This window comes from Gorilla gorilla, chromosome 4, assembly GCF_029281585.2.
Source record: "Gorilla gorilla gorilla isolate KB3781 chromosome 4, NHGRI_mGorGor1-v2.1_pri, whole genome shotgun sequence".
Lineage (NCBI taxonomy): Eukaryota > Metazoa > Chordata > Mammalia > Primates > Hominidae > Gorilla > Gorilla gorilla.
The window spans coordinates 12,201,878-12,272,229 of record NC_073228.2 but is presented as its reverse complement, the minus strand read 5'-3'; the positions used below and the strand labels follow the sequence as shown (position 1 = coordinate 12,272,229).

At 54.5% G+C, this 70,352-nt stretch overlaps 1 protein-coding gene, 1 long non-coding RNA gene and 1 pseudogene across 2 annotated transcripts; 2 read left to right on the top strand and 1 right to left on the bottom strand.

Annotated features, from left to right (window-relative positions):
• Positions 1-15,819: 15,819 nt before the first annotated feature.
• On the top strand, positions 15,820-15,915 carry LOC115934887 (uncharacterized; annotated as a pseudogene).
• Positions 15,916-32,997: 17,082 nt separating this feature from the next.
• ENPP7 (ectonucleotide pyrophosphatase/phosphodiesterase 7) lies at positions 32,998-44,398 on the top strand. Its single transcript, XM_004040862.3, has 6 exons — positions 32,998-33,448; positions 35,545-35,690; positions 37,301-37,927; positions 39,265-39,484; positions 40,140-40,286; positions 43,932-44,398. The coding sequence occupies exons 1-5, from the start codon at positions 33,103-33,105 to the stop codon at positions 40,268-40,270; spliced, it is 1,470 nt and encodes a 489-aa protein (XP_004040910.3). The 5' UTR covers positions 32,998-33,102; the 3' UTR covers positions 40,271-40,286; positions 43,932-44,398.
• A 15,241-nt stretch (positions 44,399-59,639) lies between these two features.
• On the bottom strand, positions 59,640-68,789 carry LOC129533520 (uncharacterized). Its single transcript, XR_008679802.2, has 3 exons — positions 68,512-68,789; positions 60,962-61,147; positions 59,640-59,829 (listed from the first exon to the last, which is right to left on the bottom strand). It is a non-coding gene; the product is annotated as an uncharacterized lncRNA (long non-coding RNA).
• Between the last annotated feature and the right edge of the window lie 1,563 nt (positions 68,790-70,352).

Sequence of the window (70,352 nt, the reverse complement as noted above, 5' to 3'; positions counted from 1 at the left end):
ACGTGTCCTGCTCCCTCCCCGCCCCCACGCAGAAGGTGGGCCGTCTGCATCAAGACCCTCTTCCTCCAGCTCCAGCGGTGGCAGTTGTGGTGGAGTGACCGGGGACACAGCAAGCAGGCGGCAGCCCCATGCACGCGGGGAGCTGTCTGGCCTTCGCAGGGTTTTTATTGTATTATTTAACACCCAAGCCTTTCAGCGTATGCCTGCCGCACAGTGTATGCTCCCAGCAGAGGGACAATAACTGAAGGAATATTTGCAAAAAGCTGAGTTAAGTAAATATTGTATGCCCATTAATGTAATGGCTCAGGAATGATGTGTTGGGGCAGGCGGGCAGGGGAGCCCGTGCTGCAAATGTGCAGAGGGTGACAGGGGTTCCTGTGGGCCTCAGCCAAGCTCCGCTGACTCTCAGCCCACCTTTGAGGCCACCTAGTCAGAGAGGGTGGAGGGGGTGTGTGGCAGGCCTCCTCCAGGAGAGAGCCACACACCCCCTCCACCCTCTCTGACTTGGCTTGGTTCCAGCAGAGTTGAACTAAGCACACCTGAAGCCCTGATGTCTCTACTTAAAAAGAGAAAACTTCCCATGAGCAGGCGCCCTTGGCTCAGTTAATGTGCTTCTCAAAGTAGGGTGCCCGGGGCATCAGCTGGTTAGAACCTCGAATTCTCAAGCCATGCCCAGACCCACGGGATGAGACGCTGTGGGGGTGAGACTCACCAGCTGTGTTACACGAGCGTTCAGGGGATTCCGTATGGTCGAGCGCAGACTCACTGTCCTGGGCCACCAGCTGTCCAGCTCCCATGTCCCTGTCCAGGAAGGCCCTTCCACCTTTCCCGGTGAAGTCACCCTGCTGACCACATCCACGGGCTGCGTCCATCTCTTAGGTTCTAAGTATTTGACAAATTACATGATGATCCAGCTGGGGGGGTCAACTGTTCCCCACGCAGCATCTACAACCAGAGGATGGAGGCTGGAGGCTGGGATTTATGTTCCAACCCTGGACCCACCCCACTGGCACCCCAAACCTGCCCACTCTCACCTCAGACCCGCCCAATATCACCCTGGACCTGCCCACTCTTACCTCAGACCCACCCACTCTCACCCTGGACCCGCCCACTCTTACCTCAGACCTGCCCACTCTCACCTCAGACCTGCCCATTCTCAATCTGGACCTGCCCACTCTCAATCTGGACCTGCCCACTCTCAACCTGGACCCGCCCACTGTCACCCTGGACCTGCCCACTCTCAACCTGGACCCACCCACTGTCACCCTGGACCCACCCACTCTTACCTCAGACCTGCCCACTCTCACCTCAGACCTGCCTGCTCTCAACCTGGACCCGCCCGCTCTCAACCTGGACCTGCCCACTCTCAACCTGGACCCACCCACTGTCACCCTGGACCTGCCCACTCTCATCCTGGACCCACCCACTCTTACCTCAGACCTGCCCACTCTCACCTCAGACCTGCCTGCTCTCAACCTGGACCCGCCCACTGTCACCCTGGACCCGCCCACTCTTACCTCAGACCCGCCCACTCTCACCTCAGACCCGCCCACTCTCACCTCAGACCCACCCACTGTCACCCTGGACCCGCCCACTCTTACTTCAGACCCGCCCACTCCCACCTCAGACCCGCCTGCTCTCAGTCTGGACCCGCCCACTCCCACCTCAGACCCACACCCTCACCCCAACCCTTGGTTCAGTTAATGTGCAAGGTGAGAGTGCGACTGTCATGGTCACCACGGACCCGCCCACATTCATGCTGGATCCACCCATTCCAACCCTGAACATGCCCATTCTCACCCCAGACCTGTCCACTGTCACCATCACCCTGGACCCACCCACATTCATGCTGGACCTGCCCACTCTCACCCCAGACCCACCCACACTCTCACCCCAACTGGCCCACTGTCATGGTCACCCTGGACCTGCCCACTTTCATGCTGGACCCACCTACTCCCACCCTGGACACGCCCACTCTCACCCTGGACCAGTCCACATTCACATGGGGCGTCCTGCCTGCCTGGAGGGGACTGAGTCACTTAGGATGCACGGAAGCTGGGGTGCTGGTAGCTGTCTTGGTCTATTTCACAGGCTTGGGGGACCCAACTGCACCCCAGCAGAGGGCCTGGAACAGGTTCCCTCAGCCTCACAGACAGGCGGCATCCAGTCCAGGGACTGTAGCCCTGACAAGGAGCCCCACCTGCCCAGGGCCCCCCAGCAGGCAGCGTCTCCTGGACTTCCTCCCCCACCACAGGCCCTGGGATGGGGCGTCTGAGGGAGGGATCTTTCTCTAAAGTCAGGCAGTTCCTGAAAACGATAAGGCAGCGTCTCCCCTCCCACAGTCAGGCTCAGAGTGGAAGGTCTGCATTCGGGGTCTGCCGCCCGGGGACAACAGGGAGCCCTGGAAATGACACGCCCCGCCCCCACCCTTCCTTGATGCCTTGCTCTGGAAGGTTCTTCCTCCCAGCCAGTCTCCTCTCCTCCTGAAAAAGGAGTGCGGGCACTCTGCCTTGCTTCAGGAGGCCTAGAAAGAGGGGACGGGGCCTGGGGAGGGGGGGACAGGATGAAGGGGAGGGCAGGGTGGGGGAGCTGGAGGGGGTGTTGGGAAGGGCTCAGGGAGGGACAGGAGGTGGAGGCAGGGGTGGAGGACTGGGTGCTCCGGTCTGAATGTGTGTGTCCCCTCCAAAGTTCACCTGCAAACAGTCTCCAGCAGGATTGTGTTAAGAGCTGGGGCGTTTAGGAGGTGATGAGGGCCTGAGGGCTCCTCCCTCCTGCCTGTGCCAGGATTAAGGCCACACAAAAGAGGCTTCACACAGCACTGGACACCTTGTGTCCTTCACTTCCCGCCAGGGGAGCACAGAGCAAGGGGCACCATCCGGGAGCAGAGAGCAGCCCTCGCCAGACACCCAGCCTGCCGGCGCCTTGATCTTGGACTTCCAGCCTCCAGAACTACAAGAAAATAAATGCCTTTTCTCATAAATTATCCAGTCTCAGGTATCTTGTTCTATAGCCCAGACATGAAGGGCACAGACGAAGGAGGGGAGGGGCACAGGTAGGAGGGTGGGGGAGAGGAGGGATGCAGCGGGGAGGATTGCAGAGGGGAGGGGTGCAAGTGGGAGGGTTGGGGAGGGGTGCAGGTGAGAGGGTGGGGAAGGGGAGGGGCACAGGTAGGAGGGTGGGGGAGGAGAGGAGCACAGGTGGGAGGGTGGAGGAGGGGAGGGTCACAGGTGGGAGGGTGGGGGAGGAGAGGAGCACAGGTGGGAGGGTGGAGGAGGGGAAGGGCACAGGTGGGAGGGTGGAGGAGGGGAGGGGCACAGGTAGGAGGGTGGGGGAGGAGAGGAGCACAGGTGGGAGGGTGGAGGGGAGGGTCACAGGTGGGAGGGTGGGGGAGGAGAGGAGCACAGGTGGGAGGGTGGAGGAGGGGAGGGGCAGGTGGGAGGGTGGGGGAGGAGAGGAGCACAGGTGGGAGGGTGGAGGAGGGGAAGGGCAGGTGGGAGGGTGGGGGAGGAGAGGAGCACAGGTGGGAGGGTGGGGGAGGAGAGGAGCACAGGTGGGAGGGTGGAGGAGGGGGAGGGCACAGGTGGGAGGGTGGAGGAGGGGAAGGGCACAGGTGGGAGGGTGGGGGAGGAGAGGAGCACAGGTGGGAAGGTGGAGAAGGGGGAGGGCACGGGTGGGAGGGTGGAGGGGGGGCATAGGTGGGAGGGTGGGGGAGGAGAGGAGCACAGGTGGGAGGGTGGAGGAGGGGAAGGGCAGGTGGGAGGGTGGGGGAGGAGAGGAGCACAGGTGGGAGGGTGGGGGAGGAGAGGAGCACAGGTGGGAGGGTGGAGGAGGGGGAGGGCACAGGTGGGAGGGTGGAGGAGGGGAAGGGCACAGGTGGGAGGGTGGGGGAGGAGAGGAGCACAGGTGGGAAGGTGGAGAAGGGGGAGGGCACGGGTGGGAGGGTGGAGGGGGGGCATAGGTGGGAGGGTGGGGGAGGAGAGGAGCACAGGTGGGAGGGTGGAGGAGGGGAAGGGCAGGTGGGAGGGTGGGGGAGGAGAGGAGCACAGGTGGGAGGGTGGGGGAGGAGAGGAGCACAGGTGGGAGGGTGGAGGAGGGGGAGGGCACAGGTGGGAGGGTGGAGGAGGGGAAGGGCACAGGTGGGAGGGTGGGGGAGGAGAGGAGCACAGGTGGGAAGGTGGAGAAGGGGGAGGGCACAGGTGGGAGGGTGGAGGGGGGCATAGGTGGGAGGGTGGGGGAGGAGAGGAGCACAGGTGGGAGGGTGGAGGAGGGGGAGGGCACAGGTGGGAGGGTGGAGGGGGGGCATAGGTGGGAGGGTGGAGGAGGGGAAGGGCATAGGTGAGAGGGAGGGCGAGGGGCACAGGTAGGAGGGGCATCTGTAGGATGCAGGAGCAGGGGCATCTGTAACCCCAGGCCTGGCGCAGTGAAACACTGGAGGCCACCAGGTGCAGGGAGATGGTGCTGGGTCAAATGAGCCTCTGCGGAGGATCAATGGTGGCCAGAGCCATTAGCCAGGAAAATGAGACAGAAGCGAAGGCCTGACAGGTGATCGATACCGGGTCACCCAGGGCAGACAGGAAAGGGTCCAGTGGAGGACACCAGGGGCCAGCGATTGACATCTCAGCCTGAGGAGGCGGCTGAGCTGTCTGTCACACACACCCCCAGCCACAAGCCTCCCATCTCAGGGACCTGCCGTCACTGACAGCATGGACTGAGTGTGGCCCCAGTGTGGCCCGAGAGGACTGCAGGGACCACCAAATACCCGAGTCTCCTGGACACTGGGGCCCCCTGGGGGTGGGTTTCCAGAACAGCTGGCAAGCAGGGCACCCCAAACAAAGGAGGGCCTGGTGCACGCACAGGGTGCATGGGGACCCTGCAGGCCCCAGGCAGGGACAGGTCTAGGAAGGAAGCGGTGCACACAGGCAGAGGAATCCAGGGCACTCCACAGCCAGGCGCAGGCTGGCCACCACTGGGACAAGCCACCCCGGCCCTACCTCCCACCCAGCTTCTCTCCACCTAAAGGTCAGGGGTCTGGGAGAGGCACGCGGGGGCCTCCAGTCCAGTCCCACCCTTGCTGAGTGATAGGTGTGGCTCTCTGACAGCGGGAGAAGCATCCCTCTCCACCCACCCCAGCACTGGGGTCAGGAGGGAGGAGAGAGGGTGCTCCCACCCCTCCATTCCTGCAGGTTCTTGGCCACATGTGCCGATTTCATTTTGCTCGCTGGATTGCAAAGGCCCTCATGAGCGAGTGAGAGCTGCCACTTCAATTTGCGAATCTCACTGAGAAAAATGTGACATGCACGTTTCCACTGGGCACTGGAGAAAGAGCCAGGGGACTTGGGCAAGACAAAAATAAAACCAGTCAGAGTGGTGAACACGGGCAGGACGTCCACATTGCTCCTCTCTCCTCTGCAGACCCTAGTGGGCCAGTGGGGCCCTGGCCTCCTCCTCCTTCCCTCCCCTTCCCCCTCCTCCTCCTCCTCCCCCTACCTCCTCCTCCCCCTACCTCCTCCTCCTCTTCTTCCTCCCTCTCATCCTCCCCCTCCTCCTCCCCCTCCCCTTCCTCCTCCCTCTCTTCCTCCTCCCTCTGCTCCTCCTCTCCCCCTCTTCCTCCACCTCCCCTTCCTCCCGCTCCTCCTCCACCCCTCCCCCTCTTCTTCCTCCACCTCCTCCTCCTCTACCTCTTCCTCCCTCCTCCTCCCTCTCCTCCTCCTTCCTCCCCTCCTCCTTCCTCCCCTTCCTCACCCTCCCCCTTCTCCTCCCTCTACCTCTTCCTCCTCCCCCCTCCTCCCCCCCACCTCCTCCTCCTCATCTCCTCCTCGTACCCCAGGCAGCCCCTTCAGGTCTCAGTCCCGTCAAGCTCAGACCTGGGACCCACATAGACCCGGGTCAGGTGCCAGCCCCTCTGCAAGACCCTTGTTGGGCCCCTGGGCCTCCCGGGTCCTTGCTGTCAAATGGGAGCACTAGTTGTCATGGTGACAACTCCAGCAGTGCCCTGGGGACTGGAGCGCATACCAGGTGGCCCAGCCTAAATGGATGGCTCTGGAAAGTTCTCTGGGCACAAGGGGTCCCGGGCTCCTCCTGGGAGAACACGAGGCCCTCCCTCCTGGCCTTCCAGACTCAACGGAGCTTCTCCAGGCTGCAGGGACAACAGGCAGAAACTGCTCGGAAGCCAAGAGCCTGGGGCAGAAGTGAGCAGCAGCCAGTGGCACCTGCAGAGCCGGGGCACCCGCAGGGTTCCCAAGAGAGCCTGGAAGATCTCAGCAAAGGCAGGAGCAGGAGAGACGTCCAGGGCGGATGAGGAGTGGACACGGTGGTGGTGAGAGGGGTCAGCAGGAGGAAGGCCAAGGCTGTCCACAGGGATGGGGCCAGCATCTTTCCATGCCCACAGCAGCCATGCCAGATGGGACCCCAGCCACAAGCCTGGGAAGGCCAGACGGGAAGCCCTACAACGGGAGGGCCAGGACGTGCCCGAGGGAGGGGCTCAGAGGCACCCCAGGGAGAAAGCAGAGTGGCTGGGCTCTCTGTGCCTGTTTCTCCACACACAAAAGGGGCGCAGGTTTGCAGCGCTGCAGGAGTGGGGGGTAGGAGGTGGCGTGGAGTCAGCCCAAGAGGCGTGAGCCTCGTAACAAGCAAGCAGTGCAGCTGTGGTGGTTGTTTCTGAGAATGCGTGGATCACAAAACGGAGGCAGGTGGTAAAAGTTAAAATGTAAAACAGGTGTGCAAAGCCAGGCATGGGGGCACAGCTACTTGGGAGGACCACTTGAGCCCAAGAGTTTGAGGCCAGCCTTGGCAACATAGTGAGACCCTGTCTCTAGTAATTAAAATAAAATAAACCGGTGTTCAAATACAAGCTTGTGCTCGCACGTTCACAGCGGCGCAATTCGCGGTGGCCAAAGGGTGGAAACAACTCAAATGTCCATCAAGGAAGAAAGGATCAATAAAATGTGGTCAGCGCGGACAGTGGAATATCACGCAGCTAGACAGAGGAGCGAAGGCTGACTCATGTCACTACACGGAAGACGCCAGAAAACATTTGCCTGATGAAAGAATCCAGATGCAAAAGGTGCATATTGTATGATTCCACTGATACACAATGTCCAGGATAGAGAGACCCACAGAGACAGAGAGCAAATGGGTGGGTGCCGGGGATGCAGACTGACCACTAATGGGTATGGGGTTTCCTTTGGGGTGATGGGAATGTTCTGGAACTACATAAAGGTGGTTGTATAAGGCCGTTCTTGCATTGCTATAAACAACCACCTGAGACTGGGTGATTTATAAAGAAAAGAGGTTTCATTGGCTCACAGTTCTGTAGGCTATGCAGGAAGCATGGCTGGGGAGGCCTCAGGAAACTTACGGTCATGGCAGCAGGTGAAGAGGAACCAGGCACATCCCACGCAGCTGGAGCAGGAGGGCGAGAGGGAGGAGGAGCTATGGGAGCGACACACTTTTAAACAACCAGTTCTCGTGAGAACTCACTCACTATCACGAGAACAGCAAGGAGGAAATCGGCCTCCATGATCCAATCACCTCCTCCAGGCCCCTCTTCCAACCCTAGGGGTTACAGTTCAACGTGAGATTTGAGTGGGGACACAAATCCAAACCGTACCAGTGGTGGCTGCACAATAGTGCATACGTGCTAAAAGCCACTGAATTGTTCACTGTAAAATGGTTAATTTTATATTATGGGAATTTCACCTGGATAAAATAAAATTTTAAAAATAAAGTTAAAACAACAGCAATGGCTGGGCAAGGTGGCTCACACCTGTAATCCCAGCACTTTGGGAGGCTGAGGCAGATGTGTCACTTGAGCTCAGGAGCTTGAGACCAGCCTGGGCAACATGGCAAAATCCTGTCTCTACAAAAACATACAAAAATTAGGCAGGTGTGGTGGCGCACCTGTGGTCCCAGCTACTGGGGAGGCTGAGGTGGGAGGAACACTGAGGCTGGAAGGTTGAGGCTGTGGTGAGCTGGGATCGTGCCGCCGCACTCCAGCCTGGGTGATGAAGCAAGACCCTGTCTCAAAAATAGCAATAATAATAACAATAATAATAATAACAATAATGGCAGCGAGCACTCCGGAGGCGCTCACTCTGAGCTGAAGAGGGTTCTGAGGGCTTTGACCCAGTGAATTGCTGCAGGACCCTATGAGGTGGGAACTTCTGTTGCCTTTTCCCAGCTGAAGGAACCGAAGCTCAGACACAGTGAGTGACTTACCCAAGGTCACCCAGCCACTAAGAGGCCAAGGGGACAAGAGAACTGAGTGTAAGGAGGAAATCAGGAAGAGACTGACAGGAAGTGAGCAGGGGACAGTGCACAACTGTCCTCGTGATGGGCCCAGCCTTGAAGGCAGCGTTCCGGCTCCCGGAGCTGGCAGCAGGAAGACATTGCTGGAGGGAGCAAGAGGTGGGGCGGGCAGGAGGGCCACCTGAGCCCTGAGCCCTGAGCCCTCAGCGGGCTCCTTGGAGAGTGACCTGGACCTTAACATTGACCCTGGCACCCCGCCTGCAGTTCCCCATGACGCCCCACGCCCCCACCCTGCGTCTGCTCCTGTGACTTGAGGAAACGGACCGACCTCCTTTAAAGGAGGGGTTCCTGAGCCTGAGGAGCATGACTTCCGAGCCTGTCCGAAAACACCAAACGCCAAAGACACCGAAGCTGTTCCACAGAAGCCGCAGCCGATCGAAAGCCATTGCTGCATGGGATTTTCTTTGGAATTGGTTTTTGGTTCAGGTATTTTTTGGATTAGCATCATCAACACTAGAACTCAACATGGGAAATCCTCCTGGCACCCTCAGACCCCCCAGGATCCACCTGCAGTGCCTCACCCCTCGGGGGTCTAAGGACGGGGCCACGGGAGGTGCTCCCCACGCCTTAGCTAGACGCAGGGCCCTCCCGCAGGCTCCCGCAAGCCCACCAGGGCTGGGCGTCTCCCACCCCTTCCCACCCCACCCATCCACCTTCCGTCCAAGCAGGAGTGCAGCCTGCTTGGGCTCAGTGTCCCCTCTTCTGAGAAGCAGCCTGGCCCCATCCTGAGCACCCCTGGGCCCGCAATCCCTCCTCACGCGTGTGGGGCTGCCCGTTGATGTCGCCTGGGCTGGGGGTGCACCTGCAGCGCAAACACGTGACTGAGCATCTTCCTGTCCCAGGCCCTCTCGGCGTTGGGCCCCAGGCAGCCCCTCCAGGGGCTACAGTCACCCACCCACCTACAAAGCCCCTCATCTGCAGCGGCGGCTTCGTTCCCGGGACGCGCCCCAGGCTCTGCTCAGGCATGGCCCCCAGACCCTCAGGAGCCCCCGAAACATGATGACCTCCAGCCACGTGCCAGCTGCCAGGAGGAGGCTTCAAGACCCCAGATGAGCACCTGGCTGGCCATGCCCCAGGGACAGAGGACCTGGTGTGACAGAATCCGGCCTGGGCCACAGCCACCCACACAGTCCATCCCAGTTCAGCCCGAGGTGGACAAGAAAAGTCCCACCAGGGACTGGAGCAGATGGGGCGGGCTCCGGACCCCTGCCTGGCCCACCATCTGTCCTGCCAGTCGGTCCGTCTACCCAGGAAGCCCCTCCTCCCGGCCCACCATCTGCCCGGCCCGGCTAGGCCCTCCTCCTGGCTCCTCCAGGGCCCTCGGGAGGGGACAGAGCTGGAGCCAGGGCCCAGACCTCCACTGCCTTGGGCCCGCCCCATCTGGCACCTCCAGGAGAAGGGGGCGGCAAGAGCTTGGCCAGGGCAGGGGCACTCCAGGGCAGCCGAAGGCCCTCGCCAGCTGTCTCATGATGAGATGAGCAGAGGGAGGGGGAGGACAGGAAGGGAGAGGCTCTGGGAGGACAAGGGCCCCTCCCCTCCTCCTCCCCTCCTCCTCCCCTCCTCCTCCCCTCCTCCTCCCCTCCTCCTCCCCTCCTCCTCCCCTCCTCCTCCCCTGCCCACGTGGCCTGGGCGGGAGGGACACGCCGATGGGAACATCCCAGCTGGTCTAGGCCTCTGCTCCCCCCAGCTCCTCCTCCCTGGCGGGCAGCTCTTCTGGGCTCCTGAGGTGCTGCGCAGCCCCTTCCCTGGCCCTGGGACCCCCAGTGCCTGAGATGAAAGAGGAGTTGCTTCCATGGACGGTCCCAGTGCAAGCTGGGGGGCGCTGGCCTCAGGACACCAGGCCCCCAAGACGTAGGGACACCAGAAGCCCCGGCTCTGCCTCCAAGGTCCAGCGGCCCCAAAGCCCCTGCTCAGAAGCCAGCGATGGGAGGGCAGGGCCTGCCTGTGGGACCCATCATGGGTGCAGCAATCGCCAGGCCCTGGGCAGACAGCAGCGCGGCCTGTGAGTCCAGGGCTGGGGTAAGTCGGCAAGTGCACCCCCAGAGGTGGAATGACAGGAGCTCCTGTGGAGGATGCAGGTGGCCCCCGCCCCTCACTCCACTGTGAGGCCTGAGGATGTACAGGGGCAGCTCTCCCTGGCTTATGAAACGCCCCCACCCTGCTGCCCCTCTGGGTCCTCCTCACCCTGTGGCCTGCAGGGTCAGGAGTGTGACTTTGGTGTCAGGAGAGGGGCTGGCTCCTGCCTGTGGCGGCTGTTGGGGGAGGAGTCGGGTTCACTATAAATTACGCTCCCCTCGAACCCGGCTGTTAGGCGAGGGCAGGGCTGGGGTTCACCCTGCTCTCTGCAGGGGAGGGTCAGCCCCCAGGTGCTCCTGGGTGGGTCTCCACGGCAGGCCAAAATGGCAGGCCCTGGGCATGTCCACCCCCTGTCTCTGGTCCCACAGCCCCCTACTTGCCACCTGCCCTGAGCAGCCCCCAAGAGAGCACCCGCAGGGAGGATGCTGAGGGGCTGGAGGGCAGGAGTCCCAGCTGAGGCTGTGACCCCAGCTGTGCTCCCCATTCCCTCTTAGGACCAGCCAAGACCCAAGGACAGGGGGCCAATCAGGGCCCGGTGTTCACCCCTCCTCCCCCACCCCCATCACGGCCCTCCCGCGGGACCCCCAGGAAGAGCAGCTTCCATTGACCAAGGTCGGGGGACGCCCTCCCGCTGACACTCCCTCTCCATGGATCCTGGAGCCCATGAGTCCCCTCCCCACCTCCACTGCACTGGGCCCCCCGCAGGCCCTGGTGGGGGTGGCCACGGAGAACCACACAAACATGCATTTTCCTTGTAGGAGCAGGCAGGTGACAACCAGTGTCCTACTTTCCTGCATTAAAACACCCAAATCAACAGGACGGAGAAGGCCCGGAGGAGGGGACCTGAGGGAGCCAGCCGGGCGCTCAGCCTGCTTCGCTGGGATGCTTGTCGAGGTCGGGACGGCACCACCAAACTCACCTCTGTGCGCCCTGCGGGGCCCAGGAGACTCGGTCCTCCCTGGGCTCCCCCAGGCCTGGGGTAGACGTTGGAATAAAGTGGGGACAACACGATGAGACCCCAGCCCTGGAGGTGCCCTCGGCCGAAGCCCGAGATCAAAGCTGGGAGATTCGCGGCTGGACAGCACCACCTGGTGGACACATTGGAGATTACCAAAGCCGAACAGTCAATTCGTTCTTGGTTCTGGGATTTTCTTAATTGGGTCTTAGCTGGGCCTTCCTTTCTCTTTCCCCAGTAGCAGGGGCTTTGTGACTATCAGAAACACCTGCCAGGCCTGGGCAATATGGCGAGACCTCATCTCTACAAAAAAAAAAAAAACACACACACACAAAAATTAGTGAGGCGTAGTGGTCCCAGATACTCAGGACGCTGAGATGGGAGGATCGCTTGAACCCGGGAGGTCGAAGCTGCAGTGAGTCGTGATCATGCCACTGCACTCCAGTCAGGGTGACAGAGAGAGACCCTGTCTCTAAAGAAAGAAAAGATAAGAAAAGGCCGGGAGCAGTAGCTCACGCCTGTAATCCTAACACTTTGGGAGGCCAAGGCGGGAGGATTACCTGAGGTCGGGAGTTCGAGACCAGCCTGACCAACATGGAGAAACCCCATCTCTACTAAAAAATACAAAAATTAGCCAGGCGTGGTGGCGCATGCCTGGAATTCCAGGTACTCGGGAGGCTGAGGCAGGAGAACCACTTGAACCCGGGAGGCAGAAGTTGCAGTGAGCCGAGATCACACCATTGCACTCCAGCCTGGGCAACAAGAGTGAAACTCCGTCTCAAAAAAAAAAAAAAAGAAAGAAAGAAAGAAAGAAAAGAGAAGAAGCTCTTGTCTTCTAACAAGATGTTGTTGGTTTCAGAGAGCCAAATCCAGGCACTTCAAACAAGGCAGGGAAATCAATGGCCCTGAAGAAAGCTCTTCAACAAGCCCCTCCCTCCCTGACACTGGCATTCTGGCATTCACCCACCAGCCCCTCTGTCCCTGACACTGGCACCCTGGCATTCACCCACCAGCCCCTCCGTCCCTGACACTGGCACCCTGGCATTCACCCACCAGCCCCTCCGTCCCTGACGCTGGCACCCTGGCATTCACCCACCAGCCCCTCCCCTCCCTGACACTGGCACCCTGGCATTCACCCACTGTCCGGGGCAACTAACCTTTCCTCCCACCACTGATGGGACGGCACCCTGGCCTCAGTTTTGAGGGGAAAAAAATTAGAAATCCTTGGCCAAAGAGGGGACAAATTGAGCCTAAAATCAAGCCTTGGTATCTCACTTTTTAAATCTTTTACCTTTTGTGTATTGGTTGTGTAATTTTTTGTGTACTCATTGTGTATGACTGCTGAATACACAATGAATACACAAAAGCTATAAATAGATTTAAAGAGAGAAACCAAACCAAAACCCATCGGTAATCCACTGGAAAAACAAGCCTCCAACTCTATTCAGAACATTGTCAATTAAAAGAAAAGAATTAAGAATTTCCCTTTTAAACTATATTTCAGGATAACTCAATAACTCTAGTGGACAACAGCAAGTATTTTTGGTTTTTGTTTGGTTGGTTTCTTTTTTTTGAGACGGAGTCTTGCTCTATTGCCCAGGCTGGAGTGCAATGGCACAACCTCGGCTCACTGCAGCCTCTGTCTCCTGGGTTCAAGTGACTCTCCTGCCTCAGACTCCTGAGTAGCTGAGATTACAGGCGCCCGCAACCAGGCCCTGCTAATTTTTTGTATTTTTAGTAGAGATGGGGTTTCACCATGTTGGCCTGGCTGGTCTCAAATGCCTGACCTCAGGTGATCCACCCACCTCGGCCTCTCAAAGTGCTGGGATTACAGGTGTGAGCCACCACACCCAGCCTGTTTGGTTGTTTTATTTAAGAGACAGGGTCTCGCTCCATCACCCAGGCTGAAGTGCAGTGGTGTAATCATAGCTCACTGCAGCCTTAACCTCTTGGGCTCAAAGGATCCTTCTGCCTCAGACCCTGAGTAGCTGAGACTACGGGCACGCACCACCACACCTGGCTAATGTTTTATTTTTTTGTAGAGATGGGGTCTTGCCATGTTGCCCAGGCTGGATTCAAGCTCCTGGCCTCTCTCACCTTGGCCCACAAAAGCTCTGGGATTACAAGCGTGAGCCACCAGGCCCAGCCTTTTTTGTCGTTGTTGTTTTTAACAGAACAATTTCAGCTACTCATTGTGAAGAGATGAGATCATGAGAGAAACCGTGATTTTGCCACCTCTCATGACATAAGTATTTCTCGCAAGGGTCATGGATGAGATCAGTAATGACAAAACTAGGGCACCACAGGGTGGATCCGGGCTATGACCACCTGGACCCACTGGGCACACTTAGCATCACAGGGTGGGCCCGGGCGATGGCCACCTGGACCCACAGGGCACACTTTGCATCACAGGGTGGGCCCGGGCGATGGCCACCTGGACCCACAGGGCACACTTAGCATTACAGGTGCTTCCATGTGGCTCTCACAGCTCTGCCCACGAAGGCTTCTGGCAAAGAAAGATGAGCCTGAATCTAAGGGCGTTTCTGCGGCACAGCTTCCATTTGCAGGAGACACGGGGCGAGGCGACACCACAGAGAGGCAAACAGCAGCTAGATAGGCGACACATTTGCAGGACAGCTGATCTGGTTTCTGCAACAAATCACAAGTGGTGGGAGGAGCAATGGGGGTCGGGGGCGGCGCCTGATCTAGAGTAAGAGAGGTTCAAGAGGCGCCACCACAAAACTTAAACTGTGGGCCTTGTTAGGAACCTGTGTGTTCCATCTGATGGACGTAAGCAAACAGTCAGGGGAATGTGATTCCGGATGGGGCCTGAGCGGGTGCCAAGGAATGACTGTTAATTTGAACATTGCCCTAAGGGAGCCGCAAGTGTGTTCCAGAGTTTCCCGTACTTGGCGCCTTGCAACCTGAAGTTCATAGGAAGAAAATTTCAGAACGTTTTTGCTACAGGATGGAAAATGCTTCAGCCACAGGGGAAAAGCAAAGAGAAAGACAACAGCAGTGCATGAAACAAGTGTGGCGATTATCGATAAAGCATGTGTGGTGATCACTGATCACACGTGTGAGTTTATTTGAAAACTTACATTAAAAAATTATGAGGCCAGACACGGTGGCTCACGCCTGTAATCCCAGCACTTTGGGAGGCCGAGGCGAGTAGATCACCTGAGGTCAGGAGTTCAAGATCAGCCTGGCCAACATGGTAAAACCACATCTCTACTAAAAATAAAAATAAATGCAAAATAAGCCGGATGTGGTGGCAGGTGCCTATAATCCCGGCTACTCAGGAGGCTGAAGCAGGAGAATTCCTTGAACCCGGAAGGTGGAGGTTGCAGTGAATCAAGACCGCGCCATTGCACTCCAGCCTGGGCAACAAGAGTGAAACTGTGACTCAAAAAAAAAAAAAAATGTTTTTTGAAAAGAGACTAGGCATGGTGGCTCATGCCTGTAATCCCAGCACTTTGGGATATCAAGGCAGGAGGATTGCTTAAGGCCAGGAGTTCGAGACCAGCCTGGGCAACATGGTGAGACCCTCATCTCTAAAAAAAATAAAAATAATTGCCTCCCAAGACACATGCCTGTAGTCCCAGCTACTTGGGAGGCCTAGGAGAGAGGATTGCTTGAGGCTGGGAAGTTGAGGCTGCAGTGAGCTATGATCAAGCCACTGCGCTCCAGCCTGGGTGACAGAGCAAGACTCTGTCTCAAAAAATAAACAAAAATGAAGAAAGACATAACCTTTCTCTTACAGACATGATCAGGCATCATGGAAATCTTATTGCAGAAGTTGCTTGCCCTTCACCCCTGAGCCTCACCTCTCTGTTTCAGGGGATCCGAGTTTGGGGAAGGAAAGTCTACGGGGCCATCACTTCTCCCTTGTGGCTGCTGCGCCCACAGCCTTGGGCCCCTCACGCTGGGGCTGGGTGCCTGAGCAGAGTCCCTGTGCAGCCCCCACCAAGCTCCAGCATCCTGGACACCTCACGCCATCCCTCCTGGACTTTGTGCTGGGGATGAGGTCAATTTGACAGCCCCCCTGAGGTCTGGTCGCTCCCGCACACCCTCCACAGTGGGCAGAATGGTGCCCCCCAAAAGGCCCACATCCTAATCCCGGGACTGTGAATGGGCTACTTTTCATGGCAAAAGGGACATTGCCAGTGTGACCGAGGGTCCTGCGATGGGAGACTCCCCGGGATCATGCAGGTGAACCCAATGGCATTACAAGGGCCCCTGTGAGAGAGAGGCGGGGGTCAGAGCAGACGTGGTGCGAAAGCAGAGGGTGTGGTGACGCCCCAGCCTGGGACAGAGGCCCAGAACGCGGTGGCCTTCAGAAGCCGGGAAAGGCCAGGAGACGGATCTGCCCCCAGCCTCCAGAAGAAGCCAGCCCTGCCGACACCCTGGCTTTAGCCCAGCGCGGCCCCATGGGACTTCTGACCCCCAGAACTCTAAAATAATAAATTGGCATTGTTTTGATCCTTTTGTGGCTGATATGTGTGATGAAGGGGTTTTCACACTCTTGCGTGGGACGTGAAACGTCTTTAGAACAGTGGCACGTTACCTGTCTTACATGGGGAAAAAAGAGGAAAAAATAAATACATTTGCATTGTTTTAAACCACTAAGTTTGTGGTCACGTGTAACAGCAGAAACAGCAAACGGATGTGCCCTCCGAGGCTCCCCTACATGCCTGCGAAGCTCGGGGATGCTGGGGAGGGTCACCTTGGCCATCTGGGAGCAGGTGGTACATCAGGACCCTCCCTCCCTCATCACCGCCCTTCCTCGCCCTTCGCCATCCTCAATGGCACGGGAGCCAACCCACAGTGAAGCGGCCGGACAGGCGGGCTGTGCTAATTCTCTGCAAGGCAGAGCTGTTCCTCCAGCCTCGGAATGCAGCCAGCCCCTGCACGGCAGCCTCAAGGGGACAGGACCCCCGTGCTCTCTCCTCTCCTCTTTCCCCTGGCCCCAGCCCTGCCTCTCTGCTCCCTGCCCCCCAGCCCCACTGCCTTGGGCCTCCCTTGAGCTCCCAGGACAGGTCAGCAAATTGCTATGTGTGCATATTTTCTAGGGAGAGTCCACAACCATGGTCAGAGTCCCCGAGTCCAAAAAGAGACAGAGACATGGCCTCAAGTGGCTCCTTGGGCCCCAGGTTCTGAGCTGGAATTGGATTCCCTGAGCCAGCTCTTAGTCCACGGTGACAGCCATCTGCTGATGTAGCCTCCTCTTATCTTCCCCAGAAACCAGATTAGACGCGGCCAGCGAAAAGAATATTCTCAGCTGGCAAAACGCTTTCACCGGCCACCAAAGGCCCCCTGTCCCTCCAGCCATGGAGGGCACGGTGCTCCCTCATCCAGACGGGTTCCGGGCCCTGTGCCCTACATCCCTGGAGTGAGCCTAGGCCCTGCACTGCGTTCATTGTTTGGGAGCATTGTGGGGTGTGGGTTTCCACCCACATCCAGACCCTTGAGTCCTCAGGAGCAAGGACTGGCCTCTCTGGTTTCCCTTCAGCAGGTGCTGAATCAATGCCCGGGAACCGAGGCGTCCCGTGAGGTGACAGAGGCTGAGCTGGAGAAGGCTCACCTGAGACCTGCACAGATTCAGGCGTTATCGCCGCCAAGGCCCAGCAAAGGAAGCGAGGCTGCCGTGGACACAACTCATGGCTCAAACTGGGGCGGCCCGAATGTTCCTTCGTGGGGCTCTGGGGCTGGTAGAGGGGGGTCTATGCTCTTCCCCCTGATCTTTTGGCAGGTCCTGGCTCACCGGGGCTCAGCCCCACCCTCCAACGCACCAGGTGTCACAGGGCACCTGCTCAGTGGAGTGTGTTGCTGTCCAGAGACTGAAGGTGGTGATGATGAGGCCAACACCGATGGCCATGGGACCAACATCAAGGTGTTTTCCTACCCAAGGACTGCACCAGAGGGACACCCCTCCCCGCCACACACACACACACACACACACACACGAGATCCTGTCCCCTGATGGGGGAGGTAAGGGGGAGCAGGCCCTGCAGTGACCTGTTGGCCATCTCTTATCCACCTGACGTGGCCAAAGGTAGCCACGTTATCTCCCATAGCATGTCCTCTCCTCCGTATCAGGACACAGTAGACATCCAGGTGCCTATAAAAAAGACGTTTCTGGAGATAGCAGCCCCTTGCAGGCTCTCCGGAAAGACTCTGTGATAACAGCCCTGGTGAACAGAGAAGCCCTTAGCCACACGGTGTCCAGGGGCCCCACCACACCTCTGGCCTTTGGACAAAGTCAGCACCAGCCACTCCCACCCCACCCACCTCCTTCGTGCGTTCTGCAGCTGCCACTCCCTGCCCACCAGGGCGACCAGACGCTGGCTGGAGCCAGGGCAGGGGCGGGCACTCTTCACCATTTCCACAGGAAATCCCGGACCCTGTGCCCGCAGCCTGGCCCTCAGACAGCTGCTCCCACTCTCCCCCTGCCCATGGGAGCTCAGCCTCTGGGGCAAGAGGGGACCCTGTTTACACCAACGCACCTAGGAAAAACCTTGGGGAAAATTCCAGGCCTGAGTCCCCAGTGTCCCCAGAGTCCACGGCTGGTGGCAGAGGGCCAAGAAGATAGTGACAACGAGGATTTATACCCCAGCAATGAGGGGACAGCAACAAGGCAGCTTCTCTGCAGGTCCACACAGGAAAGGAAACCCACAGCGTGGCTCCGTGCAGCAGGGGCTCTGAGTGACACTCGCAAGGCCGTGGCACCAGGCAGGGGACCCCCCCCCGGAGGGCATGGCTCAGCAGAAGCCGGGAGAGGGTGGGTCCTGGGATCCCAACCCAAAGCAGGCAGTCAGGAACTGAGTGACCGCGGGTACCCTGGGGGTACAGGGCAGAGGGAGGAGAGTGTCTCCGAGGCCCCCTTGCCATCCCTCAATGCCAAGTCCAGCAAAGGTGGTTTTCTGGCGCCAACTAGCAGGCACTGACCTCCCTCGTACCCCCAATTCGTGACCCAGCCACCTTTCCGGGGGGCTGAGTGGCTCTGAACAGGAGAGGAGCCGTGGGGCAGTCTGGGGCTGACACCCAGGAGGCGGTGGGGGAGGCGCCCACTCAGGCCCTCGCTGCCCGGGGAAAAGGCCGCTGCATGCAAAGCACGCTGACGCCAGAGCCTTCGGCAGAGGAGGGGAAATTGTTTATGTCTCGGCCTCCTTCTTACCATGGGCCTCCTGGGGGCTGCTGGCCCTGGGTGAGCAGGACGGACCAGGACCCGAGATGCCTCCCAGGGACGCTTCTTGGGCAGGAGGACAGCACAGGCCATGGAGTCCCAGGGGGGGGGCTGTCACACTGGGCCCCAGTGGATCCTCTGCAGCAGGACAGTCTAGCCTGCCCCTGGCCATGCTGAGCCATGTGGCTCTCCTCTCCCAGACCCTGTGGTGACAGGCAAGGGCACAGGGGTGGCGGGGCAGAGGCATTGTTGAAAAATCTGCCCAAGGGCCTGCCCTTGGCATCTCCTGGACCCACCCTCATCTTCCCCGAGGCTGTCTGAGTGCTCTCCCGGGTGGTCTGTCCTCAGTGGGAACGCGGCAAGCCTCGCCCTTGTGCCTGGCATAGCCCTACCTGCTGGGGGAGGGGACACTAATGATCACCCCCAGCTCACAGGCACAGCAGGGAGGCCTGGGGCAGGGGTGGCCCAGGGTCGTGGCTGAGCCACTGAGAAAAGCTCAGACCCCCAACCCCCTCAGCTCTTCCTCCCCCAGGTTCCTAACCACGGCCCCACCTCCCTGGTCCAGTGAACGTCCCATTCCGCATTGCGTGCTCCCCTCTGGGTTCCTCCAAGGTTCTCAGAGTCCAAGCCTGGTAATCACCAACAAAAATCTCTGCAAACAGCAGATTCCTACACAGATGGCCCTGCCTTAGGATGGCTCCACCGACGGCCTCTGACTCCACGATGGTAAGAACGCGGCCAGAACTCAGCAGCAACGGCACTTGAGTCCCACACAACCGTGTTCACTTTCAGTACAGTATTCGACAAATTGCACAAGAAAATCAACACTTGATTAGAAAAACAGCTCGTGAGCCGGGGACAGTGGTTCACGCCTGTAATCCCAGAACTTTAGGAGGCCAAAGCAGGAGGATGGCTTGAGCCCAGGAGTTCAAGACCAGCCTTGGCAACATGGCGAGACCCCATTTCTACAAAACAAAACGAAACTTTTTTTAAATTAGCCAGGCGTGGTGGCACATACCTGTAGCCCCAGCTTCTTGGGATGCTGAGGCAGGAGGATCATTTAAGCCCAGGAGTTTGAAGCTGCAGTGAGCTCTAATCACACCACTGCACTCCAGCCTGGGTGGCAGAGTGAAAGTCCGTCTCAAAAAAAAAAAAAGCAGACCTCATGTGAGCTGATTTTGTCCACCTAGAGGCTAATGGGAGTGTCCTGAGCACATCTGAGGTCGGCTGGACTGAGCTGGCCGGGCGGTTAGGCACACTAAATGCACTTTTTTTTTTTTTTTATTGTGATACAGTCTCACTGTGTTGCCCATGCTGGAGGGCAATGGCGCCATCTCGGCTCACTGCAACCTCCGCTTCCTGGGTTCAAGCGATTCTCATGCCTCAGCCTCACGAGTAGCTGGGATTACAGGCATGCACCACCCCACCCAGCTAATTTTTATATTTTTAGCAGAGACAGGGTTTCACCATGTTGGCCAGGCTGGTCTCAAACTCCTGAGCTCAAGCTATCTGCCTGCCTCGGCCTCCCAAGGTGCTGGGATTTCAGGCGTGAGCCACAGTGCCCGGCCGGTAAATGCATTTTTGACAGGATATGTTCCACTTGCGACAGGTTTACAGGGACCCCAGCACGAATGGAGGAGCCTCTGTGTGCCATCCGGAGCCCAGCAGAGCACAGGGCTTGTTAAACTCCTGCTGCTCACAGAGGGCATCACCCAAAATCACAAAGAGGACCGGACAGAGCCACAGAACCCCCCACTACTGCCCAGTGGCCCCCAAGCTGCACCAGGGCCTGAGCCCCCAGAGACTACAACTCAGGCCTTGCTGTGTGGAGACCCCAGAGGCAGGGGCTGCGCTGAGTCTGCGCCTCTCTGTCCGGCCCTGCCTGTGCCCCGCTCTCCAGGGGTGAAGGCGCCTCCCCATTCTGGTGCTCCTCAAAATCAGCCTCAGGACCTTGGAGTTCATTGTCATGTCATAGGCAGCTGGGGCCATTGAAGAGTTGTTTCCACATTTTTTTTTTTAAGTCGGATTCTCCCTCTTGTCGCCCATGCTGGAATGCAGTGACGTGATCTTGGCTCACTGCAACCTCCGCCTCCCGGGTTCAAGCGATTCTCCCTCCTCAGCCTCCCAAGTAGCTGGGACTACATGTGCCTGCCATCATGCCTGGCTAATTTTTGTATTTTTAGTAGAGACAGGGTTTCACCGTATTGGTCAGGCTGGTCTCGAACTCCTGGCCTCAGGTGATCCACCCGCCTCAGCCTCCCAAAATGCTGGGATTACAGGCGTGAGCCACCACGCCCGGCCTGTTGCCACATTTTTGCTTTTGTGAATAAGCTGCTATGAACACCTGTGCGCAAGTATCTCTTTGAGACCCTGCTTCCAATTCTCTTGGGCGTATACCCAGGAGTGGTACGCATGAACAAATAAACAAGGGACACACCAGGCAAGCCTGTAATCCCAACATTTTGAGAGGCTGAGGCAGGAGGATCCCTTGAACCTAGGAGTACAAGACCAGCCTGAGCAACATAGGGAGACCCTGTCTCTACAAATACATTTTAAAAATTAGCTGGGCGTAGTGGTGCACACCTGTGGTCTCAGCTACTCAGGAGGCTGAGATGGGAGGATGGCTTGAGCCCAGGAGGTCGAGGCTACACAGTGAGCCGTGATCTCACCACTGTACTCCAGCCTGGGTGACAGAGCGAGATCCTATCTCAAAAAATAAATGTAAAAAAAACACAGGACAGGCCGGGCGTGGTGGCTCACACCTGTAATCCCAGCACTTTGGGAGGCTGAGACGGTGGATCACGAGGTCAGGAGATCGAGACCATCCTGGCTAACACGGTGAAGCCCCATCTCTACTAAAAATACAAAAAATTAGCCAGGCATGGTGGCAGGCATCCGTAGTGCCAGCTACTCAGGAGGCTGAGGCAGGAGAATGGCAGGAACCTGGGAGGTGGAGCTGGCAGTGAGCCGAGATCACGCCACTGCACTCCAGCCTGGGCAAGACTCCATCTCAAAAAAAAAAAAAAAAAAACAGGACACAGGACGGTCACAGATGGGCATAGACTCACACCTGGAAATTCTAGGTGTGAGCACAGAGGCTTCCAGAGAGGAGGAAGGTGGGTCGTCAAGCATATGGGTATTTTATGGGTTGAAGCGTGGTCCCCCAAAAGGATATGACCCTGTCCTAATTCCCAGAATGTGTGAATACAGCCTTTTTTGGACGGAGGGCCTTTGCAGATGGAATTAAGTGAAGGATGAGGAGATGAGGTCATCCTGGATTATTCAGGCAGGCCCTACATCCAAGGGCTGGTGTCCTTATAGGAGTCATACAGACAGACACAGAGAAGGCCTCGTGAGGATGGTGGCTAAGCAGGAGGGATGCAGCCACAAGCCAAGGACGCCCAGGACACCAGAATGCATGACTGCTGCTTGAAGCCACTCAGCATGTGGTCATTCATTACATCAGCTAAGCCAGGTCTGCACACACCTGCAAAGCAGGAACTCTGGAGGAGAAGCCAGACCCAAAGAGGGACAGTTTCCCCTCTGGCCAGGACCTCACCCCATCATCCCAGCTGCCCACGAGGCTGCCGCTCAAACATCCCAGGCCTACAGCTGCCAGCCTGTCCTGGGCTCAGCCGAGGGAAGAGGGAGCTGTGAACAAGTCAGCCCTGGGCCCCTTCAGGGAGCCAATGACCCCCTCCCTTTCTCCCTCATGCATTCATCCCTTCATTCATTCATTCATTCATTCATCCATCCATTCATCACTCCTTCCGTAAACAGGCCTGGCACCTCCCACGCACCTAGATATGAATGCAGTATCAACGTGTCCCTTTCAGGGGCCCACAGTGGGTGGGTAAGCACACCCACAAATTCATAACTCCAGAGGGGACAGGAGGCCCAACAGAAGAATCACAAGGGAAGCCCACAAGGGCCTCAACTCTGCCTGGGGCAACAGGGAGAAGCCCCCTAGACTGGTGTCTGGAGGCCCACCCTGGACTGACGCAGAGGCTTTCCTGATGGGCAAAGAAGGAGGCCTCCCTCTGGTTTGTGAAGGAGATGGTGGCACGGAGAGCTGGAGGTGGGATCCTGGGTTTTGTCCTCCAGGCGATAGACACAGGAGGGGTGAGAACAGGCTCACCTTTATCAAACTTTGGTGGAAAACTGAAATTGTGTTCCAGGACAAGGACCAAGAAAGTCTGATGCTGGCCATGTTCAGGCTGTGCTGCTCTGAGATACTGGGGCAGGCGGGCTTGGCAAGGTGGCCCCCATCCTCTCTCTCCCCATGTCCCCCTGCTCCTGCTCCTGCTCCATGTCTCCCCACTCCCAGCTCCTCAGTGGCCAAGTTTGGTGTCCTTCAAGAAGTGGCCGAAACCTCTAAAGGAACTTCACCCTGCAGGGCAGGCCCTGCCCAAGGATGTCTCCACCACCCAGAGTCCAGTTCCGGCCCTCGACACCCCACCCCCATCCCACAGTCTGGAATGATGCAGCCCCCAGCTCCTGGGGTCCCCATGTGGAGCCCCTGCTCCCAGCAAACCAGCGAGGGAGGCCTGGGGTGAGGGAGGGGCTAAGAGGGAGGGGAGCGCCTGGCTGTCCCCAGAGAGTACAGCTAACCCACAGCACATAATCCTGTTAAAAAATTAATCCTCATTTAGCCGGGAGGCAAGGCAGCCGCTGAGATAAAGCCCCTGAGAAGTAATAAAAGGCAACAGCAATTGATAAAGTGGTGAGGCCGCTCATAAAACCCTGCTGCAGTGAAGGTCGGGCAGGCCCCAGGAATCGGAGAGTAACCACTGCCAGGTGGGGGCAGGGGGCATTGCTTACAAGCCCCAGCCCCTGCAGAGGACGACCACCTTGGACAACAGAGCTGATTCTGATGGTGGACAGAGGGAGAAAGGAGGGAGGCTGCCTTTCTCAGCTCCTCCCTGCTCGGCCTCACTGGACGACCGTGGCCCTTTGGGAAGGAATCACCATCCTTGGTCCTTGTCTCTCTCCTAACATCATAGCCATAAAAGATCACAGCCCTCCTGGGGCCCAGCCGGTCCCAGAGTAGAGCTGGTGAGCCTGGGCCTGTCTCCTGTGGCTCCTGGTGGCCCCCGCTGTCCCCTACACACTTGTCCCAGGGATAGGAGGATGGCGAGCCCACCCCAGCCCCCACACCAGGGACTCACCTGGAATCCTCCCAGACGGTAAATGTGGTCACCACTGCATTTGGCATCTGCCTGCTGGGGAAGTCTCATTGCCATGTCCTCACGGGGACGTTCCACTCCAGCCAAATTGCATAACCAGGCCATTCCTCCTTCAGGGTCCCCAAAAGCCAACAATGGTCCCCACAAAAGGGCACTGGACTGGAGGCAGGAGAGACCCACTGAGACCCAATATTGTACCACTAGACATGGTGGAAAATTAGGGGAGGGGGCTCGATGCCTCCGCTACTCCAACACTGGCGACGACCCACAGGTGTAAGTGCCCAGCTTCCAAGCCCACACCCCTCACCAGGGCATCGAGGGCTCCCTGGAAGCACCGATCTGGGGCTGCACCCTGGCCAGAGAAGGAAGAGAGTGATTCCCATTACTGTATCACTCCAACTGCTGCCTGCAGACTAAGGAGAAGCAAGGAGACCGGTCAGAAGGCAGTTGCAATGGTCCTGACCATGCTAACTTCACCCACGTTCTCTTTCATTTATGCACTGAAGAATCATTTATTAAACACCTACTGTGTGCCAGGCATCAGACCAGGAGCTTGGGATACAGTGCTGCTCACAGCCTTGTAGGAGAGACACATAAACAATTGCAATAGAATTCCTTGTATCAGGTTATTAATGAGAACAGGAAGTTAGCGGCAAAGCTGACCTTGTGGAGGACAATGCCTGCCTTATGGCCCTCGGCCACCAGCTGAGACACCAGCAGGCCTGGGCAGGCCAGCCCCTGACCCAGAGGCTGGGTCCCTAGGGCCCGAGCCCCCTACATGGCTCATCTGCATGGGGCAATCTCTACCCGTGCAAGCGTCAAATCCACCCAGTCCCCAGGCCAAGGAGGCCTCTGGGATCAAGTCCTGCTGGGCACCCAGAGCCCCCTAAGCAAGAAAAGCAGTGAATAAACACTTTCCTATGTGTCCATAAGGAGGAGCCCTCTCCCCTAGAGACACTGGTTTGCCCATAACCACTGCACCCACAGTGGCCGTCAGCCCTACCTCTCTAAGCTCACATCCATCTGCCTTAGGTGAGGAGTCCTCAGCTTCAAGGACGCTGGAATGACGACTTTACAAATGCTTTGCCCCCACCCAGGTAACAAGGAGCCCACACACCTCCCAGATCTTGATCTCTAATAACATCTCCAATAAAACAAGCCAGGGCTCCTTGAGAAATGCTGGATTCTAGGGCAGAGGAAATATATAAGATAAGCCTGGAGCATCTTATAGTGCTCAAAACACATACATCCACACATGCACACATGTACACACACTTGCACACATGCACACACATGCACACACCCACTTGCACACAGAAACATACACACGCGTATTCACACACATATATGCATACGCGCATGCATGCATGCACGCACATGCACAAACATACATGCATACACATACACACTTGCACACAGACACACGCACTCGTACACACACGCATTTGCACACACTGCAGGGAAACGTGAAACAGATTAGGAGCCATCTGAAAGACTGTCCAGTGGCCAAAGGTGGAACAATTGGAGCTGCAAAATAGAGAAATACAGGATTACAACTCAAAGCATAAAATAGTTATCAGTCCATACTGACATAAACGAGTCACTGAATGAATAAATAAATGGGATGGGGGGCAAACCCCACACAGAATTCCAAGTAGTCTATGCAGCCACTCCATTGTCCAGGAGCGTGACCCCTCACCCCGTGAGCGTGAGTGGCATGCATGGTCTTCCTTCCAAAGAACAGGGTATGAAGGGGGTGGAGGGCAGGAAAGACGGCAACCTCCAGGGAGACACCTGTGACTTTCCTCGGCTGCGTGACCCAGGCCGCGTCACCAGTGATAAGCCCTGTTGATAGCGTGTGCCTTGATGTGACCTGATGGGAATGCCTCCTGTTTGGTTGTTTTTTGTTTTTTGTTTTTTGTTTTTTGTTTTTTTTGAGATGGAGTTTCACTCGCTGCCCAGGCTGGAGTGCAACGGCGTGATCTCGGGTCACTGCAATCTCCACCTCCTGGGTTCAAGTGATTCTCCTGCCTCAGACTCCCAAATAGCTGCATGCCACCATGCCCGGCTAATTTTTGTATTTTCAGTAGAAACGGGGTTTCACCATGTTGGCCAGGCTGTTCTCGAACTCCTGACCTCAGGTGAGCCACCCTCCACAGCCTCCCAAAGTGCTGGAATTACAGGCGCGAGTCACTGCGCCCGGCCAGGCAGGAACAGCTCTTTATCTCTGCAAACCTCCTCCCCAAAAACCATAACCCCAGCCTGGCGATAAGGAAAACATCAGATAAATCCTAATTGAGGGACAGTCTACAAAACACCTGACCAGCCCTCCTCAAAACTGTCAATGTCATCAAAAACAAGGAACAGCTGAGAAACTGTCACAGCCAAGAGGAGTCTGAGGAGACCCAAGGACCGAATACCATGTGTTCGTTGTCCAAGAGGTTGAGGCTGCAGCGAGCGGAGATTGTGCCACCGCACTCCAGGCTGGACAACAGAGCAAGACCCTGTTTCAAATAATAATAACTTATCAGTCGGGCATGGTGGCTCATGCCTGTAATCCCAGCACTTTAGGAGGCTGAGACGGGTGGATCACCTGAGGTCAGGAATTCAAGACCACCCTGGGCAACATGGCGAAACCCCATCTCCACTAAAAATAAAAACAAATTAGCCGGGCGTGGTGGCACACACCTGTAATCCCAGCTACTTGGGAGGCTGAGGCAGGAGAATCATTTGAACCCTGGAGGCAGAGGTTGCAGTGAATGGATATTGCACCATTGCACTCAAGCCTGGGCAATGAGTGAAATTCTCTCTCGAAAACATAAATAATAATAATAATAACTTATCAATGCTGGCTCCTTAATTGTGTAAAGTACCACCCTAATAGTCAACATTAATAGCAGGGGAAACTGGGTGCAGGGAACGTGGGAACTCTATATTGTCTTCGCAATTTTTCTGCAAACCTAAAACTGTCGTAAAATAAAAAGTTCTGTCAAAACAGAAAGTATGTTAGATATTTGCATGCATTTGTCCTCTTAATTTATTTACTCATGCAACAAAGATGCATTAAGCACCTGTGCTGTGCTGGACACTCTCCCAGGCTCTGGTGATACCATGATGAGCTAATATGGCAGGCCCCTGCTTCAGAGAGCCTGACCTCACCGTCTACCTGAAGGCTCAGCACGAAGAGTATGGGGAAATTTCAGGTGACAGATATAAAGGACAAATGTTTATCCAAAAAATAGATTCTAGGCCTGGCACAGTGGCTCACGCCTGGAATCCCAGCACTTTGGAAGACGGAGGAGGGTGGATCATCTGAGGTCAGGAGTTAGAGACCAGCCTAGCCAACATGGTGAAACCCCGCCCCTACTAAAAATCCAAAAATTAGCCAGGCGTGGCGGCACAAGCCTATAGTCCCAGCTACTTGGGAGGCTGAGGCAGGAGAATCGCTTGAAACTGGGAGGCAGAGGTTGCAGTGAACTGCGATCCAGCCTGGGGCCTGGGCAACAAGAGGGAAACTCTGTCTAAAAAAAAAAAAAAAAAATATATATATATATATATATATATATTATTCCAAAAGTATAAATTCAGAAGAATGTGCATTATGGCCAGACTCCACATGCTCAGCATGAAGTGGATGGGGGAAATTTCAGGTGACAAATATAAAGGACAAATGTTTATCAAAAAAAATATATTCCAAAAGTATAGATTCAAAAGAATATGCATTGTAGCCAGGCTCACATCTGTATTCCCAGCACTTTGGGAGGCCAAGGTGGGAGGATCACTTGAGCCCAGGAGTTCAAGACCAGCCTGGACAATATAGAGAGACCCCGTCTCTGTTTTTCAATAAATAAATAAGAAAGAAAAAAAAAGGAAAAAATATGCATTGCAACATACATAAGGAACCGATTAAACCATAAGAGTTAACGCTGGGCTCGCACAGTGGCTCATGTTTGTAATCCCAGCACTTTGGGAGGCCGAGGTGGGAGGATTACTTAAGCCCAGGAGTTCAAGACTGGCCTGGGCAACATAAGGAGACCCTGTCTCTACTAAAAATTTAAAAATTGGCCGGGTGCGGTGGCTCACGCCTGTAATCCCAGCACTTTGCAAGGCCGAGGCGGGAGGATCACGAGGTCAGGAGATCGAGACCATCCTGGCTAACATGGTGAAACCCCGTCTCTACTGAAAACACACACAAAAAAATTAGCCGGGCGTGGTGGCGGGCACCTGTAGTCCCAGCTACTCGGGAGGCTGAGGCAGGAGAATGGTGTGAACCCAGGAGGCTGAGCTTGCAGTGAGCCGAGATGGCACCACTGCACTCCAGCCTGAGCGACAGAGCAAGACTCCGTCTCAAAAAAAAAAAAAAGAAAAAAAGAAATTAACCAGGTGTGGTGGTGTGCGCCTGTAGTCCCAGTTATGCGGGAGGCTGAAGTAGGAGAATCACTTCAGCCCGGGAGATAGAGGCTACAGCAAGCCGTGATCATGCCACTCCACTCCAGCCTAGGCGACAGAGCGAGACCCTGTCTCACACACACACACACACACACACACACACACACACACACAAAATTCAGTGCTGAAGAACCCACTTAATCAGTGGTCGAGGATAATAAAAGTCCTCACATGGGGAGTTAGAGACAAGAAATCATGACGTGGAAAATCTCCCAGTTTCTCTGGCTTGATACTTTAAGATATCTTTACACGCCTATGACACTATCGAAAAGGAATAAAAAGATAAAACCCAATAAAGGTAGCACCGGGTGGGGCAGAGGGGATATTTACATTAACTCGTGGCTGCTGGTGCTATCGACTGCTTCAACCTTTCCTGTGTTAAAGAAGAAACATTTGGCCGGGAGTCATGGCTCGCACCTGTAATCCCAACACTGTGGGAGGCTGAAGTGGGAGGATCGCTTGAGTCCAGGAGTTCAAGACCAGCCTGAGCAACATAGCAAGACCCCATCTCTATTAAAAATAATAATCATATGGCCAGGTGCGGTGGCTCATGCCTGTAATCCTAGCACTTTGGAAGGCCGAGGTGGGTGGATCATGAGGTCAGGAGTTCAAGACCAGCCTGGTCAAGATGGTGAAACCCTGTCTCTACTAAAAATACAAGAGTTAGCCAGGCATGGTGGCAGTGAGCTGAGATCATGCCACTGCACTCCAGCCTGGGCAAAAGAGCAAGACTCCGTCTCAAAAAATAATAATAATAATAATTTTTTAAATAAAGAAAAAAACTATTCATGACTCTTGTTAAAGACAGGTAGGAAGACCTTATTCCAGGGGGGCTACCACAGTGGGGTTTAGCTGTAGGAGAGCGAGATTGGGCTCAGTCTCACTCTACCAAGGACGAGTAGGACGTGCAGTCCAGGAGCAAGTGTGCCGGGTGGGTGGAAAATGACTAAGAGGAGACATTGAGGAGAGGGGATGCTTGCTTGGCCAACTCAGCAGAAATCTTCCTGAAAGCAGGCCAGGGTAACAAGATATCGAGAGTGGAGGATGAGGAATCTGATCAAATACTGACGATGATCACATAGGATTTCCACTAAACTGACTCGGCAGGACTCTTACTAAACCTGAACTAAACAAGCCGAGGACAGAGCCCAAGGTCAGCGCCTTGAAGGCTTAGTGGAGTAGAGTTAGGTAGAGGAAAGGGTCTGTCAACTGACAGCCATCTGATCATAAGAGCCAAGTAGCTTTTCCATCCTTTGTCCAATAATCTTTCTCTAAGCACTGTACCCCAGGGAAAGAAGGCAAAGGAAAAGGAAAAAGTCAGTGGTGTCAAGATACTCACAGCTGCATTATTTTTGTTTGTTTGTTTTGTTGTGTTTTTTGAGACAGAGTCTCGGTCTGTTGGCCAGGCTAGAGTGCAGTAGTGTGATCTCGCCTCACTGCAATCTCCTCCTCCCAGGTTCAAGCAATTCCCATGCCTCAGCCTCCCAAGTAGCTGGGATTACAGGTGCGCACCACCATGCCCAGCTAATTTTTGTATTTTTAGCAGAGATGGGTTTTCACCACGTTGGCCAGGCTGAACTGCACCATTTTAAAATAAAATGTTGTCAATAGCCCCAAAGCCTGACAATAGAATCCCAAGTGAACAAAGGCTGGTAAATTGCTGCCTCTTGAAGCAGCTGAAGCTGAATGCTGGGGCTCGGAAGCCAGAACGCTTGGGTTCCAGCTCAGCTCCTCCAGTCACCAAGTGATTTTAACCTCTCTCTGCCTCAGTTTCCAACCTGTAAACTGAGGACTGTACTAACTCCTACCTCAAGAACTACCTCCAAGCTTCAGTGAGATCGTGGCTATTGCCCAGTGCCCACGGACTGAAGGAAATGTCCTGTAGCCACGAGCTACAATCAACCACCGCACACCCTTTCCATCCAAGTGCTCTATAAGATCGCGGAGAAAATGGAAACATATGTGGGGTGACCCAAGGAGTTCCCCAGCAAAGCAGGATTGAGGTACAGAGCCAAAAACCAGAGGAAGAGTTACCCAAGCGTGGCTGGGATGTCTTGAGAGGAGCAGGAGCAGACCTTTCATGCCATCTCCAGACCAGGCCCAGGCAGGTAAGAGGGTGAACAGGACCAGCAATTTGCACAACTCCGGGGACCGACAGGAGAACCTGCAGAACCACGGACCCCAGACCTGCGAGCCACCAAGATCTGCGCCGGCCTCAAGCACACCCCAAATGCACCCCAGCCGGGGCCTGGCCAGGCCCCTGGACCACTGCCTCGGCTCCTCACTCAGGCCCTGCCTCCCTGGCGGCCCTCTCGAGCCCCACCCCACAGCCAGCTCCTGCTTAAACCTAGCAATGCCCCCCAGGCCTGGAATTCTATTATCAGCTTGAACTAGGTCCGGCTGAGAGTGACAGGAAACCCAGATAATGGAAATTGCAACGAGGCAGAGTGTGTTAATTCTCCCCGGGAGGATGCAGTCTGGAGCTGAGCTACACAGGACGCTGGGGACCAGGCCCCTTCTGCGCACCCCGGCCATCCCCGGGGAGCCCCTCATCAGGCGGCTTAGGGTGGCTTGCCAGCCAGAGGCATCAGATGGAGGAAAAAATCAAAAAAGAAGAGAAGCAAAGCTAGCTTCTGGCAAAAGGCTGGGACTGCTACGTGACATTCTCCTTTTGCCCCATTGGTCAAAATGTGGTCACGTGGCCATGCTTTGCTGCAAGGAATGCTGGGAAATGTAGTCTTTCTTCTTAGCAGCCATCTTATCATGGAAAGAGGGGAGAACAGATATTAGGGGACAACTAACCAGCTCTGCCACAGCGGAAAATCCAGATTCCGCCACGGCCTACAGGCTCCTCCTGGTCGACCCCCTCGGGAGCCCGGATGCCTCCCTTCCTCCATGCCTGGTCCCTCTGCCTGAAGCCTTTCCCGCCCTCTCTCCTGGCTCCATGCATCCTGTGGGCCTCCCCCAACGCTGGTGCCAGCAAAGCCCGATCTCCTCTCCCGAGGCCGCCTGCACTCCCCCTGTGCGTGCATCGTAACCTGTGTCCCTGACTCACAGGGATCCTTACCCTCCCCAAGGTCTGTGCTCCCCAGGGAGGAGCCAAACCTCTAGGTGCCCTGAGCCCCAGCCCTGCAGAGCAGGCACCCCACGCAGTGGTTGCAGGCACCGGGCAGTCGCTCCATCCTGGTTTTCAGCTTTTGGTGCACAGAAGCATGAAGAAGAGGGGTCACTGGCACGGAGTCCTCCTTGAGAGTGCGTTCCAGTCGGCCAGGCAGGGGCAGCCGGGGATCCGTACCAGTGGTCCCTGCCCACCTGGGTTAGGAAAGGCTGGCTGGCCTGGGGAGGCTGTGGACGGCGTCTGCGGTGTCATCTGAGTGCCACGGCCATCACTTCGAGACAGCGTCTGCTTGCTGCAGCCAGCCAAAGGTCTTAAGGAAGGCTGGGGCCACTGTCGGCAGGTGTGTGGCTCCAGATTGAAATTGTGACAATACCTCCAGCCATGCCCTTCCGTCTTCCCACCATGCAATCCAGCGCACCACCTCCCAGCAAAACCTCCAGGATCCGCCTCAAACCCAGCCCCATCCCACAGCCACCACCCTGGTCAGGGCCACCAATAGCTCTTGCTCAGACACAGGCAGTCACCTCTCCAGGGAGCACCCAGTGTCCATTCTGCCCTCGTTCTGGTCTATCCTTCACCCACAAATGGAGAGTGTATTTTAGCATTAGATCAGTTCATGTCACTCTCTTGCTTAAAACCCGCCCCTGGCTTCCACTGCCTGGCACGAGAATCACCGCTGCCTGCCCCACGGGACTGGACCTGCCACCCCTGCCACCTGCCCCATGCCTGCTGCCCTAGCTCATGGTCCCCCAGAGTCACTGGCCTCCACCATCCTCTCAGCGAAACCCCACCAGCCACCACTGCGTGCCGCCCACCCACCCCGCCAGCCTCTCCATCACGTCTTCCTGCCTTCCCTTCTTTTGGGAAACTGTTTTTTTCTTGTTTGTTCATTTTATCTTCTGTGTCCCCAACTCGAATGGAGGCCACGAGGAACATTGTCTGTCTCATTCACTTCTGTGTCCCCAGAACCTAGAACCATGCCTGGCACACAGAACGTGCTTAATAGGTACTGAGACAGAGACATACAGGGAAGGAAAGAGGGAGAGAGACAGAGAAAGAGAGAGAAAATAAGAGAAGGGGAAGGAGAGATGGCGGAGAGGGAGGGAGAACCGCACACTGAATCCAGGGGTTCCTCTCCCACCCCTCATGTGCCCATGGTAACAAGGGAGTCCCCCTCTTCTGACCCCTTGTTGTCATCAAACAAGAACGTCCGAGCCCCAGGCACCCTCTGAAATTCCCAAGAAGGAAGCACCCCAAGAAGGGAGGCGCACAGGACGCTGCTCTGGAGCCATCAGGTTCCCGGTCTGCTCACCACGCTCAAGGAGCCCCTTAACGGGACCAGGAGGAGAAGAGGCACCCAGCCTGGGGTTCCCCCCGGACAAGGCCATGCTGTGACCCAGGCTTGGTCCTGGCCCTGACCATGGGAAGCCCACCCCACAGGCCCTCACCCAGGCAGGCCTGAGGCCCATGCACCACTAAAGGCCTGGAGAGGGGGTCCCACCCCAGCCTCACCTGGGTCCCCTGGGGTCAGGGTGAGCTGGGACAGAGGGACCACCTATTGCTATGGGAGAGGGAGAGGGCACGACTTTCCCAGTGGAATGGGCTCCTGCTGTGCTCTGAGCCCTGGGTCACTGTCCCCACTCTGGGGAGGGAGGGGAGGAGCCTGGAGCACCAAGGGTGTGGCTGGCAATAAAGGCAGATGCTCAAGTTGATGCCACCCCACGCACGTGAGGCTGGGGCCAGGGGTGGCACTGACACGGCTGGGGAGCCCACTCCCGAGGTACGACCCGGGGATGTGCACAGCCACATTCCAAAGACGCACGGGATGAGATCAGCCTGGGTGACCCTGGGACTTTGTCCTCCTCGGCAGGAGCCAGCCCCGTGCACCCTGTGTGCCTGTCCATCTGGAAGGCCCAGCATGAGAGGCCCGGCCATCCTCCTCACTGTGGCTCTGGCCATGCTCCTGGCTCCCGGGGCCGGGGCGCCGGTACAAAGTCAGGGCTCCCAGAACAAGCTGCTCCTGGTGTCCTTCGACGGCTTCCGCTGGAACTATGACCAGGACGTGGACACCCCCAACCTGGACGCCATGGCCCGAGACGGGGTGAAGGCACGCTACATGACCCCCGCCTTTGTCACCATGACCAGCCCCTGCCACTTCACCCTGGTCACCGGTGAGTACTGCCCTGTGACGGGGCCTGGGGGTGGGAGGGCCTGAGAAACCAGATGGCACAGAGCCCTGTCGTGCAGGATAAAGGGGAGAGGTCCTTGCTCCAGGCACAGGACAGAGCCAAGGGGACCATTAGGAATCCTCACCGTTGGTAGCAACAGATCCGGGACAAAGAAAAATGACCAGGGGGGTCCTTAAACCCGTGGCCACAGCCAGGGCAGCAACCCCAGAAGGCCTCAGGAGGAGGGGAGTGTGGCGGGCTCCCCGCTGTCTCCCATGGCTCCCCTCCCCTGCCCGCCCCACCAGCTGGCTGTGTCAGCCTCTCCCTCTCCCTTCCATCCTTTCCATTTTCCACCCAACACCTCCCTGACAGATCTGCCCAGGCTGTAGACAATACAGACATAGGTTTTTAAAAAGCCAAATATGGGGCCAGGCTCAGTGGCCCACGCCTGTAATCCCAGCACTTTGAGAGGGTGAGGCGAGCAGATCACTGGAGGTCAGGAGTTCGAGACCAGCCTGGCCAACATGGCGAAACCCCGTCTCTACTAAAAATACAAACATTAGCCAGGCATGATGGTGCATGCTTGTAATCCCAGCTACTTGGGAGGCTGAGACAGGAGAATTGCATGAACCCAGGAGGTGGAAGTTGCAGTGAGCTGAGATCGCACCACTGCACTCCAGCCTGGGTGACAAAGCAAGACTGCATATAATATATATGTGTATATATATATATATATATATGAGGCCAAGGCAGGAGGATTGCTGGAGTCCAGGAGGTAGAGGCTGCAGCGAGCTGCAATCACACCACTGCACTCCAGCCTGGGTGACAGAGCAAGACCCTGTGTCAAAAAAACAAGCAATAATAAAATAATAAAAAGCCAAGTACCACAAAAAAGGTGTTAGAGAGTTGAAAAGCAATTGGCCCTCCCTAGGGGCTCAGCCACCTCCCAAACCTGGGTCATCCTCCAAAGACCCTGCGTGGGTGTCCCAGGGCGCCTGCAACAAAGAACTGCAGACTGGCTTAAACCCACAGAAACGGATCCGCGTGCTTCTGGAGGCCAGAAGGCCAAACCCAGGGCATTGCAGGGCTCCACCCACCTGGAAGGTTCCAGCAGAGGCTCCCTCCTCACCTCTTCTGGCTCCTGGGGCCTCAGCAATCCTTGGCATTCCTGGGCTGGTGGCAGCATCACTCCGACCTCTCCCCACGTCTCCCCAGGGCCTCTCCCCACGTCTCCCCAGGGCCTTTCCCCTGTGTGTGTGTGTCTGTATTCAGACTTTCCTCTTCTCACTAGTACACCAGTCGCTGAATTTCGGGTCCACACTTCTCCGGTATACATCCCCTTACCCTAGCTAATCACATCTGCAAAGACCCTATTTCTAAATAAGGCCACGTTCTAAGGTTCCAAGTGAGCATGAATGTGGTGGGACACCATTCACCCCAACACAGGCAGCTCATCCCCACACCAGCCTTTCTGCCCCTTCTAACCGCAAATGGAGGTGTGCGGGTCTCCCGTCTGCGCAGCGCCTCTTTCGCTCTCTGTATCGCAGATGAGGGCAGGAGGGACCTTCTCCACATCATCTCTCCTTTTGCACCTTTTGGACTTAGTACCATGTGCACGTGTGTCCTGTACAAAAATAAATTCAAAAACTCTCCTGGAGCTCCACGTGGTTCACTGAAATTCCTGCCTGGGATCTCATCTGATGGCTGGGCCATCATTTATTTAATGAATTCCTTCCTGACGGCCGTGGAGGTCACCCGCAATCTTTTGCTAAAGCAAACAAGGCTGCCACCAGGATCCCTGCACACGCATTCGTGCCTGTGTGCCCGTCCAGCTGTGGGACAAACTGAAAGTGGAAGTGCGATTGCTAAAACAGGTCAAAGAACACGGGTCTATTTGTCTCGGACATGACCTCGAACCTTGGCTCCCACGGGGCAGTGCAGGAGGAAGTCTGCTCCCCCCAGCCCTGCCCCAGGCCCACTCCCCACCCAGCACACAGGGAAACCTGGGCTGTTTTGACTTCGCCTCTTCCAGCCCTGGGTCCGGCCTTCGCTGTGACCCCGGTCCATCCCGCCGCCCTCTGCACCTCTTCCTCCCTCAGGCAAATATATCGAGAACCACGGGGTGGTTCACAACATGTACTACAACACCACCAGCAAGGTGAAGCTGCCCTACCACGCCACGCTGGGCATCCAGAGGTGGTGGGACAACGGCAGCGTGCCCATCTGGATCACAGCCCAGAGGCAGGTAATGTCACCCCCGCCCATACTGACATCGCAGAGCACGGGGGCACCTAGGCCCAGGCGAGGCTTGGAACCATGTGAGATCCACGGCAGGTCCCTTCCCCACTCCAGGGTCTGGGGGCTCCTGGCCTACCCTGGCACAGAAGGGTGTGAAGTAGGGCCCCAAAAGGGGCAGGTGGTGGGTGCTGGTGAGGACTAACCAGTGAGCTACGTCCGGCTCGGCCCATGGACACAGCCCTGCCTGGTCCTCTCTGGGGGGCCCTGGGAGCAAGAGGGATTGCTCTGTCCCCCTAGTCGGAGGGAGAACTGCACCCTTGGGCCCTGCAGCATTGGGGGTGAGGGTCGGACAGGGAAGATCACTGTGACTCAACAAGAAAGCGTTTAACAATTAGACGACTTTCTCCCTTTCCACATCCCTGTCACAGCTGAACAGCTAAATTCTAAAGGGCCAAAGATAAAATGAGAGGTGGGTTACAGTATTGACCCAGGAACCCCACCCCCCCACCCCCCAGTTTGCAATGCTCTGGGGGCTTCCTGGCCCAGAGGCGAGGCTTCCAGTAAACAAAGTCAGTGGAGGTTTCCAAGATGAGGCTGGAATAAATATCAGAGCCCACACCCACCCCAGAGCCAAGGTATCCACTCAAGCCGGGGTTCCCTCGCTCCAGAAGGATCATAGACACAGTCAGGGCTCCTTCCACCGGCTGGTGAGCAGGAAGCCAAGGTAGAGACCCTGGCATCGCAAGGCTCTTGATCCAGTGAAAGAATATCGTGGGGAAGTGGATGGGCAGGTGGGGTGGACAGAGGGCCCGGGGGAACACACAAATTCTAAATAAAGCAGCAGTTGAGTTAGGGGCAGACAGGCGGCCAGGCAGAAGGCTGGAGGGGCAGGTGGATAGGACACATGAAACAGACAGACTCATGCCTGGACCAGAGCCCAGCAGGGCAGGCCAGACTGAGGGTCAGAAGGAGATGCTTTCTGGGCAGTGTGGCCTCAAAGCAGGCATCACAGCCCAGTGATGAGGCAGACACTGCGTATCTGGGAACATTTTTTTTTTTTTTTTTTTGAGACGGAGTCTCACTCTGTCGCCCAGGCTGGAGTGCAGTGGCGCGATCTCCGCTCACTGCAAGCTCCGCCTCCCGGGTTTACGCCATTCTCCTGCCTCAGCCTCCCAAGTAACTGGGACTACAGGCGCCCGCCACCACACCTGGCTAATTTTTTTGTATTTTCAGTAGAGACAGGGTTTCACCGTGTTAGCCAGGATGGTCTCCATCTCCTGACCTCGTGATCCGCCGGCCTTGGCCTCCCAAAGTGCTGGGATTACAGGCATGACTACTGCGCCCGGCCTCTGGGAACATCTTTATACTGATGTCTTTCTTGTTTAGTGCTCAAGTCCAGTGGACACCTGTTGTTTCCTCTATAAAATCAGGTTTTACCCCCATAGAACATGAGATCAGGGATGTTTTAGAAATTAAAGGCCCCGCAGCTGCAGCCAGGAGCAGGGATGGGTGGGTGGAACAGAGAAGTAGGCACGTGGAGGACAAATGTGTTCACAGGCATGAGACAAGGGGCAGCCCACTGAGGAGTCCTGTCTTTCACGCTGCCTTGTCTGGCAGGGCCTGAGGGCTGGCTCCTTCTTCTACCCGGGCGGGAACGTCACCTACCAAGGGGTGGCTGTGACGCGGAGCCGGAAAGAAGGCATCGCACACAACTACAAAAATGAGACGGAGTGGAGAGCGAACATCGACGCGGTGATGGCGTGGTTCACAGAGGAGGACCTGGATCTGGTCACACTCTACTTCGGGGAGCCGGACTCCACGGGCCACAAGTACGGCCCCGAGTCCCCGGAGAGGAGGGAGATGGTGCGGCAGGTGGACCGGACCGTGGGCTACCTCCGGGAGAGCATCGCGCACAACCACCTCACAGACCGCCTCAACCTGATCGTCACATCCGACCACGGCATGACGACCGTGGACAAACGGGCTGGCGACCTGGTCGAATTCCACAAGTTCCCCAACTTCACCTTCCGGGACATCGAGTTTGAGCTCCTGGACTACGGACCAAACGGGATGCTGCTCCCTAAAGAAGGGAGGCTGGAGAAGGTGTACGATGCGCTCAAGGACGCCCACCCCAAGCTCCACGTCTACAAGAAGGAGGCGTTCCCCGAGGCCTTCCACTACGCCAACAACCCCAGGGTCACACCCCTGCTGATGTACAGCGACCTTGGCTACGTCATCCATGGGGTGAGTCGCCTGCTGGAGGTACCACCTCCAGGGGCTCCCTCCCCAGGCTCTGGGTCTCCTTTTTTTTTTTTTTTTGAGACCAGGGTCTTGCTCTGTTGCCTAGGCTGGAGTGCAATGGCAGGATCTCAGCTCACTGCAGCCTTAAACTCCCAGGCTCAAGCGATCCTTCCACCTCAGCCTCCTGAGTAGCTGAGACCACAGGTGCACGCCACCATGCCTGGCTAATTTTTGTGTGTGTTTTGTTTTGTTTCATTTGAGACAGAGTTTCACTCTTGTCATCCAGGCTGGAGGGTAATGGTGCGATCTTGGCTCGCTGCATCCTCCACCTCCTGGGTTCAAGCGATTCTCCTGCCTCAGCCCTCTGAGGCATTACAGGCGCCTGCCACCATGCCTGACTAATTTTTTGTATTTTTAGTGGAGACAGAGTTTCACCATGTTGGCCAGGCTGGTCTCGAACTTCTGGCATCAGGTGATCCACCCACCTCAGCCTCCCAAAGTTATGGGATTCAAGTGTGAGCCACCGTGCCCAGCTGATGTTTGTATTTTTTTTTGCAGAGACAGGGTTTTGCATGTTGCCCAGGCTGGTCTCAAACTCCTGGGCTGAAGCAATCCTCCTGCCTGGGCCTCCCAAAGTGCTGGAATTACAGGGGTGAGCCACTGCGTCTGGCCTCTCCTTCCATCTCCACAGAGGCACTTCCAGTTTGAGGAGTGTCAGCACCGAAGGGACACTTCCTTCACTATGCAGTAGGGTGTGTGCACATCTGTGTGTGCCCTCCACATTCAGGCACCAGGCAGTGGGAGTGTGTGTGCACGTCTGTATCCATCATGACCAAGCACTGTGTGATAGGCATGTGTGTGTGTGTGTGTGTGTGAGTCCTACGTGTCCAGGGTAAAGTGTAGAAGTCTAGCCCCAAGGGTGACATGGAAGAGGTAGGAAAGAGTCAGGAGCCCAACCTCCCCTCAGCAGAGAGCACAGGGATGCTGAGCCGGAAGCAAAGCACAGATTAGGGAGCAGACATCCCCGGAAAGGAAGTGACCGATGGGAGGCAGCATTCAACACCACACAGGCGGCAGGCCCCGAAGCCTGGAGCTGCCCGCTCCACTCCCATTTTCTCAGGGTCTGGTCTCCGTTCATTTAACTGGACCTTCCCTGAACTTCACTCTTTAGGGTGACTGATCTTTGGAGGCTCAGAATTCGGGGAAACTGAGTCTTGGAACCCCTCCAGCCCCCACGTTGGTGCTCCTTCCTAAGGGGGTGTTCATAGGGTGGATAGGGTAGGCGGAGAGGGTCTGTTGCTCCCAGCAAGGACCCAGGACCCTTGCCCGCTCCCCGGCAGAGAATTAACGTCCAGTTCAACAATGGGGAGCACGGCTTTGACAACAAGGACATGGACATGAAGACCATCTTCCGCGCTGTGGGCCCTAGCTTCAGGGCTGGCCTGGAGGTGGAGCCCTTTGAGAGCGTCCACGTGTACGAGCTCATGTGCCAGCTGCTGGGCATCGTGCCCGAGGCCAACGATGGGCACCCAGCTACCCTGCTGCCCATGCTGCACACAGGTGAGGGCAGGGTGCCCCAAATCCCCGCCTGCTCTGGTGTGTACATGTGTGCACACGTGGGTGCCTGCATGCCTGTGACCAGGACACCCTTGAGCCCCGAGTGGGGCCGCCTCCCCTGGCTTTGGAGAACACCAGAATCTCTCACATTCCCACAACACGTGACCTCTCACGAGCACCTCATGCATCTCGGGCGGCACGAGAGGACGAGGGGGAGGAGTGGGCAGCCTTGCTCAAGAAGGGGATGGAGGGAGCGAGGGTGGCCCAGGCGGGCCTGCTGTGCAGAGCCCACCTCCTGGCTGCTGGATCCCCACTCCCCACTCCCCACCACAGCAACCTGAGGGCCTCCTTTCTGGAATCTTCCTGTATCAGCCTCCCACACACACACCTCCCCACCGGAACCTGCCCCATCTTGGTGACAAAGGCCACCTGGAAACTGACAAGGTGGCGCCCCCGGTGGGGGCCTGGCTGGAGAGGGGTGGGCTCTACTGAGCAGGGCTATGAAGGGCCGTGGTGGACAAGGGCCATGGGACCAAGGGGGCGGTGAAAGAGGAAGTAGGGGCTCGTGGGGACCACCAGAGGACCCCGAGTTTACTGTGGAGGAGCTGGGGTGAGGAGCCATCCCTCTCTCCCTCACGGGTCCTCTGGCTTTCCTTAGAGTCTGCTCTTCCGCCTGATGGAAGGCCTACTGTCCTGCCCAAGGGAAGATCTTCTCTGCCGCCCAGCAGCAGGCCCCTCCTCCTGATGGGACTGCTGGGGACCGTGATTCTTCTGTCTGAGGTCGCATAACGCCCCATGGCTCAAGGTCAGAGACCCAGAAGGCAGAGGCGGGAGGGTGGCCCCACGCTCCCTGACCCTCCACCCTGATGTCCCAGCTACAGTCCTAGGCAACCAGAACAGAGCTGCCAGGCCCCGCCAAGCAGGTGACTCCCACTGACCTGGCTGCCACAGAGAGGCCATCACCCCTGAGATCCCGAGGCTGACCCTTCCAGCCTCTCTGCTCTGGGCTTGGAGGAGATCTTTCCAGAGCAGACCACCCGGACCAGTGTCCAGAATTCCCACCCTCCCCCAAAAGCCAGAACTCCCTCAGCCTCTGGACAGAGCTGCTGCCTCCCCTCCTTCCTGCCATCTCTGTGCTCCACTGGGATAGCTCGGAAACCGTCACCTGGGGTGCATTTGGGAGGAGAGCTCTGGGGCTGTGTTCCTGGAACTCTCCAGGAGCCTCCTAGGACACACATGAGGTGTGTTTGGTAGGAGAGCACCAGGGCTATATTCCTGGAACTCTCTGGAAGCCCACCTCCAAGGACACGTGTGGGGTGCATTTGGGAGGAGAGCTCCGGGGCTGCGTTCCTGGAACTCTCTGGAAGCCCACCTCCAAGGACATGCATGGGGTGCGTTTGGGAGGAGAGCTCTGGGGCTGTGTTCCTGAAACTCCCCGGGAGCCTCCGAGGACAGTGCTCCCTTGTCTGTCTGTGCAGCCACAACCTCCTAGGCCAAGCAGAAGAAAGTCATTCATTCATCCCGAAAATATGTAACAGGAGCCAGCTCCATGCCACGCTCTGGTCTGGGCTCAGGATATGCAGCGAACAAGACAGTCCAGGACCTGTCGTTTAAAGGTGCAAGAAAGCAGAGAACACAAAAGCAAATGAATCCACGCACAGAGTGCTCAGATGCTTGTGATGGCAAAGAAGAGACGGCCACAGGCAGGGACGAGGCAGGCGCGACCTTTTCATTTGCTCGGCCTGGAATGGCCTCTCTGAGAAGGTGGATTTAGGGAGAAAACCAGAATGACGAGAAGAAGCCAGACACGCCAGGCAGGGGAAAGAGCCAGGGACAGGCCCGCGGTGGGACAGGTTCGGCGTGTTTGGGATGAGACAGAAGGCCAGTGTGCCTGCAGGTTGGCACAGAGCGAGGCTCTAACAGGAGCTGACCACAGCCCCAAGGCAGGAGGTTGTCGGATGCACAGCGGGGAGCCCCAAGCTGAGGTTACACAGGGTCTGAGGTTGATGATTAAATGAGTGGCTCCCACTGCTGGGCCGGGGACAGAAACGGGAGCAGGAAGTGGCCAGTTTGGAGGTGGCTGCAGGGCCCAGCCGGACATTCCAGTGGCGGGGTGGAGAAGCTGCAATGTGCACAGATTCCAAATACCTTTAAGAGGCACGACATTCGAGGTTTGTGGACAGATTATGTGGGAGGGTGAAGAAAATACAAAAATGAAAGATGGGTCCGATGCTTGGGTCCTGAGCCACTTGCTGACATGCTAAACTGTTGGGGACAGGAGTCGGGGGGGGCCGAGACTTGTTTCGGCCGTGATCAGCCTCAATGCCGGTGACGCGGCCACGTGCAGCTGTTCCTGGGCACAGGTTGTGCAGATGAGTCCACAGCCAGGGATGCAGTTTAGTCTGGCAATTTAAATTTGAGACTTGTCAACACAAGCTATGGGACTCAATGAAAGCCCCCAGCCAGAAGGGTGGACTGAGAAGAGATGGTGACCACACCACTCACTGAGAAGGCGGGGCTGGTGAGACAGGAAAAGCCAAGAGCTTGTCATGGGTCAAGAGGGGAATGAGGCCAGGTGCGGTGGCTTCCGCCTGGAATCCCAGTACTTCCGGAGGCCGACGCAGGAGGATCGCTTGAGCCCAGGAGTTCAAGACCAGCCTTGGCAATATAGTTAGACTCCGTCTCTGTAGGAAATTTTTTTTTAATTAGCTGGGCATGGTGGTGCGTGCCTGTAATCCCAGCTACTGGCAGGGAGACTGAGGTGGGAGGATCGCTGGAGCCCGGGAGGTGGAGGCTGCAGTGAGCCTTGTTCCTGCCACTGCACTCCACCATGGGCAAGAGTGAGACCCTGTCTCTACAAAATAAATCAATGAAAGAGAAAGGAGCGGGTTTAGGATTTAGAGAAGTAGGAATGTGGAGATGTGTGTGGTGGGGAGGACCATTCATGCCAAATGTCACATCCGGAAGGGGACCAGAGGACCCTTCAGCCCGAACCCCTCAGGCAGATGAGGATGCTGGAAACCAGAGGCATTAGCTGACTGGTCCAAGGGCACCAAAGAGTGGCCGGTGGTGTGTAAATGCCAGTTTTAAGGTCCTGGTCCCGAGTACTTTCAGCCACAACGCCTGCCTCTCTGTGCTCAGGGGCTTGGGTCCTTGAAGCAAGTCTTCCAGCACTAGGCAGGGAGGTGATAAGGTTTCCATGGCGCTAGAGTCCACAACTATTTGTTCTCCACATTAACCAAGAGAGGGACTCAGAAAAAGTCATTATTCAGACTCACACACAAGGAAATTGAAGCACGGAAAATCAAAGATCATGTGACTCTGCATATTCTCACACGGCTTTTCCCCAGAGGAGCAGCCACGGTGGCGTCCCAGCAAACCAGCTCTCCAGATCCCCCTCAAAAAGCCCTGGTGTTGGCCCTTACCCATTTCTGCAGCGTGAATACTCCCACCATGGCCCATTTCAAGCTACCAACGTGAGGTCACCGAACACAAAGTAGGGAAGAAGCCCGCAGAATCATCTTTCACAAGCAGCATCTGCTGGGCTGAGCAGGTTGCTAAGAGCTGGGGCGTCTGAAGTTTTCATCACAGCCTGGTAAAGTCCATTTGGAACTAGGCTGTTTTCTATGGCTAGCTTCTTTTCTTTTCTTTTTTTTTTTTACACAGATTCTCACTGTGTTGCCCAGGCTGGAGTGCAGTGGTGCAATCACAGCTCACTGCAGCCTCGACCTCCTGGGCTCAAGCAATCCTCCCATCTCAGCCTCCTGAGTAGCTGAGACTACAGGTGTGCACCACCATGCCCAACTAATTTTTTAATTTTTAATTTAAAAAAAGAAAAGCAAGCTATGTTGCCCAGGCTGGTCTCAAACTCCTGGCCTCAAGCGATCCTCCAGCCTTGGCCTCACAAAAAGCTGGGATTACAGGCATGAGCCACTGGGCCCAGTCCCTTGGGCCCGTTTCTTTCCTCTGAAGGTAGCGTTGAAAGTACATGTGGCCAGTTAAAGGCACATTGTGGAACGGACGCAGTCCTTGCCCTGACTTTACAGAGTCCTCCTTCCCCAGCCAGAAAAGCGGGCAGAAGACTAGGGGAAGCTCTTCTGCCTCCTGGGATCCGCACACTGCCAGCCAGGCCTGGGACAGTGCCCACCCCTCCCCTCCCAGCCCTGGGAGAAGGGTCTGAAGCCTGACATCAGCACGCCACCCCCATGTCCACACCTGCCCCGCACCTGTGCCCTCCCAGGAATCCCTACACAGGCCCTTCTCAGCGCAGCCTGGTAGGGCCGCCCCCTTCCACTGCCTGCCGCCCCCCCTCCCCCAGCCCACCATCCTGTTTCCCACGACCCCTCCCTCCCAGTCCAGCCGCACCGCTGCTTCACCTGTCCCACCAGACCCGCCCTCAGCCTGCCCCATCCTCTCCTCCCAGACCAACGCGTGCTGCTTGCTCTTCCAGGAAGCCTCCGGGAGGTGCCCGCAGGCCCTGGGCCGGCTGTCTCGCTGTGATGCTCTGCTGGTCGCGGACGGACCCTGCCTCCCCAGCTTATCCCAGGCCAGAGGCTACATGCCACTGTCCCCGGCAGCGCCAGCCCCTGCTTGACTGTTATGGTGCTGGTAATAAGCCTCGCAGCCCAGGTCCAGGGCCCCCGACGAGCCGGTCCCATAACCGGCCCCCTGCCCCTGCCCCTGCTCCTGCTCCTCCCCTTCGGGCCCCCTCCTCCTGCAAAACCCGCTCCCGAAGCGGCGCTGCCGTCTGCAGCCACGCGGGGGCGCGCGGGAGCTCTGCGGGCACTGGAACCTGCAGACCCGGCCTCGGTCAGCTGGGAGGGGCCCGCCCCGGCACAAAGCACCCATGGGAATAAAGGCCAAGCCGCGACAGTCAGCACGGGGGAGACTTTTCCCTAAAGCCTACCGGTTTCCCGACGGTCCCACCATTGACCCCAGCGTGGCATAAATTTCTAACTCCTTGCCAGGCTTCACAAGCCCCAGGGACCCCTCCATTCTCGTTAGGGATGGGCCCTGGTTGGACGGCTGGCCAGTCCTGGAAAAGGAGTGAGTTTCCTAAAAGGAAGGGGGGAAGGCATGAGGAGGCTTTTTGTGAACGATAGGGAAGCAGCATCTGTAAGCCACAGTGCTCAGCAAGAAATCACGTTAAACCAGGCGGAAACACCACAAAGAAAGTCGCGTGGATTGGCTCTGATACAGGACTGGGGTGGCCGTGGCCAGGAGCCGAGAGACCCTTCCACACCTATTCTCCTGTGCATTAAGAGCATAGGCTTTGGAGTCAGATAAACTCATGTTCCAGCCCTGGCCCCCCACCCAGATGCTGTGGCGTTGGCAAAGCAGTTGACCCTCCCCAGCCTCAGTTTCCTCATCTGAAAAAGTGGGATAATGAGGACCATGCCCGCCTCCCTGGGGTACCTGAGAGTAAGGTGGACACATTGCGGGGAGGCTGGCACAGAGGCTGGCCCCAAGCAGGTGCTCAAGGATGGCAGCCCCTGGGAGGATTAAAATCCTGCCCTGGGAGTTGCTGGGTTTGTCAGTGCCACCCTGCATAGTAAACCAGCTGGGACACCAGGAGACGCAGTCTTTGAAGTCTGAGTTTGTCAGATCTGCCTATTTCCCTGCCTCCAAAGCCCGCAGCCCCTAGCCCCCACCCCGGGTCTCCTGCTTCAGCTCCATGGAGTCTCCAGGGCCCATCCCAGCCTGCTCTCTGCAGCAGCCTGATTGGCTGCCTGGGGCTGAAGTCCTGCCTCAGCTTGAAGAGCCTGGACTTTGGCCTGGCCTGTGGGCCCCCTGCCCCACAATCCAATTGTTTTTCCTGGAAGGACTGCCCCGGTCCCCATGCCAGTGCCTACAGCCACACCCCATGACACCCAGGCCAGCCACCCACCTGCACAAGCTCTGGCTCTGTGGCTGGGCTGGGGAGGGGAGGGGGGGACCCTCCCTGGACAGGCCCAATTCCAGTCTCAGCCCACCTCAGCCTGCCCCACCTGGCCAGAGGAGACCAGGTAGAGTCCACATCCACGTCCTCGGAGTGGTGAGCGCCCACAGTGCCGGCGTTGCCACTGCCCAGTCTCCAAGAGAAGCCCTGCCTTCCTCTGAGCCCCCCCCCCACCACCACCACATTTGCTCAGCCCTGTTCATCAGCGTTGCAGGGGCTGGGCCAACCAGAGCTGTGAGAATTGCCTCATCCACAGAAGAAGAAAAGAAACAGAGAGGAGAAAGAAAGAAGAGAGACAGGAAAATAACCAAGTCTGTCTCACATTCAGTATTCCATTGCTCCAGATGTCTGGTGTCACAAAGGCATCACCAAGAGAGTCCTGGTGGCTGGCCGAGCACTCGCTGATGGAGCTTCCGGTGTCAGAAGCATGGGGGCTGAGGCGTGGCTGCATGCATGGGGGGCTGATTTTCCTATCTGTGCAGCCCTAGGTGTCAAATGTGAGGGGTGCCACCTTGAGCAGCACAGTCCCAGTTCAAATCCAGCTCCCCCTCTCCAACACCTGCTCTGTGGCCCTGGGCAAGTTGCTAACCTCTCTGGGCCTGTCCTCCTCTGTAAATCCAGGACCAGTGGCAGGACCTGTCTCATAGGGTGGTCTCAGTGATAACAGGAGTTAATATTCACAAACAGCTGCGAACAGGGCCTGCTGCATGGAAGACCTGGGTGTTAGGAAGAGACAGGGCAGCAATTACCTTGTATCAAATTGTGAGAAAGTCATTCACTCTTTTAGACTCACCTCCAAGCCTTCTTGCTTCTCTAGCACAACGTCTCTGGTCCATGAATCCCACCCCTAACAGGTGTCTTCTGTGACATGAAGAGAGGCACCAGGCTCAGAGCTCCAGCAGCCAAGCAACAGCATAGGATGGACAGTTGCCACAGCTTGATTTGCCTTGTGTTTGTTTTTATAATGACCTTCAATTTTTGGTTAGTGCTACTCATTTTTCATTGACATCTGTTTTTTCTCTTTTTCCTTTTTAAAATTAATTTAAGCAATTTTTTTTTTTGAGACAGTTTCACTCTTGTTGCCCAGGCTGGAGTGCAATGGTGCAATCTTGGCTCACTGCAACCTCCGCCTCCTGGGTTCAAGCAATTCTCCTGCCTCAGCCTCCCAAGTAGCTGGGATTGCAGGCGTGTCGTGTGCCACCACGCCCAGCTAATGTTTGTATTTTTAGTAGAGATGGAGTTTCAGCATGTTGGCCAGGCTTGTCTCAAACTCCTGACCTCAGGTGATCCGCCCACCTCGGCCTCCCAAAGTGCTGGGATTACAGGCGTGAGCCACCATGCCCGGCCTAATTTAAGGGATCTCTTCATGGTCCTTAAAAAAGTCTTTTTTTTTTTTTTTTTTTTTTTGAGACAGTCTCACTCTGTCACTCAGGCTGAAGTGCAGTGGCATGATCTCAGCTCACTGCAGTCTCCACTTTCCAGGCTCAGGTGATCCTCCTGCCTTAGCCTCCCAAGTAGCTAGGACTACAGGTGCCTGCCACCTGTAATTATCAGCATGCCCGGCTAATATCTGTATTTTTAGTAGACATGGGGTTTCAAGCTGGTCTCCAAATCCTGACCTCAAATGATCCACCCACTTTGGCCTCCCAAAGTGCTGGGATTACAGGCAGTGAGCTACTGCACCCAGCCAAAAGAGTCTTTAAAAAAATTAAATTAGCCAGGCACAAAGGCACATGCCTGCAATCCCAGCACTGTGAGAGGCAGAGGCAGGAGGATCGCTTGAGCCCAGGAGTTCGAGACCAGCCTGGGCAATATAATGAGACCTCGTCTCTACAAAAAGTTTTAAAATTAGCCAAGTGTGGTGGTGCATGCCTGTAGTCCCAGCTACTCAGGAGGCTGAGGTGGGAGGATCGCTTGAGCATGAGAGGTTGCAGTCAGCCGAGATCGTACCACTGCACTCCAGCCTGGGCAACAGAGCAAGACACTGTCTCAAGAAAAAAATCATATTAAGTAACAAAGAATGAGCTGATTCAAAGAGAAATGTTGACTAAGTAATAATGAAGGTGGCTGGGGGACATGACAAATTATATACAAGAGGTTGGCCAACGGCAAACCTGCTGGGGGTCATCAAGCTCTGGCCTGCCTCCTCTGCCCACCAACCATGTGGCCAGCCCAAGAAGTTTCTGGAGGGTAGCACTGGCCTCCCATGGGCAGCATTCAAAGATTCCCCCCAGTTTTCCCTGCCAAATGCACGGTGTTTCCCGGGTGTCCTGCACCCTTCCTGGCTATCAGATGACCAAGTTCAGAACTGCTCGACACCGACCTTGCAACTGACTATGCAAAGCTCATTTTACCATCGGCCCAACTGAAACAGACTCGGAAGAAAACCACAGGTGACACAAAGCCATGCACTGCATACTGGAGCCACTTGGAGCTGACTGGGGACGAGTCACACAGACACATCATCCACACAAACCTGTCAACCCAGATCTTTCTCTGAATTTAGCCAGTCCAGGTGCTAGCAGTAACACAAAAAACATCCAGGTACTGACTGGGGTGGTTCTTGCAAGGCAGGTCATACCACTGGGACACAGAAAGCAGGCTTGGGGACAGGCATGGTGGCTCAATCCTGCAATCCCAGCACTTTGGGAGGCCGAAGCAGGTGGATCGCCAGAGGTCAGGAGTTCAAGACCAGCCTGGCCAACATGGTGAAAGGGGGATCACCAGAGGTCAGGAGTTCGAGATCAGCCTGGCCAACGTGATGAAACCTCATCTCTACTAAAAATACAAAGATTAGCTGGGCGTGGTTGTGGGTGCCTGTAATCCCAGCTACTCGGGAGGCTACAGCGGGAGAATCACTTGAACCCGGGAGGCGGAGGTTGCAGTGAGCCAAGATCGCGCCACTGCACTCCAGCCTGGGTGACAAGAGCGAAACTCTGTCTCAAAAAAAAAAAAAAAAACACAGAAAAGAAAAGAAAAGTGAAAGCCAGCTTGGTTAGGCAGCCCCTCCCCAGTAGAGTCAGCTCTGTATACTGTCACCAGGAGGCGGCGCTCTTGGGCCCCTCAACACTCCTGGAAGCCTTCCTCACTTCCTCACTTCCTCAGGCACCTTTTGAAGCAGTGAGAATTGAGAACTCCCTTCTGTTCCTCCAGCTCCTCCCTCTCCTCCTCCTCCTCCTTCTTCTCTGAAAAAGCTTCAGTCCTGCTCAGACCCAGCCTTGAGATAGTGGTCAAGGATACTTGTTTGCTGAAGTCTTAGATGGACCCCCAAGTGAGCCCTGGTAGTTCAGAGAGGAGAACTGGAACCCTCAGGGCCAGGTTTTTCCGGGGAGGTGGGGAGGGATCCCCTGAGGGAAGGGATCCCCTGAGGGAAGGGATCAATAGTCCCATCCCTAGCACAAAGACCACCGTGGATCAGTGGTTTCCAAATCTGAGCAAGCCTCAGAATCACCTTGTGAGATCTGGGGCGCGGGGGGCACAGGCACATCCACTCCCACACTCCTTAACCTGCAGGTCTGGGGTGGGCCTGAGACTCTGCATTTCTGACCAGAGCCTGGGTGATTCCGCTGCTGCTGGCCTGGGCCAGACACTCCAGAATCGCTGCACCTGATAAAGGTTATGGATAAATGAATGCATGAGGGAGTGAAAGCTGGTCCTGCCCATTCTCCTCAGGTTAAAGGGATGAAAAGGCAGCACCGCCCCTGGGCCAGGAACTGGGCAGAGGAGGGAGGGGAGCACAGGCACCTCCAGGCTCAATCCCAGTGGGGCCTGGCCAGCTCCTTCCCAGAGAGGCGCTGCTTGCTTATGCAAACAAGCCCTTTCTTTCCAGAATGCAGGGAGCACGGGACCAGATTCTCTCCTCTGCACTGACGTCCAGCCTCTGTCAAAGGCAGGGACTTCCTTGGTTCACCATCAGCCTTTCCTTGTGTCCCGGGTCAGAACAGGAGAACCTGTAGGTTCGTGTAACTGACAAGTCTGTTCGCGATGCCGTCCTGGGCTCCTTAAGGCCTGGGCTCCCCATGTTTAGAATGGGCGGGTTCATCTCCCACAAGCCGATCCTAAGAGCCAATAACCACGCCTGAGGCTTCCGACCCAGGAGCTGCAAACACCTGGCGCGGGGGACTCTCAGGGGAAAGAAACAGCAGGAATTACTCTGTCCCCAGCTCCAGGACGGCAGAGGACCCGAGTGAGGTCCCCGGGTTCCCCGGGCAAGCAGCAGGGACCGAGGAGGGCACCGCGTCCCGACCCCTGCCCCGGCGCCGCACCAGGAGGGATGTCAAGGCGAGGGAGGATTCCCAGGGGTGCGTGCTGGGGCAGCCCAGTTCCTCCGCGGGCTTCTTTGGGACGAGCAGCCTCCCCTCCCCCACGCCCGCCGTCTGAGGTGCGCAGGGCCCCCCTCCCCACCGCAGCGGCGCGGGGGCTGCAGGAGCATCTGTTGCCATGGTGACGCGCGGCGCTGCGCTCCTCGGATCCGGCGCCACCGCCGCCACCACCGCAGTCCAAGAAGCCGAGAGCTGGGGCTCAGGCGGGACCGGGACACAGGCATCCCGCACACGCGCCACACACACTGCACATGTGCAACTGGCATCCACGCACGCTGCACACCGGCACACTCACAGGCACACTCATGCGCTTGCCACCCCATCCCCCCACCCAGACATAGACACACAACACAACACACACGCACACACTGCACACACCTGGCACCGTGTGCACCACCTCATGCCACAACCAGCCACACACCCCAAACGCGCCCGAACAACACCCTTCACCCACACCGCACACGCTGCAGCCCTGTACACGCTACATAACACACGCATCCCACACACCCACTCGGGACCCCGACGCGGGTGAACAAGCGATGGGAACAGGCCCTCGGGGTGGGCCGTAGCGGGTAGGGCGGGCGGCGGGGGTCGCACCCGGGTCGGCGCACGCGCAGCAGGCTAGTGCCGCCCCCTCCCCCTCGCCGGCTGCCACGTCTTTGCCCTCTCCGCGGCCGGGCCCTGCGGGGCACCCTGGGGGCCCGACGGCCTCCGGGAGCGCGGTTGGCTCCGGCCCCGCACCCCGCGAAGGAACGGTCAGCGCAGTCCCCCGGGCCCTCCGCCCCTCGCCGGGCCTTGCGCGCCCCTCGCCGCCCGGAGCGCCTGGGTACCGCATCCCAGGGCGCGGCGCAGCCAACGCGCAACCCGCCCAGGTCAGGGGTGCCCGCGCCTGGGCCGCCGGCGGTGCGGTCCCGCAAGGGCGAGGGAGGGACTGGGCCTCGGGACCCCCATCCCCAGGATGCCTCCGTCCCTAGCCCGGACCGCGCCCTGGAAGAGGTCGCCCTTCCATCCTGTGGGGTTGGAGGAGGGATGGGGCACCTCTGGGGCGGGGCAGGGACCCGGGCCCCTCGCGCACCCGCGGAGCCGGGAAAGCGATCCCCGAAGGCCCCAGTCTCTCCTGGCGCCTGGAGAACCCAATCAGGCTGTGTTTTTGGCTTTGGTTTTGGTGACAGATCACTGTGTGACTTTTGGCTTCAATGTCTGAAGAGGTTCAAACAGTGGAGAGACATAACCCTAAGAGAACTGTCCATCACCACGGATCAATTTACGTAAATGAGTTTTCTCACGGTCCAAGCCCATCAAAATAAAAACAGGTTTGGAATTGATTCTGGGCTCTGTCCCAGATAAGAAATAATATTTATCCAATGACATCTGAACCATTGGGAAAAAATACAATCCCATCCATCTCATTAAGAGATGCAGTCCAACAAAAATTTAACTTTTATGTATATAATAAACATATACTGCAATTTTAATATATTTATGCTGGTTTGATCAATTTAATAATTCAATTTAATATTCAATCCAGAATAAATTTTTTAAATACTGAGAGCCTTAGAGTCACAGGAAATAAAATATTTTAAATCTAAATTATGGTTCAAATATTGATATTTCTAGACCTGGTCTAATTCTAAAAGAATTTACTTTGATGAGCATTTTTGAGACATAGGTTAATATTTTTTAAAGTTTGAATAACTGATGTGCCTGTTCTTGTTGCAGACATATGCTTGGGTGAGCAGTGAATTACTTTCAAACATAAAAATATTTTTTATTACAATAAAGTTTTGGAGAAGAAATGAAACAGAACCCAGAGGTAAAGAAGAAAAGGATCAAAAAGAACCTGCCCTGTTATTGGGTCACATTGCTACCTTATTTCTATTTCATTGGATACACTTAAAAGGATTGCCCAAGGAAAACTGGAGGCAGATTGCACTTAGGAAAAAAAAAGCTTTCTTGCAAAGGAGCCAGACTTCAGAAGGACTGACTCACCAAATACAAAAATCCAACAAGTATTTAAAGGGAAAAAAAAATCCCAAGAGAATCAAGGTTAGTAAATGTACACTCCTCTGTCTCTGGTGGTTAGCGGCAGCTTCCTCACGTGATTATGCTAATCCTAAAAGCTAGGACACCGGCTTGGAAAAGCAAAAGTCACAGCTAAAATTCTTGTTATTGTAGAGTCCAGGTCCACAGGAAGTAGTTAAGGTTTTATAATTTGGGGACTCTGTGATTTTTGGTTTCAACTGAAGAACTGTGACTTCTTCAATGGTATTGGAAGCAGGATAAAATGTCAGCTTTGGCTTCTATAGAGAGAACAGCAGTTTTATTTTTTTAAACGCCAAAATTTACAGTACACTGGAAATCACATACTTTGCAACCGTGTAAACTTCATGGTGGAAAAATGGTAGCTGTCAATCTTAAAAGGTGTCAAGGGCTATTATTTTTTAAAATTCTTTTCCAGGCCATGTGGGTGAAGACACTTGGAGGCCATGACCCTAGGCCAGTTCCTTTTTGGACAGAAGAAGAAACTGAGGTTTAGGGGAGGAGAGTGACCTGTCCACTGTCCACAGCTGATAACAAGCAAGGGAGGCGGTGCAAACGCCCAACAGCCCAGGAAAGATGACACCCCCACCACCCATCATTAGAGAAAAGTAAATTAATGCCACAGCGAGATGCCACAGCACACCCCCTAGGATGGCTAGAACTTTTTATTTAAAAAAAAAAAAAAAAGAAAATAACAAGTGTTGGTAAGGAGGTAGAAATGTTGCAGCCCTCAGAGATGGCAGGCAGGAGTGTAAGACGATGCAGCTTCTGTGCGAATTCTGACAATTCCTCAGTAAGTTACACATGGAATAATTTATTGAATTATTGAAATTATTTGAATAATTTATTCAAACTTTTTTTTTTTGAGATGGAGTTTCGCTCTTCTTGCCCAGGCCGGAGTGCAGTGGCACGATCTTGGCTCACTGCAACTTCCACCTCCCAGGTTCAAGCGATTCTCCTGCCTCAGCCTCCCGAGTAGCTGGAACTACAGGCACACACCATCATGCCTGGCTAATTTTTGTATTTTTAGTAGAGACGGGGTTTCACTATCAGGCTGGTCTTGAGCTCCTGACCTCAGATGATCCACCCACCTCGGCCTCCCAAAGTGCTGGGATGACAGGTGTGAGTGAGCCACCGCGCCCAGTCTCAAACTTTTAAAAACAGTAACCGCACCCAGTCTCAAACTTTTAAAAATAGTAACCAATGTCTTTTAAAATGCTCATCAAGTAAACTCTTTTAGAATTAAACCATATCTGGAAATATCAATATTTGAGTCATAATTTAAATTTAAAATTTCCTGTGTACACATATGACTCAGCAATTACACTCATGGGTATACACCCAAAACACTTGACAGCAGGTGTTCAAACAAAAACTTGCACACAGATGTAACAAGCAGCATCATTCACACTCACCAAAAGGTAGAAACAAAACAAATGTCCATCAGAGATGAATGGACAAACAAAATGTGGTCTATCTATGTAATGGAATATTATTTGGCCATGAAAAGGAACAAAGTACTTAGTACGCCTGTAATCCCAGCACTTTGAAAGGCACAGGTGGGAAGATTGATTGAGCCCAGGAGTTCAAGACCAACCTGGGAAACATAGCAAGACCCCGTTTCTACAAACAGAAAAAACAATTAGCCAGGTGTGGTTGTGCACACCTGTAGTTCCAGCTACTTGGGAGGCTGAGGTGGGAGGATCTCTTGAGCCCAGGAGGTCAAGGCTGCAGTAAACTATGATTGCACCACTGCACTCCAACCTGGGTGACAGAGCGACACACTGTCTCAAAAAAAAAAAAAGGAATGAAGTACTGATACATACTTTAATATGAATGGACCGTGAAAAACATTATGCTCAGTGAAAGAATTCAGACATAAAAGGCCACATATTACACGATTCCACTTATAGGAAATATCCAGAATAGGTAACTCCATAGATAAAAAGGAGATGGGAGGTGGCCAGGGGCTGGGGGAGGAGGGTGGGAAGTGACTGCCTAATGGATTTCTTTTTGGTATAATAAAGACGCTTTGGAGCTAGATGGTGGTGATGGCTGTATAACATTGTAAATGGACTAGGTGCCACTGTTAAATGGCTAAAATAGTAAATGTTATGTGCATTTTTTTTTTGAGACAGAGCCTCCCTCTGTCTCCCAGGCTGCAGTGCAGTGGTGCAATCTCAGCTCACTGCAACCTTCACCTCCTGGGTTCAAGTGATTCGCCTGCCTCAGCCTCCCTAGTAGTTGGGATTACAGGCTCACACCACCACGCTCAGCTAACCTTTGTATTTTTAGTAGAGACGGGGTTTCACCATGTTGGCTAGTCTGGTCTCAAACTCCTGACCTCAGGTGATCCGCCAGTCTCAGCCTCCCAAAGTGCTGGGATTACAGGCATGAGCTACTGTGCCTGGCCCTGTTATGTGTGTCTTACCACAACTAAAAGAAAACAGATTCTGGGGCCACATGTTAAAAAAAAAAAAATAGTGGAAGTCAGATAATGACCATGTTTCAGACAGGGTTTGCCCAGTGGCTTCCACAGAGCTGTCCCATCTTTGAGGTGGTTAATAAAAGCTTCTGTTGGGAGACTCAGAGGGAAGGGCTGGGTGAAGCGAGCCTGACTTGTCCTCACCTGAGATCCATCAGCTCCCACCAGAGCCCGGCAGGAGCCCGGACTCCTTGGTCGGAGAAGCACGGAGAAGGTGGCCAAGGGCACCGCAGAGAGCCCCAGCAAACTTCCCCTTCGGGTTTTTCTGGGCCCCAGCTGTGGGCCGTCAACCAAACTTTGTGAATCGACACTGGTGACTCGACATGGAAAAGGACTCTCTGTCATCTGATTCAAACGTCATCAGATTGCTTTTGGTGTCGGAAGCAGAGCACACCTTAACAAACACCTCCCCAGCTGTCCCTTTTAATAAAATACACAGGTTGAATGTATTTCCAATTCTGGAATTAATCAGGGAAGTGGGTGGTTTTTTTTTTTGGAGACGGAGTCTCGCTCTGTCGCCCAGGCTGGAGTGCAGTGGCGCGATCTCGGCTCACTGCAAGCTCCGCCTCCCGGGCTCACACCATTCTCCTGCCTCCGCCTCCCCAGCAGCTGGGACTACAGGCGCCCGCCACCACGCCCGGCTAATTTTTTTGTATTTTTAGTAGAGACGAGGTTTCACCGTGGTCTCGATCTCCTGACCTCGTGATCCGCCCGCCTCGGCCTCCCAAAGTGCTGGGGTTACAGGCGTGAGCCACCGCGCCTGGCCGGAAGTGGGTTTTTTAATCACCAGCTCTCGGGAGAAACACATTCTGGAGAGCAAAACACAAGAACCAACCTTTTCAACAAACCAACCTGCGGAGAAACCCCTCTGCGAGTCCAGTGTTGTAAATGAAAATGTTACCAGGCCGGGTGCGGTGGCTCACACCTGTAATCCCAGCACTTTGAGAGACCGAGGTGGGTGCATCATCTGAGGTCAGGAGTTCGAGACCAGCCTGACCAATACAGTGAAACCCTGTCTCTACTAAAAATACAGAAATTAGCCGGGCGTGGTGGCAGGCGCCTGTAGTCCCAGCTACTCAGGAGGCTGAGGTGGGACAATTGCTTGAACCCGGGAGGCGGAGGTTGCAATGAGCCGAGATCACGCCACCGCACTCCAGCCTGGGCAATAGAGCAAGAGTCTGCCTCAAAAAAAAAAAAAAAAAAAAGAAAGAAAAAGAAAGGAAAACGTTAGCTACACACACAGCTTAGGGGCGGCTCCCTGAAATTTGTAACTGTTTAGCCCCGGGTGTGTCTGTCCAGGATGGTTCATGTCTTTCAAGCTGCACATGCCCACAGGAGAGCTCACCCCCAAAATGCTGCAGCTGTCACAAGGTTGCCTCTTGTTCATTTGGTTCTTAACATGGTTGTTCTTAGGACTCTGATAAAGAATGAATGGTTTTGGCTGGGTGCAGTGGCTCACACCTATAATCCTAGAACTTTGGGAGGCTGAGGCGGGAGGATCGCTTGAGTCCAGGAGTTTGAGACCAACCTGACCAACATGACAAAACCCCATCTCTACTAAAAATACAAAAAAAGTAGCCAGGCATGGTGGTGGGTGGCTGTAATTCCAGCTACTCGGGACACTGAGGCACGAGAAACGTTTGAACCTGGAAGGTGGAGGTTGCAGTGAGGTGAGATGGTGCCACTGCACTCCAGCCTGGGGGACAGAGGGAGACTTTGTCTCAAAAAAAAAAAAAAAGAATTAATGGAAATGGTTTTGGCTGAGTGCAGTGGCTCATACCTGTAATCCCAGCACTTTGGGAGGCCAAGCAGGGAGGGTCACTTGAGTCCAGGAGTTCAAGACCAGCCTAGACAATGTAGAGAAACCACATCTCTACAAAAAAAATTTTTTAATTAGCCAGGCGTGATGGTGCGCACCTGTGGTCCCAGCTACTTGGGAAGCTGAGGTGGGAGAATTGCTTGAGCCTGGGAGTTCAAGGCTGCTGTGAGCCATGATGACACCACTGCACTCCAGCCTGTCTCAAAAAATAATAATGAATAGAAAAAGAATTAATGTTTTCCATTTATATCGTTTTCAAAAGAGGTTTGCTCCTCTCATATGAAACTGAGACAGTCAATTCTGCAAAGAAATTCAAATGGCCAGTAAAGTATAGGAAAAGATGTTCATCCTTTCTAAAGAACCAAAAGTTCCAACAACAATCAGATGCTATTTGGATCTAATGATTGTTTTGAAGACAATACTTGAGGCTGGGGCCCTGCCACCGCCCACCCAGAATGAGACCCATTAATCATCATCACCCAGGGCTTACTCTCTCTTTTTCGTTATTGGTTTTCACATCCAGCTTTGCCATTGATCATACACGAGACCTGGGGCAAATCATTCACTCCCTCTGTGCCCAGTTTTCTCTTTGTTCAGCTGAGGAGCTCCACGTGGTGTTTGCACTGTAGAGTGGGCGAGGCCCTCTGCTATTCCGTAGGCTGAGTGGGGCCCCGTCCTGCTACAGTGACCCAAAGGCAATTGTGAACACAAGAGAAAAGCGTTACGTATTTTGTGTTGTTTTCATCTGTTCCTGCTGCTGTCACAAAACACCGCAGACTGAGTGATTTATAAGTAATAGAGATTTATTTCTCGCAGTTCTGAAGCTGGGAAGTCCAAGGTCAAGGATCTCCGCTTCCCAGATGGCACCTCGTTGCCACATCCTCCAGAGGGATAAAATGCTGTGTCCTCACATGGAGGAAGGGAAGCCCTTTTATAATAAGGCTCTAATCCTGCCAGGCACGGGGGCTCATGCCTGTAATCCCAGCACTTTGGGAGGCTGAGGCAGACAGATCACTTGAACTCAGGAACTCAACACCAGCCTGGGCAACATGGCTAAACCCTGTCTCTACAAAAAATTTAAAAATTAGCCAGGTGTGGTGGTGTACACCTGTGGTCCCAGCTACTCGGGAGGCTGAGGAGGGAGGATCACTTGAACCCAGGAGGTGGAGGTTGCAGTGAGCCAAGATTGTGCCATTGAACACCAGCTTGGGCAACACAGCAAAATCCCATCTCAAGGCCACGCGTGGTGGCTCACACCTCCCAGCACTTTGGGAGGCCAAGGTGGGTGGATCACTCGAGGTCAGGAGTTCGAGACCAGTCTGGCCAACATGGTGAAAGCCCCGTCTCTACTAAAAGTACAAAAAAGTTAGCCGGGCATGGTGGCAGGGCCTGTAATCCCAGCTACTTGAGAGGCTGAGGCAGGAGAATTGCTTGAACCCGGCAGGTGGAGGTTGCTGTGAGCTGAGATCATGCCACTGCACTCCAGCCTGGGCAACAAGAGTGAGACTCTGTCTCAAAAAATAAATAAATAAATCATACAAATCTCATCTCAAAATAAAATAATATAATATATAAGGCTCTAATCCCACCCCGGAGGGCAGAGCCATTACGGCCTCCTCCTCAGTACTGTTGCACTGGGGATTAAGTTTCAACGTGAATTTTGGAGGGACACAAACATTCAAACCACAGTTAAGTGTTGACAGTGTCCTGAGGCAACAGGTCCTTGCTTCCCTCTCGTCCACGTTGATGATCAGGCGACCCGCTGGATTGGTTTTCTGCAGCTGCTCTGAGAAAGCACCACAGACTGAGGGCGTTGAGCCACCCACGTGTGTTCCCTCGCAGGTGTGGAGGCCAGAAGTCCAATCCAGAGAGGCCGTGCTCACTCTGCAGGCTCCGCGGAGGACCCGTCCTTGCCTCTCCCAGCTGCTGTGGACGCCAGTGATTTTGTTTCGTGTTTTTGTTTTTGTTTTTTTGAGACAGAGTTTCACGCTTGTGGTGCAGGCTGGAGTGCAGTGGCGCCATCTCGGCTCACTGCAACCTCCGCCTCCCGGGTTCAAGCGATTCTCCTGCCTCAGCCTCCTCAGTAGCTGGTGTTACAGGTGCCCGCCACCACGCCTGACTAATTTTTGTATTTTTAGTAGAGATGGGGGTTTCACCATGTTGGCCAGGCTGGTCTCAAACTCCTGACCTCAGGTGATTCATCCATCTCGGCCTCCCAAAGTGCTGGGATGACAAGCGTGAGCCACCGCGCCCAGCCGGGACACCAGTGATTTTGGCCCACGCCTTCCTGTGTGCTGCTCGGTATGCAGGAAAGCCCTTTCCCTGAAACCCAGAGACCCTCCACCTGCTTTTATTTTTCACTTTTGATAGAGACACAGGTAGTGGAAATATTTTGCTGTCTTCTTAACTATAAGAAAAGCAACAGCATAAACACAGTTACAAACAGCGGTCAACCTCTGGTCTCAGTGGTGAGTGACCCTAGGGAGTGCTGTAATCTGTGGCAGGAATGAGAGGCTGGTGAGGAAGCCGCCTATCCTCATGCGTCGACCAGCCCAGGGTGGCCCGATGACCCTGTTTTTGTTTTTGTTTTGAGACACTTTTGCTCTTGTTGCCCAGGCTGGAGTGCAGTGACACCATCTCGGTTCACTGCAACCTCCGCCTCCCGGGTTCAAGCGATTCTCCTGCCTCAGCCTCCTGAGTAGCTGGGACTACAGGCGTGTGCCACCACACCCAGCTAATTTTTGTATTTTTAGTAGAGATGGGGGTTTCAACATGTTCGCCAAGGGGTGAACAGGCTAGGTGTGCCCAGGGCACTTCATCCCATCTGCTCAGCCACACCAAGGAACCCAGAGATTCAGGTTGCAACCTGTGGTGATCTCGAAGTGAAAATATGTCCCTTGGATTATCCCATAACATTTCACAATGGAACTAGAGGGAGGATGTTGAGGCATAAATGAAGCCAAAGGCTTAATTGGAAGGATGTGGAAAGGCAACGGAGAGGCTGCAGCATGGCTGTGTGGAAGAAGGGCTTCAGCGTTGTTGAGTTTCAATTGCAAAGCCACCTGGAAGCAGAGGGGGGAAGCCTCTTCATGCAGGAGAAAGAACAGTAAAAGTTCCCAAGAAAATGTTCTCGAGAGCCTCAGCCCCAAACGCAAAGTGCTCAAAGAGCTGCCACTGATGCCCAAGATCAGGCCAGCCCAGCCTAGAATAAGGACATCAAACACATTGGAGAAAGGAAGGATATAAGCTGTTCCCCATCATCCCCCAGGCCCCATCCTGGGAGCCCCGTCACCAACCACCTTTCTCTTTAGTCCTCAGCAGGCCTCAATATTGTCACCAAGTAAACTTGGGAGTCAACAAACATGGGTAGGAACCAACATTAGCACGGTCAGCAAATGCGCCCCTGCTCCAGTAGCTGGGTCTTTATATTGTATCAGGAATCCTCCTGGTCCACCTCCCCCTCACCCATTCCTTCTACTCAACCAAGCTCCCGTACCACGCCACCCCCACCCCTCCTCATCGGCCAAGTTCTCCCCCACCTCCGAAAGGCAGACACAACCTCATCTCAGCTCGCCACCGTCCGCTGGGGGGAGACTGACACACATTGACTGCTCCCCGTGCCACCTCTGCTGTGCACTAATGCATTCGCCTAATTTCCAGTAGTCAGTGACATTTCACCGTGGAGGCAGAGGTTTCCACTCACGCCACTGCAGACTTCATGGAGCTCAGGCAGGATTCGAGGCCCTAAAGAGGGGTGGTAAATAGTGAAGGAGGTTACAGGCACAAGGCAGAGAAATGATGGTGCCTTCCCATTCCAGGTTTACTTTTTTCTAAAGCATTTACTAAAACTAAATTTGAACATCTAAGTTGGTGATTGCATGATTGAGATATTGGAGCAAAAGAACAGCTTGGTTGGTAGTTGAGTTTTCACATGGACAGTAGAATCACCGATGTTTTGCTGTAGGTATAAAATGATTTCCAGGCTGGGCAAGGTGGCTCATGCCTGTAATCCCAGCATTTTGGGAGGCTGAGGCAGGCAGATCACTTGAGGTCAGGAGTTCGAGACCAGCCTGGCCAACATAGTGAAACCCTGTCTCTACTAAAAAAAAAAAATACAAAAATCAGCCAGGTGCGGTGGCGCCCACCTGTAGTCTCAGCTACTGGGGAGGCTGAGGTGGGAGGAACACTTGAGCCCAGGAGGCAGAGGGGGCAATGAGCCAAGATCAAGCCACTGCATTCCAGCCTTGGTGGCAGCGGGAGACTCCATCTCAAAAAAAAAAAAAAAAAGATTTCCAGCCGGGCGCAGTGGCTTACACTTGCAATTCCAACACTTTGGGAGGCCAAGGCAGGTGAATTGTTTGAGCCCAAGAGTTTGAGATCAGCCTAGGCAACATAGCAAGACTCCATCTCTACAAAAAATACAAAAATTAGCCATGTGTGGTGGCACACATCTGTAGTCCCAGAGACTCAAACTACGAGTGGGAGGATCGCTTAAACCTGGAAGTGGGAAGCTGCAGTGAGCCGTGATCATGCCACTGCACTCCAGCCTGGGCAACAGAGTGAAACGCTGTCTCAAAAAAACAAAAAAAATTATGTCCTTCTCAAGCCTTCCAAATACATGGTCTTAGCGCCTTTAATATACAACGAGTGCTTACAAATACAACAGAAAAAGATGAGTAACCTAATACAATGGATAAATGATTTGGATAATATATTCAGACAATTCTCAAAAGAAGTATGCAAATAGCCAAGATGTCAGCCTCAATCGTAATGAAAGAAGATAAATCAAATGGAGTTGTAGTTTTCATCTTGTGGCATCTTTTAAAGCTTGATAAAAGCTACTGCTGATAAGAAATGGAAACAACAGGCCTCTCACCTCATGTCAATGTGCCTGGGCACAAGCAGAAGCTTCTGGAAGGGCAATTTGGCTTCATCCATCAAAATGTTAGGGCAGGTGTGAGGGCTCATGCCTGTCATCCCAGCACTTTGGGAGGCTGAGGCAGGAGGATCGCCGGACGCCAGGAGTTGGAGACCAGCCTGGGCAACAAAGTGAAGCCCATCTCTACAAAAATGAAAAAGGAAAAATGAGATGTGGTGGCGCACGCCTGTAGTTCCAGCTACACAGGAGGTTGAGGTCAGAGAATCGCTTGAACCTGGGAGGTAGAGGTTGCAGTGAGGTATGACTGCACCACTGCAATCCAGCCTGGGCAACAGAGCAAAACTCTGACAAAGAAAGAGAGAGGGAGAGAGGGAGAGAGGGAGAGAGGGAGAGAGGGAGAGAGGGAGAGAGGGAGAGAGGGAAGGAGGGAGGGAGGGAGGGAGGCAAGGAAGGAAGGAAGGAAAAGATATATTGAGCTATTTCTTTAAGAGCTGTACTCTTTACTATATGTAAGTTATATCTCAATTTTGTGAACTTTTTTTAACCATGAGCATATGTTACATTTATATATAGGGAAAACACAATATATTTTTAAAAATTAAAAAGACAGGCTATAAATATATTTTTATCATGAGCCTGTATATCCTAGAGAGAAAACAATATATAAAATACATTTAAATATACATAAATGTTTAAAACATAAAATATGAATATTTTACCAAGAGCATATATTACTTTTATACACATGGAAAACACAGTATAGAAGGAAGACACAAGACCAGATCCGGGAATGGTGAGTCTCCTCCCCCCAGGCAAACTGGTCCTTCTCACTTGGGCCTGAGGAGGACTCCACACCCCTCCCCAGCCCATACCTCTCAATCTCACCACCCCCTTCCTGGCACTTGGCCACCAGCTTCAGGGCTGGAGACATTTCTTTCTTTCTTTTTTTTTTTTTTAAGATGGAGTCTCGCTCTTGTTGCCCAGGCTGGGGTACAATGACGTAATCTCAGCTCGCTGCAACCTCTGCCTCCCGGGTTCAAGCGATTCTCCTGACTCAGCCTCCCAAGTAGCTGGGATTACAGGCATTTGCCATCACGCCCGGCTAATTTTTTTGTATTTTTAGTAGAGACGGGGTTTCACCATGTTGGCCAGGTTGGTCTTGAACTCCTGACCTTAGGTGATCCACCCACCTCAGCCTCCCAAAGTGCTGGGATTACAGGCATGAGCCACCACACCCAGTCAGGGCTGGAGACATTTCTAAATGCTTGCACTTGAGAAATGGTGAGATCAAAAGGAACTCCTGCTTGCCTGGCTGAAGGCCTTGTCCAGGAGCAGGACTTGTCCTGGCTGTAACTGCGTCTGGGTTCACGCAACTTTGCATTGACAAAGACGGGAGAAAGGGGCTCTGGGGAGCCCTGGGCAGCTTCCAGTAATCAGGGGAGGTTTCCTGCCACGACTACAGTGGGGCGACCGAGGGCAGAGGGCAAGTCCAGGCAAGCCTTGAAGAGACCCAGCTGTGTCAGCATAAAACGCACACCGTCTTTCCAGCTGTTGACTTCATAGCTGCCAAGTCAGTGCCCAAGGGGCTGGAGACAACAGGGCGCCCACAGCTGTGCTCCGGGGCGGACACCTCAGCCCCCCGGGCAGCAGTGTGGATAACCCACGTGGCCTGGATGTGGTGGGTAAAGTGCTGGCATGCACCTTTGTTCGGGTGGACTTTGGGTCTTGTTGGTCAGATGGTCGTGGCTCCGCTGCTTTGATCCAGGGAGAAACAGGGAAGCAGAAGAGACACTCACTCCAGCAGGTAACCGCCGCCAGGCCGGCCCCACTCTTTTCCCAGGGCGCTCCTGGGCCCCTGCTGCTGTCCAGAGGTGGTGGTTTTTGTTTTTCTTCCTTAAGTGAAACCACCAGTGTCTCCGGACTTGAGAACAAGCACTAGAAAGGTGAGGACCACCTGGCACTTTGTTATCCAGTCGCACCTTTCAGCTGGAGGCCAGCCCGCCGACATAACCCTTGGAGGGCCAGGCCAGGAGCATCTCCTCTTTTTCAAAGAAGGGGAAGCCGAGATGTGGGCAGGCTTGGCCCCACCCAAGGCAGCTGAGAAAGCCGAGAGCTCCTCTCTCCATTCTCACTCTCCAAACATCCATGGCCAACCCAGACAGAGCCCCCAAGCTCTACAGAAACCTGGACACCAGAGGGACAGACAGGACAGGAGAGGGGTGACAATGTGGTAGAAAAATTACGTGGTCATTGGCCAGGCGCAGTGGCTCACGCCTATAATCCCAACCACTTGGGAGGCCCAGGTGGGAGAATGGCTGTAGGCCAGAGGTTCAAGACAGGCCTGGGCAACATAGTGACACCCTGTGTCTACCAAAAAATAATAATAATAATAATAATAATAATAATTAGCCTGTAGGCCAGGCACGGTGGCTCACGCCTATAATCCCAGCACTTTGGGAGGCCGAGGCGGGCAGATCACTTGAGGTCAGGAATTCGAGACCAGCCTGGCCAACATGGTGAAACTCTGTCTCTACTAAAAAAATAAATACAAAAGTTAGCCAAGCGTGGTGGTATGTGTCTGTAATCCCTACTCAGGAGGCTGAGGCAGGAGAATCAATCACTTGAACCTGTAGGCGGAGGTTGCAGTGCACTGAGATTGCGCCACTGCACTGCAGCCTGGGTGACAGAGCGAGACCCTGTCTCAAAAACAGAACAAAACAAAAACAAACAAAAAGCCTGTAGTCCCAGCTACTAGGGAAGCTGAGGCAGGAAGATCACTTGAGCCCAGGACTTTGAGGTTGCAGGGAACTATGATCGCCACTGCACTGCAACCTGGGCGACAGAGCAAGACTCCATCTCTTAAAAAAAAAAATTGACTGGGTGCAGTGGCTCACACCTGTAATCCTAGCACTTTGGGAGGCCGAGGTGAGTGGGATTGCCTGAGCTCAGGAATTCAAGACCAGCCTGGGCAACACGGTGAAACCCCGTCTCTACTAAAAATACAAAAATTAACCAGGCGTGGTGGCACACGCCTGTAATCCCAGCTACTCGGGAGGCTGAGGCAGGAGAATTGTTTGAACCTGGGAGGCGGAGGTTGCAGTGAGCCGAGATCGTGCCGCTGCACCCCATCCTGGGTGACAGAGCAAGACTCCATCTCAAAAAAAAAAAAAAAAAAACTTAATGTATGTCTACAAGGCAACAAGTCCTTTGATATGTACAATGTAATAACGTTGTCACACAGCTGCCAACCAAGCACCGGTCCCTGCCAGGCTCCACTCCCTCTGGAGTTCTCTTTGTCCTGATAGTTTTCCCACGTGGAATCTTCTACTCCAACCCCTCCCAACTCAACGGCAAATTCTGAATCTAAATCCAGAGTGCCAGCCTCTGGAAGCTCTGACCTCATCCCGGCCCCCAAGCGCTTGTTCACCCCATTTCCATTGCTTGCTGCCAGCCGCTGGCCTGGCCTCTCCCCAGAGGCTCCGAGGATGCCCAGCAGAAAAGCCCTGGCTCTGGGCAGGTTTTCGCAGACGAGACTCGCACCTCCTCTTGGACTCACGTCCCCACCCTCCAGGGACCCATAAGAGAGAAACCGGTGGCACAGACGGCAGTGCACGGCTCCCAAAGGGACCGAGTTGGCAACAGCAGGCAGTGCCTGGCCAACCCCATTGCACTCCATGTGGGGCATCCGCTGGGAGGCCAGGGTCAGGTGGGCCCCAACATTCAGAATGACAGACAGAAGTAGGAAAACGAGGAAGCAGGCCAGTGCCCATGCGGGGAGATCAGTCTTATTCACATTTTTCAAGAGATAACAGAAATCTGAACTTTTAGGTAAAACATCCCATTTCTTACATTTCAGTTCCAATAAGAAAGCACACGTGCCGATTAGGGAAATGCAAATCAAAACCACCATGAGATGCTGCTTCACACCGACTAGGGTGGCTAGAATCAAAAAAGCAGAAAATCACAAATGTTGTCGAGGATATGGAGCAATTGGGCCCCTCGTACAGTGCTGGTGAGAAGAGAAAACGGTGGAGATGGTTTGGGAGTTCCTAAAAAGCATAGAATTCCCATAGGCACCAGCAATCCCACTCCTGGGTATACACCAACAAAAACTTGCACACAAATGCTCCTAGCAGCATTATTCATAAGAACTGAGCTCAAAAGTGGAAACAACATCAGTTGTCCACTGGAAGATGAATGGATACACGCAACGTGTCCACATGCAATACAGGCGTGGTGGCTCACGCCTATAATCCCAGCACTTTGGGAGGCCGAGGCAGGTGGATTTTGTATTCGGCCATAAAAAAGCTGAAGTACCGATGCAGGCCACTGCATATGTGCACACGGAAAACATCGTGCTCAGTGCAAAAAGCCAGTCACCACAGGCCACATACTGGCTGGCCACGGTGGCTCAGGGCCGGGAATCCAGCACTTTGGGAGGCCACGGTGGGAAGATCTCTTGAGCTCAGGAATTTGAGACCAGCCTGGCCTACATAGAGAGATCTCATCTCTACACAAAATAAAAATAAAAATAAAAAATTTTAAAAAGGCCACACGAAATTCCGTTTATATGAAATGTCCAGAACAGGCGAATCTGCCGAGACAGAAAGCAGATTGAGGGTTGCCAGGAACAGGGGGAAGGGAGAGAAAGTATGGGAGTTTCTTTTGGGGATGGTGGAAATGTTCTAAAATGGATTGTGACAATGGTTGCACAAGCTTATGAAGATACTAAAAACCATTGAATTTTACACTGTAAAATGGTGAGTTTTATGTTCGTGGATTATATTCCAAACAGACAGTGCAAGCAGAGCCAAGGATATCTACAGGCCAGATTCCACCGGAGGGCAGTACAGCTCCCCCCTCAACCCTGAGCCTGAGCGCCCACCCCCAGCACTCAGTCTCACTGTGGGCTGGAATCACTTTTTTCTTGTTCCTTCTCTAAGACAAAAATGTGCAGTAGAATTCCCCAATGAATACTGTGCCACCGACACCCACTGCTGCTGGTGATGGCAGTAGCCGGCCTCTGGGGAAAGCAAGGTGGCACCTACAACACTGGGCCCCATGGAACCACGGGGGCCTTATGCGAGGGAGGCAGGAGCTTCAGGGTCAGAGCAGAGATCAACGGAACATGATTGCTGGCTCTGAAGGTGAAAAAAGGGGCCGCCACGAGTGAAGCAATGTGGACGTCCTTAAAGAACTGGGAAAGGCAGGGAAACAGATATCCCTTGGAGCCTCCAGAGAGAACCAACTCGGTCAGCACCTCGGCTTCATCCTCGTGAGACCTGGGTCAGACTTCTGACCTCTAAAAGTGTGAGAAAATACATTTGTCTTGCTTTCTTTTTTTTTTTTTTTTTTTTGAGACTGAGTCTTGCTCTGTCGCCCAGGCTAGATAGAGTGCAGTGGCACAATCTCGGCTCACTGCAACTCCGCCTCCCGATTCAAGCGATTCTCCTGCCTCAGCTTCCTGAGTAGCTGGGACTACAGGTGCGCACCACCACACCTGGCTAATTTTTGTATTTTTAGTGGAGACAGGGTTTCACCATGTTGGTCAGGCTGGTCTCAAACTCCTGATCTCGTGATCCACCTGCCTCGGCCTCCTAAAGTACTGGGATTACAGGCGTGAGCCACCGCACCCAGCCTTGTCTTGTTTTAAGTCACTAACTTTATGGTCATCTGTTCCAGCAGCAACAGGAAACTAATACAGCAGGTGATTTAATCTCTTTAAGACCTTCATTGCTAGGCCAGGCGCAGGGGCTCCTGTCCAGAATCCCAACACTTTGGGAGGCCAACACGGGAGGATTGGTTGAGCCCAGGAGTTTGAGACCAGCTGGGAAACATGGAGAAACCCTGTCTCTATAAAAAATATATATATATATACAAAAAATTAGCTGGGCATGGTGGCACATGCCTGTAGTCCCAGCTACTAGGAAGGCTGAGGTGGGAGGACTGCCTTGCTTAAGCCTTGAGGGAAAGAGGTTGCAGTGAGCCAAGATTGTGCCACTGCACTCCAGCCTGGGTGACAGCCACACTCTGTCTCAAAAACAAAAGGACTTCATTTCTAAAATTATTATTTAATAATTTTACCTGCTTACCAATGGAAGGCAAAGAGTAAATGATATCATCTTTGTAAAGTGGCTGTCCCAGTCCTTGGCACATAAATGCTCAGTCATGACGAGTATCCAATGACAATTGTACAAGCAGGAAAAATTATGTTTACAAGGAAGTGTACTTATATGAGGACATGCTCCCTAATGTGCTGATGCCGATGGAAGAAATTATAAAGATTGTATACATATATCACCTATGTAAAAATGCAAAAAGAACAATTATATAAGATATTAATATTGCTTTTTTCTGGGTGATCTTTACTCTATCTAAATTTTCGTGTATTATCTATGGAATGCTTTACTTTTTACTTTTTTTGTTGCTGTTATTAAGAGACAGGGAGGGCCAGGCTCAGTGGCTCACGCCTGTAATCCCAGCACTTTGGGAGGCCAAGGTGAGCGGATCACAAGGTCAGGAGATCGAGACCATCCTAGCTAACACAGTGAAACCCCATCTCTGCTAAAAACATACAAAAAAATTAGCCGGGCATGGTGGCGGGTGCCTCTAGCCCCAGCTACTTGGGAGGCTAAGGCAGGAGAATGGTGTGAACCCGGCAGGCAAAGCTTGCAGTGAGCGGAGATCGCACCACTGCACTCCAGCCTGGGTGACAAAGCGAGACTCTATCTCAAAAAAAAAAAAAAAAAAAAAGAAGAGATGAGATGAGGACACAGATGTGCACAGAGGGACAACCCTATGAGGACGCAGGGAGAAGACACCGTCTACAGCCAAGGAGAGAAGAAACCAACCCTGCCCAGATCTTGATCTAAAACTTCCAGCCTCCAGAACTGTGAGAAAATTAACTTCTGGGAGCCCCTAGAAGGGCTCCCAGGCCACAGAACTTTGTTGCGGCAGCCGGAGGAAATACACCACGGGAATAGCCAGTGCCCCATCCTGCAAGTCTAGGAAATTAAGGATCTTCCACTCATTTAACACAATCCAAGCAGTGCTAGGCTCAGCGGCTGCTAAACTGTTTTCTGATCTTGCCCTCTGGAGAGGGTACAAATGACCCCCAAAGTGGCCACAAATTCTTCCAGATCCTGTGTGGTCACTCGTTTGCTACTCCTCTGGTCAAGAGGTTGGAGTTGACCTCACATGGCTTCCATGCAATTTGCTGTGGCCCCTGGGACGTCAGCAAACATGGGACCTCAGCTTCCATTGGAGCCACCGAAGAAAGGATCCACACTGGCCTGCTGCAGACAGACAGCCCCGCCAACAACCAGCACCAAGCACCAGCCACGCAAGAAAGGCCATCCCAGGCCATCCAGCCCCAGCCAAGCCGAAGCCATGTGAGTGACCCCGGCATGACCAGCAGGAGCACTGAGGAGCTGAGCCCAAGGATGATCCGTCAGGCTGAGGTGTTCCCCCCGGCTAGGCCACAGCCCCCAGGTACTCAGGCAAACGCAAATCCAGTCGCTGCTGTGACTTGAGGTGAAGGAGCTTACCCCGAATAATCTGGGTGGGCCTGATCAATTCATTGAAAAGAAGCAACTCCGCCTGTGGACCGCAGCACCAGCTCCTGTCTGAGTCGCGCCGGCTGCCTCTGAGGAAGGCTTGCTCTGCAGTTTGGGACTCGCCTCACCAGACCCCACCATCACATCAGCCAGTGCCTTCAGTAAATCTCTTTGAATGCTGATATTTCTATCTATTGGCTGTTTCTCTGGAGCACCCCGTGGTCTAGGTTGGGCTGGGGGTTCTGCTAGTACTTTTGTCATTCCCTTTGCTTTCCTGTGGCTGGAGACTGTGCTTTGTCATCGTTGCTGGCCCAGTTCCTGCCCGCCCTTCTCCTCCAGGGCATCCTACAAATGTCCTGTGCCACCGCCTCTCATAGTGCTGGCAGGAGCAGCGTGAGAAGGACTCATGACCACGCCTCAATCCTGAATTCCCCTCGCCCATTCCTCTCTGGATGCAATCTCACTACTTTGTCTTACTTCTCCTGCTTCAGAGGGCTGAGATTCGCCATCCTGGGGTGCACATGTCCCCATAAGCAGCATCCACACAGGACAGGGGCCTCTAAAGGCAGTGACCGCAGGATGCAACTTGTACTGAACCCAAAGAAATATGAATGTGAGGCCGGGCACAGTGGCTCATGCCTGTAATCCCAGCACTTTGGGAGGCCGAGGCGGGAGGATCACTTGAGGTCAGGAGTTCGAGAGCAGCCTGGCCAACGTGGCGAAACTCCATTACTAAAAATATAAAAATTAGCTGGGCGTGGTGGTGTACGCTTGTAATCCCAGCTACTCAGGAGGCTGAGGCAGGAGAATCACTCGAACCCAGGAGGCAGAGGTTGCAGTGAGCTGAGCTAGCACCACTGCACTCCAGCCTGGGCGACCGAGCTAGACTCCATCTCAAAAAAAAAAAAAAAGAAAAGAAAAGAAAAAGAAATATGGGGAGGGATAGCTTTAGGAGATATACCTAATGCTAAATGATGAGTTAGTGGGTGCAGCACACCAGCATGGCACAATGTATACATATGTAACTAACCTGCACATTGTGCACATGTACCCCAAAACTTAAAGTATAATAATAATAAAAAAAAGAAAAAAGAAAAAGAAATATGAATGTGAGGTCAATGGTAGCCTTTCCTACTGATGTAGCAGGGACATGGAAAGTACAAGGTTTCAGCCTCAAGGAGGAATATCCTATAAACGTGCCTCAAAAGACAGTAGCCATCCCTGCCAGCATCAGGAGCCCATTCTTTCCAAATACACAGAGTCCAGCGAGGACACCATAGGAGCTGAGGCTGCCAAAAACACTTCTGTGCCTTGTGAGTTAAATTAACATCATTTCGGTGCACAGTGGCTCACACCTGCAACCCCAGCCCTCTGGGAGGTGAAGGCAGGAGGATCTCTTGAGCCCAGGAGTTCAAGACCAGCCTGGGCAACACAGTAAGAACCCCAATTTCTATAATAATAAAAATATTAGCCAGGTCTCGTGGCACACCTCTTGTAACCCCAGTTACCTCGGAGACTGAGGCAAGAGGATCACATGAGTCCAGGAGGTCAAGGCTGTGGTGAGCTATGATCACACCACTGCACTCCAACCTGGGCAACAGAGCAAGATCCTGTCTCCAAAAAAAAAAAAAAAATTAGCATCATGGCTGGGTGCAGTGACTCACACCTGTAATCCCAGCACTTTGAGAGGCCAAGGCGGGTGGATCATCTGAGCTCAGGAGTTCGGGACCAGCCTGGCCAACATGGCAAGACCCTTGTCTGTACTAAAAAATATAAAAATTAGCCAGGCATGGTGGCGCGTGCCTGTAATCCCAGATATTCGGGAGGCTGAG

Excerpts from the sequence above, each read along its gene's own strand:
- ENPP7 (XM_004040862.3), top strand. The coding sequence starts at position 33,103 with ATGAGATCAGCCTGGGTGACCCTGGGACTTTGTCCTCCTCGGCAGGAG. Across the intron at positions 35,691-37,300 it reads GGATCACAGCCCAGAGGCAG|GGCCTGAGGGCTGGCTCCTT; the intron begins GTAATGTCACCC and ends CTTGTCTGGCAG. Across the intron at positions 39,485-40,139 it reads GCTGCCCATGCTGCACACAG|AGTCTGCTCTTCCGCCTGAT; the intron begins GTGAGGGCAGGG and ends GGCTTTCCTTAG.